This window comes from Uranotaenia lowii, chromosome 3, assembly GCF_029784155.1.
Source record: "Uranotaenia lowii strain MFRU-FL chromosome 3, ASM2978415v1, whole genome shotgun sequence".
Classification (NCBI taxonomy): domain Eukaryota; kingdom Metazoa; phylum Arthropoda; class Insecta; order Diptera; family Culicidae; genus Uranotaenia; species Uranotaenia lowii.
The window spans coordinates 209,332,887-209,404,975 of record NC_073693.1 but is presented as its reverse complement, the minus strand read 5'-3'; the positions used below and the strand labels follow the sequence as shown (position 1 = coordinate 209,404,975).

General features: G+C 36.8%; 1 pseudogene; it reads left to right on the top strand.

The window, feature by feature from the left end:
* Nucleotides 1-31,242: 31,242 nt before the first annotated feature.
* Nucleotides 31,243-37,980, top strand: LOC129753046 (THO complex subunit 2-like; annotated as a pseudogene).
* The last annotated feature ends 34,109 nt before the right edge of the window (nt 37,981-72,089 follow it).

Genomic DNA, 72,089 nt, shown 5'->3' with positions numbered 1-72,089 from the left:
TTTTAAAGGTTATAGACCAAATTTGACAAAATATTCAAGCTCAGGACGCTAGAATCTACCAAATCAATCATTAAAACATTGACGTTAGACGGGTTTTCTAAATTTTGTTCTTTTTAAGACTCAATATTTCAATTGAAAGTGACAAAATCTTGAAATTTTGAACTATAAAACCTGCGATTGAAAACCGATAAACCTATAATTTATTTTTATTCTTTTGAATCATGTTTTGCGAATGGATCATGATTTTTCAATTCATCTTTCCAAAGTTCGAAAAATGATTCGAAGCAGTAACTTTGAAGCTTAATTTTAATGCGTAATGTCAACTGAATTTGTATTACCTTAGTGATTTCAATATTTACAACAAAACTTGAAATTCCTAATTTATTTTTTTTATCAGTTTTTTCATGATCATTCGTGACATGACATTTACCTACTTTTATTGAACATGATGTTTTTTTAATATATGAAGTCATTATTTTGAACTTAAAAATTGATTTTTTTGCCATTTACCTATATGCTGAAAGAATTTTGTTTGATAAAAATGTTTTATCGCTCAATTTGACCACTGGCACTATTGAAGTAATATTAAATATTTCTTCTTTAAATCAAATTAAATGCAATGATCAACTACAACATCATCAACACATTACAAATCGACGTAAATTTATTTTTTAATATAAAATACTATAATTGAGTTTTTACTATTTACAAACCTCTCAATTGAAAATGAAGAAAAGAAATGTTAACTGAGATGAATATGGTGAACTTTCCTAACCGATTTGAATCATGGATAATTTTCGACCTGATCTTGACCTGATTGTCCTGAATCTCAATAACTAGTGACGGCAATACCAAATAAAAATTTAAGTTTTATGCCAAGCTTCACAGCGTGCTTAAGACTATTTCCTAAAGCTACTTTATAAGCTAAAGCGCATTCTATACTTTAGTATATCCGCTTTGAAGCTAACATATGGACTAGTTGGTCCATGAAATAGTCCATTTAATATCCATTAAACTATACTAAAACATCCAGCAGAATAGATTTATTCGATCTTATAGACATAGCCTCAAAAACCCTTCAAAGCTCTCTCTAGACTACCCACAGCTCTTTTAAAACAACGTCAGATAAGAATTTTACTGTGGGAGCTTTCTGTTCCGCGTTTTTTATCTCGTGTTTGATGAAGATTGCATTTCAATAATTTTAAAAATAATTTCATTGATTTATATATATCTAAGCACGAAACTTCCTGCAACATATGATTTCCGATGAAATATAGATATACGAAATAGCATCAAAACATAAGCACGCCTCAAAGAAAATCAAAGTTGACTACATTTTAAGCATTTTTATAACAAAAAAATTATAATTTAAGTAACATATAGTACTTGTAAATTAATCGTCTAATACATTTATTCTTATCAAATCACAAAAAAACGTTTATACACAGTGTGCTTTTTGAACCCTGAAAATTAAGCGAATAATGAGGTGGACTGATTTGCGGTAGTTTTGAAATTTGAATGCGGAGGCATCAAAGTTCTTTTCATTTTTCAGATGAATTTAGCTGTGTTGATTTATATAATTTTGAGAGCCTATTTTTCTCAATTATGAGTGAAAATCCTTTCAAAACAGGTTATGCTATCTCAAAAAGAGGTAAAAAAAAAGTTTAAGCGTGTATATGTTCTTCTCGATTGTCGAATCATCTGTCACTTAGTTTTATCATGCCTACATCCACTGTTCCAATAAAATAGGGGTTTCAACTTATCTTGAACGCTAGTTATAAATAGAATTGAGTGTTTTATAAAAACAGGTACAAAAGCCCTAATTAAACAGGAAAGTATGTATAAAAGTAGCAATACTTTTGCAATTTTTTACAACACTCTTTAGAATTTTTTTAATTTTTTTAATTTTAATTTTTTTTTTTTTGAACAATCATTGAACTAAGATTTTATTGATTGAAAACACTCCATGACTTAATCTGTGTTACTTGAGATCTTACCCTGCTGTTGCATGATGCGCTGTTTTACGGTGTACGATAATTTAAGCTCCCTTCGTCCTACCAATCGGGATTTAGGAACGGTCAAGGGGCCCCCCTTAGAATTTTTTTTTGCACAATCCGAAAACATATCAAAATTAAATTTTGTTGTATAGCTTAAGAACTTATCAACCAATGGAACCAAAATCTCTATGATAGGGTTTTAGGGTTCAAAAATGGGTATGATTATTACAATTACCAACCTCCTTCAGGCAGTGCTGGAGGGAAAGGAGGAGGGTATATAGCATGTGACGTTATTTAGGTACGAACAATGTTTTATGGTAGTTCGTGAGCCCTTTTCACTTTGAAAAAGAGGGAGTGTGGAGAATTCATACCAGTAAAACATACATATTGTCATAATAGAAGATCTCACGCAGCTATAATACAGCAAAAATTTTTAGATCTTGAAAAACGAACTTAGAGATCAATTGTCAGTAAAAAATACGAAATTTTCTTTGTATTGCAATTCTAAACTATGTCTAAATTTGAAGTAAAAAAAAGCCTACAAAAACATCAAAATTCCAATAGTTTTTACAAATTTCATTTATTTTTGGTAGATGTAGGAAAGCACACCTGGTTTCCTAGTATAATGACATAAATGAAATTTATAACTGTTGTCAATGTGGAATTTACTCAACATTAAATGGCGTCATTGTGAAATTTTAAGTTCGTTAAAATATGATAAATAATAAAAACTAAAAGTGTAGATAAGATGAAATTCATATAATAGGATTAAACCGTAATGAAGATTCTATTTTGAAGCAGTCCCTAGTAAAAATATTGGTCGAAATAACATCTGTACATATTTTATGAATTTATCTACGTTGATTGGAAATTTGAAAAAAAAAATCAAACCGACTTCGAAGAAGAGTGGAATGTTGCTTTTCAGATGAGTGAGAACATAACATTTTTTTTTACATTTTGCACAAAAAAGAAATGAAACCGCACAATTGGGCAAAAACGAGTGTTGATAATGAAAAGTATAAACCTTTTGATTTGGATCGATGGGAATGTATGGAGACCGTGAGTGCACAGTATTAAATAATCATGTACACTTACATGTTTTAACCTGCAAATAATTGGAACAAGTTATTCATACTAAATTTACATGACTTATGACGTAATGTAAATTCCCGAAAATAATAAAATGACATTGTGAATTTACATGACAATAACAATGAAACCGTTCCTGCTCATTATTCCTTTTAAGTTTTTGAATCATAATTTTATCAACTTCTAGCCATCAGCATCATAAACAAGCATGACATTTATAAAATAGGTACTCATAATGTTCATGTTTACTCGAAATCCGCGAGCTCCAGATTTGAAACAGCATTTTCTTTGCGCATCAAATCGAACTTGCTGCTTACCGGTCGGCCGTTCGGTGTTTGTTTGTGAAACGATCCTGCTATAGGGTGTATCTGAATTTTCATTTTAGTTTCGTTAATACTTTTTGGATGGATGATGTTGAAAAAAAATTTTCATTACTTTTCAAAAAAGGTAGCACTGAGTTTACCTCGAATGTTTTTTTTTGTTATTTCAGACTTGTTATTTGTTCGTTATACAGTGAAATGTTCTTTGCAAAATGATGGAATGTTAGAAAGGGGTAATGAAACTTGCAGAGGTCGGTATTAAAACGCTATTTGCTAGTTAGTCTGCTACATTTATGTTTGTATATTTATTTTTTCGCTTTATTTTTGGAGAACTTACGGCTAAAAAAACTCCATCACCTTATGGAAAATAACATTTATCAGCATTACTGCTTGAATAATTTCACTTGGTAGAGTTTGTTTCACCGTTATTTCACCAGAAATCCCGTAAGATTTCATTTCAACCTTATCGGTTAGAGTTATTCTTATATTAAAAATTATTTAGAATTAGGGGCAAGAGGTGAACTGTACCCTGGAACAAAATATCATTTCTATCCAATAAATTCTATAAGTTTTTATCGAGTAATAAACTATTCTTAAGTTTTTTTTACAAAAAGCAACAAAAAAGTTTTTTGTGAACAATTTTTAACGGATTTTACTTTTTAACATTTATAAATATTGGCAAACAATAAGACACACCCTGTGCGCGCCAGGAACGTGTTTGATTCCAAACATTGTTTCATGCAAAATACATGTAAAATTACAAAAAAATTGACCCAAATGAGGAAACGCATGTTTTTTTCAGGGCTGCGTTATAGTATACAACTCATCTGACCGAATTTTACATGAAATAAATTTTTACATGAAATGTAAAGCTCAGTATTTTTTTCTGTGTGGGAGAAGATGCAATGCCTTTAAAATCTGTGTGTATTTTGAGAAAAATAAAATCTCAAGCTATTACCTGATCAACTCAATGGCTATGTATCCAGAATGGTTTTTGTACAGTCAGTCAAATCACAACCGAAATAAGGCAAAAGCTTGTAAAATAGAACTCGTGTATTTTTACAACTTTTCAAAGTTTATAAAACAACTGGTGATTGGATTTTTTATACATTTTGAAGTCTAATGGATCGATGAATACTTCACAACAAAGTGTAAATTTTAGAGAAAATTGATTCGGCTACCGCTACTTCGGAGAACTGAAACTCGTTCTAACCCTTCCTTAATGTTGTTACTGGAACTGCTCTTTCGGTATGTTCCTGTAGGCGTATTGTACTTGTTTTGCATCTGTACTTATCAAACCGAATTGTGGTAAAACTCTCGGGAGAAACCTCCTTCTGAAGCCACGACCAACTTTGACCCGGAAAACTTGAGGAGCACCCGAGTCCAAACTTACTTTCCTCACTCACACACTTTACCCTTCGATATGGTAAGAACGTTTGCTGAGGTTTGGCCCACAGCATTAGGGCTGCTCTTTTTCGTTTTGGTTGAGCCAATGAGAAACAATTTTCCATCAAGCTGCACCTTTAGCACCGGATGAGCCTTGACGGTTTCAGAATCAGCTTCTGGTGCAGTTCTGCAGCCTGCAGCAGTGTTCTTGTGCGTAATTAAATGTTGCTCTTCTGAGCAGCTGCTGTTTCTGTATCTGTTTCGAGGGCTTCAGTAGAAGAAGTGAAAAACTGAATGATATGAAACCATTTCGGCCCAAACTATGTCGAGAGGCGGCCATTTCGGTTGCAGATGAACTCAGCAGCTCGGAAGTTGAATTCCATTTCGGTTGGGCAGCAGGTGTTGACGCTTATCTTCGGATGCTCTGCAGTAATCTGCATCCGAAAAGCAGCTTAAGGTCCCCTATCTGAAGAAGGGGTGTAATTTAAAAGCATATGGGTTTGAGAAGAGATGAATAATCTCCGTTGCTGAGCGATGGCCGAGATATTTACACATGGGTCAAAGCGCTGAAAAAAAAACGGGGGGTTTTAATTAAATTTTCTGTACTTCTGCATTGGCATGTGCTTGACCATTTAACTTCCGCAAAATGTGCTTGAGAGATTATTTTTTCGAATGGCTATCAACTTCCGTTTTATTGCAAATTGCAAAAAATTATGTCCGAATCAAACATAATGGTGAAGTTTTACACAACAATAACAAGACCCGAGTGGACGCCATTTTTCTTACAAATGAAAAATATACAATAGATATTTTGGCTTGTGATATAGTCAGTTGCCTCCTTAGCCAATGTCCGCGAGATCGAGTCCAAGAATAAACATCGGACACAGATGTAGGACTGATATGTTTTTCAATAACTGTTCGCCAACTGCAACGTTGATATAAAGTACGGAATGCCATGAAGATAGTAAACCACTATAATCGAAACAAAAAAAAAATTTAATTAATATGTTGCTGTTTAAAAAAAAGGTACATACCTCGTGTTCAGAATATTCGAAGGTGTAATTTCGGGAACTACTCATTTTCTGACAATTTGATTTCCACTCCCCTCGTAGCATCTTAGATCAAATATCATTGTTTTTTTTTTTTCATTTGAATCTGTTAAAAATGTACCTGTACTCATTTTAAATAATTCACTTCAATTTTAGAATAAAAAACCAGTACACAGGACGTTGTGGATTTTATGAATCTAGAGTTCGATTACATATAACAAATGATATTTTCTCAAAATTATACATGCACACTAGAGTGCCCCAAATGACCCGACTTTTGAAAAAGTTATGCGCTGCAGGCTAAAATTGGTCCTTGGCCTAGTAGAAGATCTCATGCCAAATTTGGGCCAGATCGGAACACGGGAAGGGGTCGCTCAACGAGCCTGAAGTTTGTATGGGATTTTGAGACATTTTGTTTGGAAGAAACAAAAGCCTAAATTATGAAAAATATTTCATCCGAAAACTGCGTTTCGATAAGAGTTAAGATAAAAAAGTTAAAATGGGCTAACTTTTCTAACGGTGGTATTCAGCACTGTTAATGAGGCGTCAATATGTTCGACCGCATCGACTCATTAACAGTGATGAATATCATCCTTAAAAAGTTAGCTCATTTTTGAAGCCTCATAACTTTCTTATCTTATCTCTAATTGAAATGCAGTCTTCAGATGAAATATTTTTCATAGTTTAGGCTTTAAGAAAAACTATTTTTAAAAGAAATCGGCCGTCGGGAACCAAAGTTATTGATAAAAAACTGGTTTTTCATGTTTCGCCCGAACAAAATGTCTCAAAATCCCATACAAAATTCAGGCTTGTTGAGCGACCCCTTCCTGTGTTCCGATCTGGCCCAAATTTGGCATGAGATCTTATACTAAGACTAGGATCAATTTCAGCCTGCAGTGCATAACATTTCACAGGTTATGAATTTCCCATACAAATTTGGGGCAGTCTAATGCACACTGATTTTCACATCGAAATGAAATCAAAAGGTCATTTTATAACACCGTTTAATTCAAAATTCACCGATAATTTTCCACTTCCATCTGTACCGTTGAGCCGTCAACACGTACGCCGGAGCATCGTATCGTTGCTGTGTACCTGCAGGAACATTTTACATTATTTATTTTTTCCTTACCTGTATTTCAATCAGCACTTTTCAGTGCTAAAATTATTTTCATTTTCTTTTATTCATATTTTCTCTTTTCTTTCCAGCATGGGGAAGTCTTCGGCCGGCTCAAGGGCCGGAAGAAAACGGATTGCTGAACCTAATCCAGGGCCATCTGCCAAAAAAGTTGAAATTTCCAATTCATTCGATGTCCTTCATAACATCGGTGATGAGGAAATATTCATATTTAATTCTGATAAGAGTACTAAGAAACCTTCTTCTTCTTATACTCTTAAAAACGAAAAGATTCCACCAATAACGGTCACGATTCCTGACTTCAATGCCTTTCGAAAAGAAATCGTCACTTCCGTCAAGGATGTGAAGATTTCTTTTCAGATCGGTCGAAGGGGAACTGCTCGTATATTGGCGGAATCTTTTAATGATTTTCAAAAGGTTTTAAATTATTTGAATAATAAAAAACACCAATTTTTTACGTACGACGCTAGAAGTGATCGTCCATTTAAAGTTGTACTTCGTGGTCTCACTGGCGATCAGACACCGGATGAGATCACAGCTGAATTAAATTCTTTGTTAGGTTTTTCTCCAATTCAAGTAATTCAAATGAGGAAAAGAACCAACACGAATAATACCAGTAGTGTTGGTTTTGCTCCTGAACTTTATTTGATCCATTTTAAAAAGGATCAGGTTGATAATTTGAAAATTTTGGAAAAGGCTCGTCTTATGTTTCATTGTCGAGTCAAATTCGAACCTTTTCGTAAATCTTCTACCAATTTTTTACAAAACATTACGCAATGTCGTCGTTGTCAAGCTTTTTGTCATGGCACTAAAAATTGTAGAATGAATGCCAGATGCATGTTTTGCGGCTCATTCGATCATGAAAAATCTAAATGCCTTTTTGGTGGTGATAAGCCAAAAACAGAATTTTTTAAGTGTGCGAATTGCGCAGGTAATCACTCCTCGAATTCGCTAGATTGTCCCATCAGGGCAAAAATTATTGCTTCTAGGAAAAATCCCAAAGTTTCCAGAAAAGTTTCTTCTCCTCCTTCCTCTTTTTCGTCTTCACACGTCGGGCCGGCAAACAACCTGCCTGTTCGCGGTCAGCCTCGGTCGACATTGGAATCACGGCTGGGTAATACCCGAAGTGATTTTAATGTTACCTGTGCTGAATCTGCGCCCCAGACTCGTTGTTTATCGTTCTCAGAGGTGGTTGAAAATGGGTTTCCCTCTTCAGGTTTAACTAATAAAAATGGGAAAAAACCAAGTCTCAACGTTCATGCGAAGGCTTGGGAAAATCCCCGAAATTCAAATACTTGTTCTTCTCCTTCATTTTCTGATCCTAACAATTTTGTTGATTTGGGTGAGATTACTGAGGAAAAATTAAAATTTTTGCATCAAAATTTAATGGAAATGATGCAACTTATGTTGAAAGCAAATTCAATGTTTGAAGCTTTCCAAACTTCTTTTAATTATGCTAACAAAATTATTATGACTTTACGATTCCCTCATGGATCCAAATAGATGTTTAAATATTATGAATTGGAATGCTAGATCTTTGCTGGCTAACCAAGATGAATTCTTTCTATTTTTGAAAACTCAAAACATACATATTGCTGCCATCACTGAAACTTTTTTAAAGCCAGACAATAACTTGAAAAGCAATGCTTTCTTTAAAATTTTACGAAATGATCGACTTGATCGACAAGGTGGGGGTGTAGCTATTGTCATCAATAGTCGTCTCAAATTTAGACTTCTTCCTTCTTTCAATACAAAAGTCTTAGAAACAATTGGAATTGAATTAGAAACTTCTATGGGGAAAATTATAATTATTGCCGCATATTTGCCTTTTCAATGCAGCGGTGAACAGAAAAATTTTTTGAAGGGAGATTTACAAAAACTCACCAGAAATAAATCTAAATTTTTTGTTATTGGTGACTTTAATGCAAAACACCGATCTTGGAATAATATTTCATCAAATTCAAATGGGAATATTTTGTTTAATGACTGCTCTGCAGGTTATTATACTGTTGAATATCCTAATGGGCATACTTGTTTTTCTTCAATTAGAAATCCCTCCACAATTGATTTGGTTCTAACGGATTTAGGCGAGCATTGTAGTCAATTAGTTACTCATGCGGACCTCGATTCAGACCACCTTCCAGTAACATTTTCTGTATCTCAAAGTCCCATTGAAAACCCTTTAAAATCAACTTTTAATTTTCAAAAGGCTAACTGGGAGCGATATATGAATTTTATTGAACGTATTTTAGATGTCAACGTTCCACTGAATTCAATAGAAGATATTGATTTGGCTGTAGAAAATTTGACAACTTCAATAGTCAATGCTAAAGCCGCTTCAATACCTAAAGTTAAACATAAATTTAATCAACCTTTAATTGATGATGATCTTCAGTTTTTGATACGACTGAAAAACATTCGTCGACGTCAATATCAACGAACTAGGGATCCTTATTTGAAATTAATTTATTGCGACCTTCAAAAAGAGATCAAACGTCGTTTAAATTTCATTCGTAATGAAAATTTTGCTAAAGCAGTAGAGGATATAAAACCCTACTCAAAGCCATTTTGGAAATTAACTAAAATTTTGAAAAAGCCCCAGAAGCCAATTCCTACTTTGAAAGATGGGGATAAACTTCTTTTAACTAATTCAGAAAAGGCTCAAAAATTAGCCCAACAATTTGAGTCTGCTCATGATTTTAATTTAAACGTTGTAAGTCCAATTGATGCTCAAATTTCCCTAGAATTTGATGATATTCTTTCCAAGCAAAATGTGTTTGAAAGTTCTTGTGAGACAAATATTGATGAACTTAAATTGATTTTCAAAAAATTTAAAAATATGAAAGCTCCAGGGGAAGATGGGATTTTCTACACCCATAGAAGAGGTTGCAAAAATCCAATGCCTATTTAGCACATCTCTGTGCCGATAATGCGCTGAAATGTGCACTGTGCCGAAGATGATATCTTTGAAAAACCGTAACTGGCATAAGGACTCGGCTCCCAACTAAAATGATGCATGACCACTACATTCAAGCAAAACAAGAAAAACATTTTATGGGATTTCGTTCCTATTGGATAATTCATCCCAGAAACAAGAAAATAAAAATATAAACCACAGCACCCGTAGGGAGAATCGAACTCAAATCACTAATTAAATGGTCTTGCCAGACCGTCATCTTAACCAGTGAACTATTTGAGCTTCATGCAGGAAGAGGGATATTTGTCATAGGCATTCTGTCACCGATCAATCACAAAAGAAACGCACGACAGTGGCTTCCCGGCGTTTGGCCTCCTTTCAAGGTATTCATTTGTCATGCGATGGAAACGGGAAAGGGAACGGGAGTGGAGGAAACGGGAAACCCATTGAATGAGAACTGTGCTTTGCTTACTGCCTGCTATTACAAACACACGCTACATATACACAGCTGCTAAAGCCGGGCAGCTTGGCCGGTGCTTGTTTGCCGGTAAATTGAAGGAATATATTCTTGTTGCTTTTGCTACATACACACGCACAGCTTAGCCGTGGTTGTTTGCCGGCAAATTGAATTGAAGGAATGTTTTTTTGTTGTTGCTTTTACTGCATACACACGCACAGCTCGGCCGTGGTTGTTTGCCGGTAGATTGAAGGGATTGAATTAGAAGGATGTTTTTGTTGTTGCTTTTGCTACATTCACACGCACAGAGCTCGGTTCGCTGGCTGCCTGGTGTTGGCCGGTATTTATTTCCATCCTTCTTCGTCTTGTGATGCGATAGGGAGGGACGTGAAAGCGTTTTTATTTTGTTTCTTTCAGACATACGCAATTCGGTTAACTTGGGAGATTAATGCCGGTGGGAGCAAATCGAATCAGCACCGATCGCGTTATCTTCTTGTACCAATGATGCTATGTAATTGACTACACGCCATTGGCACAGAGGCTGAATTTTGGGTGTATATTCTTATTAAAAAGTTGCCTGAAAGCACTTTAAATTTTTTAGTTAAAATCTTCAACAAATGTTTTCATTTGGCTTATTTTCCTAATAAATGGAAAAATGCCAAAATAACTCCAATTTTGAAACCTGGAAAAAGTGCTTCAGAGCCTTCAAGTTATCGACCAATTAGTTTGCTTCCTTCTTTAAGTAAACTATTTGAGAGAGTTATTTTGAATAGAATGATGATTCACATTAATCAGAATTCTATTTTCCCTGATGAACAATTTGGTTTTCGTCATGGACATTCTACTACACATCAACTTTTGAGTGTAACTAATATGATTAACGCTAGCAAATCTGAAGGTTATTCAACTGGTGTTGCTCTTCTTGATATTGAAAAAGCTTTTGACAGTGTTTGGCACAAAGGTTTAGTAGCTAAATTAGCTCGATTTGATTTTCCTGTATATCTCACCAAAATTATTCAAAATTATTTGACTAGCCGAACCTTACAAGTAAGCTATCAAAATTCATGCTCTGAAAGGACACCCATTAGAGCTGGTGTCCCTCAGAGTAGTATACTTGGGCCAATTTTATATAATATTTTTACTTCTGATCTTCCTGATGTACCAGAAGGAAAAGGTAGAAGATTATTTGCTGATGACACTTTGCTTTCAGCCAAAGGTCGAAATTTACGGGTGGTACGCAGTAGATTGCAACAAAATTTAAATTCCTTTTTGAATTACTTGAAAATGTGGAAAATTTCTCCTAACGCTTCCAAAACTCAACTTATTTTATTTCCCCATAAGCCAAGAGCAAATTTTTTAAAACCTAATGAAAATCATTCCATAACTTTTAATGGGGTTTCATTAGAATGGTCTGATCACGTTAAGTACTTGGGACTTACACTTGATCGGAATCTTACTTTTAAAAATCACATTGACGATATTCAATCTAAATGTAATAAATACACTAAATCTCTTTATTCTCTCATCAACAGGAAATCCCGGTTGTGTCTGCGAAATAAGATGCTCATCTACAAACAAGTTTTCCGACCAGCGATCATGTATGCAGTTCCGATTTGGTCTAGCTGCTGCGCGACGAGGAAGAAAGCCATCCAGAGGATTCAGAACAAAGTTCTGAAAATGATTTTGCGGCTTCCACCTTGGCACAGCACCGAAGATCTTCATCGGATTGCGGGCATTGAATCGATCGAAGAGATGGCCAACAAAATCATCTCCAACTTCAGAGGCAAATCGATGCAGTCTGCCATCGCAGAGATTCGTTCTCTTTATGTTTAGTTTAATTTTAAGATAGTGTTTAGTTTTAAGTATAAAATATTTTTGCTATTACAGGTCGTTCTCCTACATTAAAAACTTGATTGCGCTCAGCAAATTAAAATCTTATAAATAAATTTTTATAATCTAGTTACTTATAGGGCTATGAACAGTTCATTATTGAGCTGAACACCTAGTTTAATGCAATAATGTAATATAAGTGTAATGATGATTTGATACAAATAAAGACATATTTAAAAAAAAAAAAAAACCGATAATTTTCGTGTGATTGCCAATTTTTTTATTTGTTTTCACGAAACAAAACTTCCTTTTTGCCACCTACTGGAAAAGAGGCAATCTCAAAGTATCGTAGGAACTTTTTCTGAACCCATTATTTTTCATGCAAAGATTGCTTCTATTTTCTTGAAGGCTCTGAAATATTCAAAAACGGGTTTATGTTTTGCACCACAGAAAATTAATCGTTACTACCTTTATTAGTTCCTCGGCAAACATTTGTGTAGCTATATTCTTATGCTGTTTTGATATACTTTCCATATACTTTACAAAAGATCGTATAAAAGTTGAAAAAACAGCATTTACCTACCGAAGTTGAGGAAGCAATATACATACTTAAATTTCATTTCTTTCTTAAGCGACGAAAACTACAACAATTGGGCGTTATACGACACCTTATTCGTACATATCAGAAGAATGCAAGAGAGCGCAAGATCCTTCAAAGCGTTGCTAGCGACAATATTTAACAGTTCTCTCATTGGGCTATCGTATTCAATTTCAATTTGATTTTTAGTCATCTGGATGCACAACTGGTTGCAGAGAGAACATGCCAATTATTTTCTCACTAGAAGACCGCGTGCGAGCAAAATAGTTTTAAAATGTTCAAACATGGTGGGCTTTCTATCATATTCGATTTAAACTGAATCCTAACAACATTTTATTCGATCTTTTCACTATGCAGTTGGAATTGCAATTTGCAGCACAATTGCAAACGACTTAAGTTCTGATACGATTTTATGTTTATATGAAAGAACCTCTCCCCTTTCTCATCTCTAAGCATTTGCCCCATTATTTTTCCGAGTAATATAAACAAAAAGCCCCTTCCTTCCAAACTCCTCATCACAGTTAGAAGTAAGAATCTCAAATCATCATGAAAGCATTCAAAAACCAAAATTGCTCCCCAAATTTAGTTCAATTTGCTCGATCATTTTTCGCATAATGAAGAAAAATATGTATATGGAACACATTTTCCTCTTTCTGTATCCACAGTGGAAAACGGGACGGATCTCGTATTAGATACATTTGTCGTAGCATTAAAACATTTCATGCAAAATTTGGTTCAATTTGCTACAATACCAGGGCCGTAGGAGGAACGGACTCATGGGGGGGGGGGGGGTTTTGGTGACCTATTTTCTCATTTGACATTTTTGCTCAAACAATGCATGAATAAAAAAAGTTAAAAATATTCATTTCTAAGTTCTTTTACGTAAATAGTTTGTCGTGTTAAATAGAAACTTTTGAAAATATATCCTAAACTCTTTCAAATGATGAATAGGATTAATCCTTAAGTAACAACGTAGGAAACTTACTTTCGTCGATGGATTGCATAAACATCTGGTGAACTTAGCTTTAGATTGCCAAAAGATCTTCCGCACGTATCCGGGCCGGGCAAATCTGAGTTATTTTATTTAAAACCTAGCGAAACTCGGGCATTCTATTTCCAAATATTCAAACCAAAACTCAGACAATCTCCGGAAAAAATTGACTAAAATCCACAAACTATTCAAAAAAAATTCAACAGATTTTTAATCGAAATATATTATCAGATTTTGAATCGTTTTTTAGGCTCCCATAAAATCGTTTATGTTTATTTTAATAAATCTAGCTTGATAAATTTCATTTTTGGGCGACATAATTAAAAATTAAAATTATGCAATTTGAATTGTTTGATTTTCTAAAAAAAAATGTGAGTTAATCTAGACAAAATCATGAGATTTTCAACTAAATTTGGGCAACCGGGCAGGGCCAAACCATTTTCATTTTATTTTCATTCAACATTCGGGCAATTCTGGGTAAAACCCGGTAATCTGGCCAGCCTAATTTTGCTTATTTGATTTGAACTTACAATATTTTTTAAAAGAAAGCCTTCAATTTTGAAAAAAAATACTCAAAAAATGAATCCAATTTTTAAAAGTAAAAGTAAAAGATAAAAAATTTGCGTTTTAAATCGGATCTATGCAAACTCGATCCTAGTTAAAGATTTTAGCTTAAAATTTGGTTCATGAGAAAAACTGAAATATTAATAATGGAATTCCCTGCAATTTTTTTTAGAGAAGATACATTTTTCTTCATCATGAATTACTTTTCATCAAAAATCAATTCCCGCAAATGTTTTTTTTGAAATAAGTATTTCATAAGACAAAACTTTAAAAATGAACTGAAATTCTACTTAATTTTTGTCATGTTCAGCTGAATTGTGCAAACGAAATGACTTTGGACAAATTTTATAATCGAACAAACGAACAGAATTATGAACCAGCGATCTCTTGCAATTTAAATTTCTTACCGAAATAGTCAAAATCATTTTATTTCGATTGTGGAACTCAATTACGAACTGAATCTGAATCTTAATTTTAAACCTGTATTCCAAATATTAATTTTCAATCTGTTTCGGGATTTCAATACGTTTTCTGAAACGAAAATGAAAACGGTTTCTGAATTAAAACATATGAGCCAAGAATCGAAACCAGTTTCAAAGTCCTCAATCATCAATCCATAATTATAACTCGGATGTTTCGGATTTCAATGATTATTCTTTGTTTAAATTATGTACTTCTTACTCGACTTGCAAATCTAAATTTTTGAATGATGAACCTATATCGCCATTTTGAGCCTTTGTGTTGTTTAAATAAAGTTCATGAACTTTGAACCTGAATTTGAAACAAAAACTCAGATGATTTCTAAGTTTTTTTTCGATGTTCGGAAAAATATTAACTGAATGTAAAAAATGCATATGAGTTCCGGAAATCACGAATCAAATTTTAAAGGAAATGTAAAAACAAATTTAAACAACGATTTCAAACACAGCTTTCCATTTAAACTTTTGATGATGATTCGAATAGAAAATCGAGAATCCTTAACTAGATACATAGTCCGAAATATGAAAACACAAATACAATTTTGATTTTGATTAAAAGGAACCAGAATTTCTGAAATGAGTCAAATCTTATTTTAAATTGAGTATTCAGAATAGAATATGTACCAATAAGTGAGAAAATTTTGAAAAACTGTAGCTAAATTCTGAACCTGGAATCAGTTTTTGAAATTTTGACATCAGTTCTGAGCGTTACCGTTAACGAACGAATAACGTTACCCCATCATCAATATTTGATTAGGAATAATAAATTTTGAGTGTAGAGTAGAATACCTCGCTTGCTCTTGATGGACTCTCATGGGGGGGTTCAACCCCCCCCCCCCCCGTTCCTACGGCCATGTACTAAACTTATTTCATCGTGTGGCCAATTGGTATTTATAATGTTTAAACCCCAAAACCATAATTATCGGGGATGAACCAAAATTTAAAATCATATTTGTTCAATGTTTTGAGACATGTATAAGAGAGATAAAATCCCTTCAGAACGACAACATCTATGCCTACATATTTATAAAAATGAATTTCTGTCCGTCTGTCTGTTCCCTATAGACTTGGAAACTACTGAACCGATTTACTTGAAACTTGACAGGATGAGTCTATAAGCACTGATAAGCTATAAGGGCCAGGGAAGGTTCCTATAATACTTAGTTTGAGACCCCTCTCAATCTCTGGAAGGGGGGAGGGGCTCTTAAACAAAAGAAACATTTTTGAGTAACTCGAGAACCGATCATGCAAATGGAATCAAATTTGATATGAGAGTATATTTGGTTACGAGAAATGTTCCTAAAATGGTTTGGTATCCTTCCTCTTTTTAATGGGAAAATAGGAAGCGGGGAGGGGGCTCCCATACATGTTTTCGCACTATTTGAGATCTAATCAAGTAAACGGAACCAAATTTAGTATGCGAGGGTTTATGAGTAGGAAGAATGTTTCAATTATGGTTTGAGACTCCTCCCTTCTTCAATGTGGAGATAGAAAAGGATGAGGGGCCTCCCATACAAAATTCGAGAACTAATCAAGCTAATTGAATCAAATTTGACATGGATGGTTATTTAGGTACGAGAAATGTTTCTGTGATTATTCGGGACTCCATCCTTTTCGATTATGAAGGTACAATGAAGAAGGAGGGGGGGAGGGAGGTTGTCTTCCATACAATTTAATGTATCATTAGATATCTAATGTATCAATAGATATCTAATCACATAGGAAGGTATAAGACTACGAGTCAAGTTTCTACGATGTTTGAGACCCCTCTGTCCTTTTACTAGAAGGATAAAAAACTGGGAGGGGATCGCCCATACAGTTTAATGCACTACCTAAGAACTAACCGAACAAAAAAAAAACAAAATTTATTAAGGAAGTATATTCGAGTTCGCGAAATGTTTTTTTTTACATTTTGAGAACCCTCCGTCCCTCCAACGGGAAGAGGAGAAAGAGGAGGAAGAGGAAGGAGGTTTCATACAATATTCTTGGATCACTCGAGGAGTTATTATTCAAATTTAATAGCAGAGGGTATTTGAGTAGATTTTTTTGCTATAATTGTTTAAAGCTTCTTCCTCCTTCCACTGATCCGAAAGGGAAGGGGAAGGGAAGCTCCCATTCATTTTTTTAATAACTCGAGTGCTAATCTAGCAGATGATAACAAATTGAGAAGAAAATTGAAATACAAAAAATATATCCAAGAGGATTTAGTTCCCCTCACGAGATAGGAAACAGGAGAGATTGCCGTACGTTTGTTTTGACAATTCAAGAACTCATCAAATAAATTGAACCAAATGTTACAGGTGAGAGCATAAGAGTACGAGAAATGATTCTATGGATATTAAAAAAAACCTTCTAAACCTTTCAGAGGGGGTTAAGAAAGGGGAAAAGAAGTTCCGCAATTTCGTTTGAATAACTTGAGAACTATTCCAAAAAATGGAACCAAAAAAAATTATATTGACAAAATTGACAATAAAATAGATCAAACTGAAAAAATTATCCTTATTGTCTATTTTGGAAAAATTGACCAAATTGAAAAAAACCGTCAAGATAGTTCAAATTGAAAAAAAGTTACCTAATGATTAAAATTTTTTGAATTGAAAAAATTTGAAAAAATTAAAAAAATTGGACAATATTGACAAAATTGACAAAATTGACTAAATTTACAAAATTGTCAAAATTGTCAAAATTGACAAAATTGACAAAATTGACAAAATTGACAAAATTGACAAAATTGACAAAATTGACAAAATTGACAAAATTGACAAAATTGACAAAATTGACAAAATTGACAAAATTGACAAAATTGACAAAATTGACAAAATTGACAAAATTGACAAAATTGACAAAATTGACAAAATTGACAAAATTGACAAAATTGACAAAATTGACAAAATTTACAAAATTGTCAAAATTGACAAAATTGACAAAATTGACAATATTGACAAAATTGACAATATTGACAAAATTGACAAAATTGACAAAATTGACAAAATTGACAAAATTGACAAAATTGACAAAATTGACAAAATTGACAAAATTGACAAAATTGACAAAATTGACAAAATTGACAAAATTGACAAAATTGACAAAATTGACAAAATTGACAAAATTGACAAAATTGACAAAATTGACAAAATTGACAAAATTGACAAAATTGACAAAATTGACAAAATTGACAAAATTGACAAAATTGACAAAATTGACAAAATTGACAAAATTGACAAAATTGACAAAATTGACAAAATTGACAAAATTGACAAAATTGACAAAATTGACAAAATTGACAAAATTGACAAAATTGACAAAATTGACAAAATTGACAACATTGTCAAAATTGACAAAATTGACAAAAATGACTAAATTGCCGCACCGTATTTTAGTCTTGCAATTGTTATTTTTCCCTCATTTTTTTAGACATCCGCTTCCTTCATTTGAGAGGTTGAAGTGTTAGGAAAGCATTTGGGCATTTTTGTTAAAAGAATCTTTGATTTCTCTTGCATGTTAAAGTTACCATATGCTGTCACTCCAAAAAGAGGAAAGAGATTATAATGTCATAGAAACGGGATTATGCATGATATTCCAGAATCCATACATTTAAAAATCTCAAATACATAAGTTGCAAATTATGTTGTTTATATAAAAATTATGATTATTTCAAAATTCTTTTATCCTTTATAAAACTATCTTATTTTTTTTAAATTGATTCTGGAAAACCATTTTTCATTTGAGGAATTAACTTTGTAGGGGAAAAGTTCTTATAACGCCCCATGTGGCTAATACGCGCCACTCTTGTTTTGAAGAATCTGAAACATTTTAAGCCTGCAAAATATTACCAATTTGTTTTAAATGCTTTGATTGGTCATGGCAAGTAATAATTTTTCCTTAAAATGCCCCTGTGTCGTGATAATTTCACAATTTAGGTTTTTCTTCATTTCGATCTAAATTTTAAAACACTTTTAATAAGGTGTCACCACGCAGGGAAAAACGAATAAGACAATATTTTCTGACACATCGATAGAGGAGAATCTAAATTATGATTTTATGCTAAAAAATCATACTGAACTCGCTAAGGTATGCTTTTCATGGGTATGTTCTATCACGGCCCATGCGCACTTTATAACGCGCCAATCGTAGTAGGCTGAAAGTAGCATAATTTTTCAAAAAGGCCAATTTTCATTGAAAATGAACAAATAGTCTAAAACCATATTTTGAGCGTTAATTCAGCCCAAAAAATCTATTTTTCATTTTTGTTGAATTTCTATTAGTCCATTTTGATTTTCTTTTCAGTCAAAGTGTCTGTAAGTATTGGTGTGTTTTTGGTCATCGGCTGCTCTCGGGTGTGTTCGGCTGCTAGGCGCGAATTGAATACACAGCGGCGCGTATTCGCAACACAGTTTTGTTGCTTTGAATATGGTTGTGGCTTTGAATATGGTTTTTAAAAATCAAGTTTTTGAAGAAACTATAGCAATTTGAGTAATGAAAAATCATAGGCATTTGTAGAAAACACTTTTCTTCAACGATTACACTCATTTTTAACACAGTTTGTACGTGGAATACATAGAAAATCAGCGACTCGCTTAGGTGGCGCATAATAGGGCATGTTCCCCTATTAAAATTAAGCTGCTTGAAATCAACCGAAATGAAAACCAAAAACCCCAACTATCATTAAAGTGCAACATCCCTTTTTAATTCACACAGTCTGGCGAAATTCACTCCCCCAGAATCTCCATAATAAAATAACGATCCATCTCAACCAAACCAAGAACCTTAAATATTAAAACTCATCTCCAGCAAGCCAGCACAATCAGCCGACAAAGAAAAGTCATAAAGTCTACACAAATCTATCTGTCTCAATTGAGCTCGCTAACTGACTTGAAGGGAAAACCCTTGGAAATCTAGACCAACCTCTCCCAGTTCCTCTTCCGCTCCCTGAAAGTCCCGGGGATGCCTTTCCACACCGATCGGTCAACAGAATTCCTTTCCCGGGGATGATCTGAAACCGACAGCCAGCCCGTTTGTGTAATCCAATCTTCTCGGCTAGAGAAATGAACCCGTAAGAATGGAGCTTAGCTGAAAGCCATAGAGCTAAACGTAAAGGAGAACTGCTCCAGTTTTCCTAAATCTGCTCAAAAGAATCCATTAAACTCGCATTTTGACGAGCGGTTCTTTTTTTTATTATTTTTTTTTGACTCCCCCGCATCCCGTGAAACCGAGAATCTTGACCACGAAGCCACGGAAACCGCCATCCATGCCAGGTTCTCGCTCACTTTCACACAATTCAAAGGCAGCGCCCGGAGAGGGTGAAAAATTCACAGACAAATATTTGCCGAAAAGATAATCCAGAGACACACACACCCTCACACAAACACAGGAACACAAATGGGGGCGAAAGGAAAAAGAAATTATTTTTTCCCGTTTACAAACTTTTCGCTCCATTCTCCCGGGTTGTCATTCACAAAGCGGATGTTCACACGCGTCTTTTTCCAAGAACCTTCTCTCTATATAGATCCGAATCTTATTGTTCCATTTTTTTTTCGAACAGATCCAAAGCAGAAAAAAGGACCCAGTCGAGAAATGGCTAAATGCTGGTGGTGTGTGAAAAAGTGAGATCCAAAAAAACTGAAAGAAATCCTGAAAAAGTCAGAAGACTGACGATGATGTTATCTTCGTCCTGACGCCTAGTTTAGTTTTGGGTGCGATGGCGATGCCAAGTGATGTGGGTGGCAGAGGAGAAAGCACGAAGGCGAGAAAGTGAAAATTCTTTGACATTTTGCACTTAGCAAAAGCGCGCGCTTCAAATGTAACGATGAGGTACAGTGTACTCTGCACTCGAAGTTGTCACAGCTCGACGCTTTTGACTTTATCATATTTTTCGTTCCTATCTCGCTATTGTTTCGCTGTTCGAAACAGAAGAATGATATCAGCTTGAGATATTCAGAGATAGATTTTACTTCGGGCACGAGTCGACAATGCAAACTGCAATAAAAGCCACGTGCTCATTAATAAATCCAATAAAAGGGATGTTTCGCATGAGTTGATTCGGAGAATGAGCTGTTTTGAAAAATTATCATTGAGTTCACAGCCCTTTCGGAAGATGCATCTTGAGCAAATGGCAAAAAGGTGCATTTGATTGCAAACTGCAAAGTTCCTGAAATGATTTGAAAGTGAAGGGGAGAATGAGGATACTTGATCCCTCGGCTATATCTCATGACTGGGTTCTTTGAATGTTATATAGAAATGCGCCAAATGGAGCAAACAAAATTAAAAAATATATTTTCTGAGTGATTGAACTTGTGATGAAAAGTTTAACTTAATTAGAATAAAAAAAATGTTTATTCCACTTGGTCTATCGTTAAGGAATGATATGAACTTCAAAATGCCTTTATTTCAGAGCATAGGTTAACTCTCAAATTTTTATTTTTAAAGGTTTTCTAAAATGTTACTTTTGGGTTCAATTGAGCACGAGTTTGTTATAAATAACATAATTAAAGTAAAATTTAAAAATTTATGTTGGGGAAAGATGCTAGGAATGTTCATGAAAAATAGGCAATTGGTGACAGTAGTTATTTTTTTCTTATCATTACATTTAGCTATCTCATGCTCCCTCATTAACTGAAAGCTTCGGATAAGACCTAATAGGAGTAAAAAAATATATTTTTATGGTTCACCGTAACACTTGTCAAGAGTGTCTCCCAATCAGTTCCTTTTACCCAGTCCCAAGCCTTTCTTTTTTCCAATCTATCCATTGACTACTAGGACGTGGCCGGCGCCGTTATTGATGTTCAAAGAGAGAGCATTAGTTTTGTGCAGTGTGAATGAGCTGCTAATCCCAAGCACCATTCATTTGACCTCTGAACAAAATTGATGGCCTCGGTCAATCACGGAGTAGCAACCATTGGAGATGTGGAACTTGTTCTACTGAGCCACACCAGCGATCGTGAAACTCGAACTGATTGTAATCATAATTTGATTTCGGAGGAAGTAATCCATTTTCTATAGCTATGCATTTCGGGTTTTAACGGTTCAAGGTGTCACTTCCATCTGTACCGTTGAGCCGTCAACACGTACGCCGGAGCATCGTATCGTTGCTGTGTACCTGCAGGAACATTTTTACATTATTTATTTTTTCCTTACCTGTTTTTCAATCAGCACTTTTCAGTGCTATAATTATTTTTATTTTCTTTTATTCATATTTTTCTCTTTTCTTTCCAGCATGGGGAAGTCTTCGGCCGGCTCAAGGGCCGGGAGAAAACGGATTGCCGAACCTAATTCAGGTCCATCGCCCAAAAAAGTTGAAATTTCCAATTCATTCGATGTCCTTCATAACATCGGTGATGAGGAAATATTCATATTTAATTCTGATAAGAGTACTAAGAAACCTTCTTCTTCTTATACTCTTAAAAACGAAAAGATTCCACCAATAACGGTCACGATTCCTGACTTCAATGCCTTTCGAAAAGAAATCGTCACTTCCGTCAAGGATGTGAAGATTTCTTTTCAGATCGGTCGAAGGGGAACTGCTCGTATATTGGCGGAATCTTTTAATGATTTTCAAAAGGTTTTAAATTATTTGAATAATAAAAAACACCAATTTTTTACGTACGACACTAGAAGTGATCGTCCATTTAAAGTTGTACTTCGTGGTCTCACTGGCGATCAGACACCAGATGAGATCACAGCTGAATTAAATTCTTTGTTAGGTTTTTCTCCAATTCAAGTAATTCAAATGAGGAAAAGAACCAACACGAATAATACCAGTAGTGTTGGTTTTGCTCCTGAACTTTATTTGATCCATTTTAAAAAGGATCAGGTTAATAATTTGCAAATTCTTGAAAAGGCTCGTCTTATGTTTCATTGTCGAGTCAAATTCGAACCTTTTCGTAAATCTTCTACCAATTTTCTTCAAAATATTAAGCAATGTCGTCGTTGTCAAGCTTTTTGTCATGGCACTAAAAATAGTAGAATGAATGCCAGATGCATGTTTTGCGGCTCATTCGATCATGAAAAATCTAAATGCCTTTTTGGTGGTGATAAGCCAAAAACAGAATTTTTTAAGTGTGCGAATTGCGCAGGTAATCATTCCTCGAATTCTCTAGACTGTCCCGTTAGGGCAAAAATTGTTGCTTCTAGGAGAAATCCCAAAGTTTCCAGAAAAGTTTCTTCTCCTCCTTCCTCTTTTTCGTCTTCACACGTCAGACCGGCAAACAACCTGCCTGTTCGCAGTCAGCCTCGGCCTACATTGGAATCACGGCTGGGTAATACCCGAAGTGATTTTAATGTTACCTGGGCTGATTCTGCGCCACAGACTCGTTGTTTATCGTTCTCAGAGGTGGTTGAAAATGGGTTTCCCTCTTCAGGTTTAACTAATAAAAATGGGAAAAAACCAAGTCTCAACGTTCATGCGAAGGCTTGGGAAAATCCCCGAAATTCAAATACTTGTTCTTCTCCTTCATTTTCTGATCCTAACAATTTTGTTGATTTGGGTGAGATAACTGAGGAAAAATTAAAATTTTTGCATCAAAATTTAATGGAAATGATGCAACTTATGTTGAAAGCAAATTCAATGTTTGAAGCTTTCCAAACTTCTTTTAATTATGCTAACAAAATTATTATGACTTTGCGATTCCCTCATGGATCCAAATAGATGTTTAAATATTATGAATTGGAACGCTAGATCTTTGCTGGCTAACCAAGAAGAGTTCTTTTTATTTTTGAAAACTCAAAACATACATATTGCTGCCATCACTGAAACTTTTTTAAAGCCAGACAATAACTTGAAAAGCAATGCTTTCTTTAAAATTTTACGAAATGATCGACTTGATCGACAAGGTGGGGGTGTAGCTATTGTCATCAATAGTCGTCTCAAATTTAGACTTCTTCCTTCTTTCAATACAAAAGTCTTAGAAACAATTGGAATTGAATTAGAAACTTCTATGGGGAAAATTATAATTGTTGCCGCATATTTGCCTTTTCAATGTAGCGGTGAACAGAAAAATTTAGGCGAGCATTGTAGTCAATTAGCTACTCATGCGGACCTCGATTCAGACCACCTTCCAGTAACATTTTCTTTATCCCAAAGTCCCATTGAAAACCCTTTAAAATCAACTTTTAATTTTCAAAAGGCTAACTGGGAGCGATATATGAATTTTATTGAACGTAATTTAGATGTAAACGTTCCACTGAATTCAATAGAAGATATTGATTTGGCTGTAGAAAATTTGACAACTTCAATAGTCAATGCTAAAGCCGCTTCAATACCCAAAGTTAAACATAAATTTAATCAACCTTTAATTGATGATGATCTTCAGTTTTTGATACGACTGAAAAACATTCGTCGACGCCAATATCAACGTACTAGGGATCCTTATTTGAAATTTATTTATTGCGACCTTCAAAAAGAGATCAAACGTCGTTTAAATTTCATTCGTAATGAAAATTTTGCTAAAGCAGTAGAGGACATAAAACCCTACTCAAAGCCATTTTGGAAACTAAATAAAATTCTGAAAAAGCCCCAGAAGCCAATTCCTACTTTGAAAGATGGGGATAAACTTCTTTTAACTAATGCAGAAAAAGCTCGAAGATTAGCCCAACAATTTGAGTCTGCTCATGATTTTAATTTAAACGTTGTAAGTCCAATTGATGCTCAAATTTCCCTTGAATTTGATGATATTCTTTCTAAACAAAATGTATTTGAAAGTTCTTGTGAGACAAATATTGATGAACTTAAATTGATTTTCAAAAAATTTAAAAATATGAAAGCTCCAGGGGAAGATGGGATTTTCTATATTCTTATTAAAAAGTTGCCTGAAAGCACTTTAAATTTTTTAGTTAAAATCTTCAATAAATGTTTTCATTTGGCTTATTTTCCCAATAAATGGAAAAATGCCAAAGTAACTCCAATTTTGAAACCTGGAAAAAGTGCTTCAGAGCCTTCAAGTTATCGACCAATTAGTTTGCTTCCTTCTTTAAGTAAACTATTTGAGAGAGTTATTCTGAATAGAATGATGATTCACATTAATCAGAATTCTATTTTCCCTGATGAACAATTTGGTTTTCGTCATGGACATTCTACTACACATCAACTTTTGAGTGTAACTAATATGATTAACGCTAGCAAATCTGAAGGTTATTCAACTGGTGTTGCTCTTCTTGATATTGAAAAAGCTTTTGACAGTGTTTGGCACAAAGGTTTAGTAGCTAAATTTGCTCGATTTGATTTTCCTGTATATCTCACCAAAATAATTCAAAATTATTTGACTAGCCGAATCTTACAAGTAAGCTATCAAAATGCATGCTCTGAAAGGACACCCATTAGAGCAGGTGTCCCTCAGGGCAGTATACTTGGGCCAATTTTATACAATATTTTTACTTCTGATCTTCCTGATGTACCAGAAGGAAAAGGTAGAAGACTATTTGCTGATGATACTTTGCTTTCAGCCAAAGGTCGGAATTTACGGGTGGTACGCAGTAGATTGCAACAAAATTTAAATTCCTTTTTGAATTACTTGAAAATGTGGAAAATTTCTCCTAACGCTTACAAAACTCAACTTATTTTATTTCCCCATAAGCCAAGAGCTCAATTTTTAAAACCTAATGAAAATCATTCCATAACTTTTAATGGGGTTTCATTAGAATGGTCTGATCACGTGAAGTACCTGGGACTTACACTTGATCGGAATCTTACTTTTAAAAATCACATTGAAGATATTCAATCTAAGTGTAATAAATATACTAAATCTCTTTATTCTCTCATCAACAGGAAATCCAGGTTGTGTCTGCGAAATAAGATGTTAATCTACAAACAGGTATTCCGACCAGCGATAATGTATGCAGTTCCGATTTGGTCTAGCTGCTGCGCGACGAGGAAGAAAGCCATCCAGAGGATTCAGAACAAGGTTCTGAAAATGATTTTGCGGCTTCCACCTTGGCACAGCACCGAAGATCTTCATCGGATTGCGGGCATTGAATCGATCGAAGAGATGGCCAACAAAATCATCTCCAACTTCAGAGGCAAATCGATGCAGTCTTCCATCGCAGAGATTCGTTCTCTCTATAATTAGTTTTAATCTAGGATAGTTTTAGTTTTTAGTAGTAAGTTTAAAAAAAAAAAACGGTTTAAGGTGGATGTGAGTAGTTAATCAAGCTAAGCTAAGCTAAGCTAATAACATAATTAAAATAAAAAAAAAGGACTAAAATACCGATTTTTTATATTTTATTTGAATTTGACTTTCTTATCAATTGAAATAAGGCAATGATGATAAACAGGGTTGTTCCCGATACGATTAGACAGCGCTCCGTTACACTAAGGTTTTTTTTACGCTGGTTGATTTTGCTCAGTTTTCTTAACACGGCTTCTTTTTAAACGGTTTTGCCTTTCTTACAGAAAGGTATAGTTATCGGTCGATTTGGGAGATCATTAATTATGGGTCTTAGATATACCTTTATAGGTACCTATCGAATCAGCTCGATGAGTTCTGATGATGTCTGTGTATTTGTGTGTATTTGTGTGAATTTTTGTAAACTTTGTTCTCGACGTTTTTGTGAAACTGAGCAGTACAATAAAAATGATTTTTATCTTGAAAAATTTGATTTTTTTTCTTCTTCAACCTATAAAAGAAAGAAAAAAATACAAAATAGTTTGAAAATTTTTTTTTCATAGTAAATATCAAAAATCATCACTCCAAAAAACGTGGCCATTTGGCTTGCCAGCAATGTCAAGCTATCACTAATCAAGATGATCGATAATATGACGTCAAATTATACATGACGTCATAGTTACGCGCTTGCTATTTGAAAGTTTGGATCTGTCGATGTGTGCAAGGGAAAACGTACAGGCTTCATTCCCACTCAGGTTTGATGTCATCATGACAGAAACCGTGTGAGGGGAAGAAGACTGTTTCATATTTTCCCTGTCAAAGTTTTTTTTTTTTTCATTATTTTGGTTCAGTTAAAAACCGAACCAATCCAAAAAAGCATCGGAACCGAAATTCCGATGCATTAAACATATTTATGGTTTTCACCAAGGGGTACGACCCCCAAATTAATGAAGTCGTTGATGAGTACGTCGTGCCCACACTGCATGGTATGAAAGCGATTGTTACTTCGAGACTTCCCATAACATTATATTCAGGTTGCTCTGTGGAGGACAAAACGACGAAGGGGCGCGTGCGGGAGAACGAAGCACACCATATCAATTTCTTCATACGCTTATTTTCATTAACCCTTTTATATGGTTACTTAATTAATAATTTAATACTGTTGCTTTTAAATCAATTTTTGGAAAAATTGCAATCATGATGGTAGTTCTCATGCCAAAATTATAAAATGGTTAAAAAAGTTGAAATTGAGATATTTTTTTTTTCATTCGTTGCCATTTTCAAAGTGATCCATTTTGAAGAAGCACGCATTTTATCGAGGAGTGAAAAAACATCGTTTTCGAAGCTTATTGAAGAGAAAACTTTTTAAGCCAAATTTTTAGATATTGTATTCGTTATGTTATATTCGCCTTATACATTGATTCTGACCGATACACATACCTATGCGAGTAGACCAGGCCGACATTCCATTTACTAAACTGAAAATTGTAAAAATGAACATAGATACAAAATTGAAAATATATTCAACCGACCATTGGACTCTATGTTAGAATCATATTCTATTCTTGCTGTCTTGACTCCATAGGTTACCCAGAAAAATGTTGAATTACTTGAAACACATGGTTGGGAACCTTTTTTTTATATTGTCATCTTGATTTCAAATTCGTCTTTTTAATTGATTTTGATCGGTATGTTTTTTATGATCGATATACTCATGCGTTTAGACCAGCCCGACATACCATTTACTAAACTGGAAATTTCAAAAACTATCATATAAAGCGGTTGGGATCAAAGGGGTACAAGTGCCTAAATGATAGTTTCGAGAAAACCCGCTTCAAAGTTGTTAAGTTGCACAATTTTTCATATATTTTTCGAATTCGAGCAGTTTAAACTCAATCAAAAAGTTTTCGAAAAAAATTATAAATAGGTAAATGCACCAGATGTACATTGAAACATAAAAAAACCGTTGGTTATCTTAATTCAAATTGACGATTTTGGAACTTACACCCCTCTGATCCTGAAGGCTTCATATATACAAATTTGAAAATATATTTTACCGATCATTTGACTCTATGTTAGAATCATAGATACTATTTTCTCGCTGTCTTGACTATATAGGTTATGCATAACAAATGTTGAATTATTTGGAAAACATGGTTGGGAACCTTTTTGCCTTTCTTACAGAAAGGTATAGTTATCGGTCGATTTGGGAGATCATTAATTATGGGTCTTAGATATACCTTTATAGGTACCTATCTAATCAGCTCGACGAGTTCTGATGATGTCTGTGTATTTGTGTGTATTTGTGTGAATTTTTGTAAACTTTGTTCTCGACGTTTTTGTGAAACTGAGCAGTACAATAAAAATGATTTTTATCTTGAAAAATTTGATTTTTTTTCTTCTTCAACCTATAAAAGAAAGAAAAAAATACAAAATAGTTTGAAAAACAATTTTTCATAGTAAATATCAAAAATCATCTCTCCAAAAAACGTGTCAATTTGGCTTGCTAGCCACAACCAAGCAATCACTAAAATCAAGATTATCGTATATATGACGTCAAATTATACATGACGTCATAAACACGATGGGCGCGCTCGCTGTGTATAGTGGTATAAGTTACAACCTCAACTCCCACTCATGATGTCTGATGACGACTATACGAGCGGGAAGAAGGGGTAGAAGAGATTAAAAAATTTCTAATAATGAATTTAGATTTATCTTTTATACCAGTTCAGTGTTAACCGAACCGATTTCAAAAATTTAGAGCAGAATCTCTAATATCATGTTGAGGAGTTATGAATTTTCATTAAGGGGTACGACCCCGAACTTGCCGATTCAATCGATGGGTGTAGGATTTAACACCGCATTCTTCTGCAGCGATGGCTGGCTTTGATACTACGACGCAAGCGGGAATCTGTCAGATAATGTTGTAGTAAGTTTGGAAAAGGGCGAACGCGCCAAATGTAAACAAACCTAGCGTAACATTTCATAAGGGTGAAACTATCAGTTAGCTCGGAACAATAAAAAAACGCTTTTGAAATTTCGGAACATCTAATCAAACTCTATTTAAAAAATCGACGCTATCTAATGGCCCAACCCGAATTAAAAAATAACCCCATTTTAAATAGGTGTAATTACACGTTCCAACCTGTTCCAACGAAAATGCATCAACAAAAAGTTTCACCCAATTTAATTTTATCAACTGTTTTAAAGTTTAAAGTTATTTTTTGGTACAGACGCGCTAATTCAAGCTGTTGAATTCTTTGGATTAAAGTATTTCTGATTTTGAACTTAATTTAAAAAAAAATCGGGTCCAATAGTGAGTTTCAGCATTCAGATTAAAATCCAAAAATTTGAGATTTGAGATTTTTTTCACACTCAGGACATTTCAGTACATTTTGAAAACAAATTTTCAAAAATCAGGACAATTCGGAAGTTTTAGAAAAATCAGGACAACCTCTCAAAAGTCAGGACAAGTCCTGAAAAATCAGCACGCCTGGCACCTCTGACGTGCATTACAATTGTTCAGTTATTTTTGTTGTTTCTCTTGAGCTCAGAGGGGCCAGGTAACCTGATTTATCAGGATTTGTCCTGATTTTCGACAGACCGTCCTATTTTTTTTTAAACTCTTGAGTTGTCCTGATTTTTAAAAATTGGTGCCTAAATGTCCTAAATTGTTCTGATTATTATGAAAACCTCTAAGATTTAATCGAATTTGTAGTTAAACTATGAGAAAATCAAATAAATCTGTTATACAATAGTTAAACCCTTTTAACAGATGGTAATCTTCCCCAAGTAACATTTTTAGTTTTTTTAAGAATCTAGAAGGGTTCTTTTCAACATCGTTATAAAACAACGTAAAGTTATATAAAATTTATTAAAACATCTATAACACTTATAAGTGTTAAAATGTCCACCTACAGGAGGTTCTGAAGAGAAGATTAAAAGTATATTATACAACCATCTGGGCTGAAAAGGGTTTCAACGAGGGCTTGTTTAAGATTAATTCTATTTGCAGTAAACAATTTTTTGTGTGTATACATTATTTCCTTGAAACAGTTTTAAAATTGAATTTTTTTTAATTGTCATTTAGTCATCGTAGCATTAGCAGTTTAAGTCGCGCTAAGCAATACATTCAGTTGAAGATGTATACAATATTTTTCATTGAGATTTGCGGCAGTTATATGTACGAAATCCAACATTCAATGCAACGAGTAGTACTATTACGTTGTATTACTAAAAACTGTTTATCTAGCATCACTGCTGCCAACGTCAAAACGCCAACTCAGATGTGTCAGATGCGCGCGCTATTATTCCCCCTTGTTGTCATAGGTTTCGGCGTTCGTTCAGAAGACAGCCATCGAAAAAGTTGTTCCCGAAATTGCAAACTGCTGGCTACGAATTACGAGCTGCGTAAAGAAGCACGACAGGATAGCCTGCGGTATTGCGATGCCAGTGTTTTGACCTACCAAGCCGAGCGGATACGGCTTAGTTTGGGACTCGGATTTTAGCTGATTACCTATCGGGACAATGTATACTGTTTGCACCAAAAATGGTAAGCTTGAAAATCATTCGATTATGATTCGTTAGATGTTTGGAAATATATTTTTGCTTGTTTTTACGATGCGATTCCGGTAACACAGTTCTCGGCAGCTCCCGGTGACGTTCTTGAATGGCGCTGTTAATATTCCTCAGCTAGAACTACGTAGCGGTCGTGTTCTCGATGCAGCTTCTTCAGACCTATTTTATCGACGAACGACCAATTTCGGTGATTACGGAAAACAATCTTCTCAACACAATCGATTTGATGGCGCGTCTGGCCGTTCACCCGAGGGCCCCGGAAGGTTTGGTCCATCTTATCGAAATGCTTCGCTCGATAAGAATCGAAGACAGTAAACGGTTAAAAAGACTATAGTAAATGGTGGATCAAGAAAGAAACACCGGCTTGGGAATTGTTCACTCGGAAGACTTCCGTCGTAAGGAGTAGCGGTACCGCGACGAAGGAAATCAAACGTGGAAAACGGGAAAAGGAACGGGAACGGGAAGAAGCAGCCGCCGAACAGAAGCGCGAGAAAGAAGCCGAGAAACAGCGAGAAAAATCGACTAGAGGTGTTATTTTATTTTTGTCCGAGTAAGCTGTTCGATAACTTGTTTTTTTTTTATATATATTTCAGCTGCTCTAGCTGCAGCAGCGGCCGACGAATACGAGCTGCAGGCTGCCACGGAGCGCGAGTCGCGAGCCTTGGAGAGCAAACGGGATCGTAGCGAACGGGATTCCCATACCTGCATCCTGTACTGAAAATCCGGTGTATATTATCGATTCTGGAGGGCAGTCGAAGAGCGGTTTCGGAACAGAAAATTGCTCCGGTAGTAGAACGGAGTGGACCTGTTACAGTGCATAAACAGGAACAAAATCTCCGTAATTCGGAAACCATGGAAGTAAAACCGGTTCAATTGCTGGAAACCGGAGACGACCACACGTTTGTGTTAAACGAAAATGCACTGAACGAAATATTGCTTAGGAATAGGTTCCAGAACGAACGGTGTTGTAACGGTAGCCGGTGATTTTCGAAAGGGCGAAAGTTTTCTGGATTTGTGGCTGCGCTTTTGTACTCAAAGTACGGATGCCATTAGGCTGCCTCAGCCTGATTGGATGATGGAAACAAGCCGCTAACCGGATTTTTGTGGCGCGGTGGAAGTGAACGGGACACAACCGGTATACTTATGTGGTCGGATATTTTCTGTATGACAAGCCGAAAGGAGGAAAGTTGGCAATTCTGCTCATGGAGCCACGGGGTGCCTTCGGAAGCCCAAGCACATCACGGGATTGTGCCTCAGTTTTTGCGTTGAGTACAATCCATAAAGATCTTCTGACTAATTAATTAGAATTGTAGATACGCTAAACTCTCTTACCTCTATTACAGCTATCCCTGAAAATGGACGTCTAGCGTTGGCAAAGACGAAAACAATGGCAAAAACTGTTCCAGAGACTTCAGTTTCTAGCCGAAGACTGGTACGAAGCTGGTGCATTAGGAGGATTTCACGGAAATTGTATGCTGCCCGAACCCAAAAGTATGCTCGTTGCAACGGCTAAAGCAAATAATCTCACGGCAGTGGCTGCTGCTGAAGAAATCTATGTCCAGTTTGTGGAAGTCGTCTGCGGTGGAACAAAACCTTACCTGAACTCAAACCATCTGGATTCGGAACATAATCACATCAAGGAGAAGTTTTACATCAGTTCTCTGGCAAACCTATGATGGAAGGAGGGGAGTTTTCCGAAAAATACCGTGAAAAGTTGGAACTGGACTTAAATGACGCATCCACCACGTTCCGGGCGCGTAACGAAAGCAAAAACACCCTAAAAGATTGGTGCAATAATAAACTAAAAAGTCATCGCAACGACAATGACTTGGCAAGTAACGATCTGTTGGTAGCCCTTTGTTTGTTGATCGCTAAAAAGAAGCGCAGCTTAAACGGGAAACGGCTACCAGTGATTTGAAGCTAATGGACTAACTTTACGACCAGTGGCAGGATACCCTGGTTCAGTCCGGCATGTCCCTTGGATCCAACTACAGCGTCGAGGAGTATGTCGAGCGCCTGCCGAGTATCCATAATGTGTTGCAAGAATACCAAATCCTCTCGAACGTTGTTTTTTTCCCGGCCAGACCAATGTTCTACCATGCCATTAGCGTAAGTTGAATCTTGTTTAATTTATAGAGACAATATTCATAATTATTGTTTTCCAACAGCAAAAGTACAATCAGCTTCGGATGGTGGATCAAAACTCGGAAAAACTTTCAAATTCCCAGAAAATAGCAAAATATCTGGAAGCCACCTGTTTCGAAATGTATCCGGTAATCGAATCCATGCGACCGCTGCATCCGCCCAAGATTTGGGAAGACATAAGCCCCCAGTTCTTGGTTACCTTCTGGTCCCTGCAAATGTGTGATCTGCAAGTTCCTATTGAGAGTTATCAGAAGGAAATAAGCAAGCTGAAGCAGCTGACATGGTCACACCAAGTGGGTTCCAAAGAACAAAATGCATCGAAGAACAAGAAGGAACAGGAGTGTCACAATGCTTTGATCGATAGTCACAGGGCGAGAGAAAGAAACAGCAGGAACACGTCGACAAGATCATGCATCGACTGACGAGCGAGATGATTCCTGGTGCCTATCCCGAGTCTATAACGAGACTATCACACAATTCCTGCAGCTGTGTCTGTTCTCACGGTGCAGACTCACAGCCTTGGATGCGTTGTACTGTGCCACACAGCCTTGAAGACGGTCAATTTGTTTACCCTCCTCTGCTACTATCGAATATTCTGCAACATCACTTACTTCCGAAAACGAAGCCATACATTACGGGAGATTCCTGTGCGCCATGTTGGAGATGGTTATTCGATGACATGCCGATTAGAGCACATTCAGTTGCGAGTGCTGCAATTATCCGGGCTAAGTAACAAAATTCCGCGTGAGCAATCAAGCAAACGAAATGACGTGACGTTTGCTACAAGTGGCATGACAAAATTACCGAAGCGATGGTGTTTTGCTTAGATTCCAAGGATTACATACATATTTGCAATTAGCTGATTATTCTGATGCGAGTATTGCCAAGCTTCCGGTACTTGCCAAGCTGAATCAGATAATTGCAAAAAAAGTTGAAACGAGAGGTATGTTCTTTAATCTCTTTTGCTTTTTGTAAACTACAAAATTGCATGAATCGGCAGCACCAAATTGTTGGAGGAACTCTTGTACCAATTCTACACCACAGCCCACAGCAACCGCTGTGTTATTCTAAAATTTGAACACTTCAATCGGTGCACGCTGGACCGCTTCGTCCAAGACTGTAACCGGAACAAGAACAATCAACTTTTACTTCCAGTTTTACTTGCTGATATAGTTCTAAAAGGTAAGTTTATTTCAATATTAATCAGAAGTTTTATGCTTTACGCATCCTGAACCGCATGGCAGAAATATTTTACTTAGTACATGAAAAGAAAACTTTTTCTTAACGTTATACGAGATCTTGGATTCTATTTTTCTTTCCTAATCAAAAAATATGTTTATTCTTTTAATTTCTATAGCTTATAGGTTTCTTTACATTCCGACATAAGCGATGAAAACATTCTTCAAGAAAGCAATATGTGTTTGCAGAATCAGAATTTAGATTCAGTATTCAGATTCAAAATAAGATACATATTTATGATTTTGATACAGAATTCAAAATCAGATTTTTTAAGCAGTTTTCAGAACTCATATTCAGAATTCCGATTCGGAATTCAGAATCAACATTCAGCTTCAGTATTCAGATTCAAAATTTAAATTCAGAACACAGATTCAGCATTCAGATTTAGAACCCATGTTCAGAATCTAGATTGAGAATAAAATTGAATTTGGTTCCTGCAATTGTTTGCTTTTTACTTTCTTAAACGCATTAGGAAGCCATACAGAATCAAAATTCATTTTTAGAATTTAATTCATATTTACAATTTAGAATCGGGATTGAAAATTCAAAACTCCAATTAGATGAATAAGTTTCGAGTTAAGTATACCTAACGGTGCAAAACTCAGATTTTTTATATTTTTTTAACACTTGTTTGATTGCATTAAAACTGCTTGAATTCGAAAAATATATGAAAACTTGAGCACCTTCCAAACTTTAAAGCGCGTTTTCTCGAAACTACCATTAAGGCACTTGTACCCTTCTGTTCCCAGGCTCCTCAATTTGAATTTAGAATTTACCTCTACATATTATAATGTCATAGGGTTAATTCATGAGATTTTATGATTTTAAACTAAAATGAAAGGGTTTCAAATTACAGATTCTGTTTAGAATTATATTTTTGGTTCCTATCTTTTCTAGTTGTAGCTGCAGAATCAGATTCAAATGATTTTTAAATTGTGTAATCTAATCGGATCCGTTGACAATTTAAATAGATTACTTATTTTAATTTTGTGTCAATATCAGTTGCCCAACCTATAAGGGGTTTTGATGAACAGAGCTTTAAGCTCGCGGGAATGGAGAGGCTACTTTGTACGTCTCGCAAGTCCAAATCAAGCTTTGCAGTCCGGATTTATAATGTTTCGGACAGATATCTATCACATGCTCGCGTGTGTCGGCAATGTTGCGGGCAGGAAACTGACACTGTACAGCGATCACTTATGCAACATGTTGTCATATTGTCTGTACATCTGTAAATCTCATGTCTCGTCGGGGTGAATGATGCTCGTTTGCCCCTGGTCCGCTGTATGGCCGGAAATTGCCACTGCTACTCCTTTCCCTACATATTAGGCTTCGGGTGGTTGATGGCAATGGTGGTTGCAGTTGAGGCATATTTTTGGTGCGGCCGACGACCGCGCAGTCAGAACAGGTGTGTCTGGCTGTGTTGTTGTGGCTTGCTAACAACTCCTAACGGAGTCATTATTAGAAACAATTATAATTTTGCAATTGTATGCGGTCCGAGTGGATGCTTAATGGTGCCGTGAAGACGATTGGTGGATTATCACGTTGCCAGGGATCCATAGGTTGCTGAGAGTTGAGGATGCTGCGCCACGATCTGGCGTGGCTAGGCAAGGAACGACTGCATCTCTGAAGAAATGCTGGACGATCAAATCCATTTGCTTTTTGGATCGAGTTGGTAATATTTGAAATTTTAAAGTCAATTTTTGACAAAAACATTTCTCCGAAACAGCACGACTTTGGTTGAATTTAATGAGCAAAAAGTGGTTTCTCGTATTTCTCGTTTCGAATCAGCTACTAGATTTGCCATTTTGAAATTACGCGAGATTTGCAAACATCTTACATCCCCCACTCTTTCAAGCAAAAGCTTGAATACACACTAGAGCGAAAGCAATTTTATTTGGGAAGCAAGAAGGAGAGAACACCGAAACAAATCAAGATATAGAAAATCGTATCGTATCGAATCTGTAAGAAAGGCTCTAATCCACTGTTAAGTGTATTAAATCGGGTTTTTTGCTATGAATACGATTCTTCTACACGGCTCTTGCAAATCAACACGTTTTTTAAGCGAAAATATTCCAAGTCCTATACGTTAACGACGGTTTTCATACCGCGTAAAAAAAACATTAGTGTATTTTAAACAATTATGTTTTATTTTGAATTGTTAAAATCTTCCTGCAATTTTAACATATTTACATATAAGCATGAACTTTGTGAATTCATAAGTGTTTGTGTTTGACATTTTAATATGTTGTTCTTATTTCTGTATTTTTGTGTACTTACGTTTAGTGCCTGTGTATCGATTTATTTTTCACCTTCTGGAAATTGAGCCCGTACGGTACGGTAGAGAAATATGTTTGTGATTGCCTATTCAATTGAAGATAGGTTAATCGTTTCAATATGAAGTCTATATGTCCTCCTTACCTGTTGCTGCTATGGACTTTTGTGTACTTTTCACTTTTTTCCACCGACTTGATAGCTTTTTGTGCAAGTATGCTATAACAACATTTTAACTTTAGTGTTTAGGATAAGTTTTAAGGCTTCTTATTTACCTTCCGATTCAGTTGTAACTTGTAATCGCTATACTCTCTTTGTAAAATATCAAGTGTTGACCGATAACTGTACTGTTATTATTAATGTATACTTTTTTTTGATGTAATTCGATGTAATTGCAACGGATAATTTTAAATAAACTTACAACTGCTCAAAAGAATTCTAGCTGTTTTGTTTACTTTTATGTTTCGTATCGTATGTATATGGAAATGAGTGCGTTCGATGAGTGTAATGTGTGAGATGTGTTCAATGAGAACTATTCAATAGGTGTATTCAGTTTCTGGTTCGAATCACATTTTCAACGATGTTTGGAAAACGGCGGTGCGTTCGCAGCTATCGTAACAAGTGTGAATTATAAAAAAAAACTTTGATGCCTTTTGAATTTATATCTGAATAAGGAACTTTTCGAAAGAGAATATCTCATGATTTGATTGCAATGTAAGCAATTTGTTCTGAGAAGAGAACTATGATAAGCGATTTGTAAAACTACGATTGAAGTGCTTTGTAGAATTTCGAGGTATTGCTTTTCCATTTTTTTCTAATTTATTATTATCGTTGTCAGGGCCGTAGGAACAACCGACTCATGGTGGAGAGGGGGAAGGGGGTTAATAACTGATTTTTAATCATGAAATTCTGCCCAACAATGCACGAATAAAAAAAAATGTTTTTAACTATATGATTATTCATTTTTAAGTTCTTTTACATTCATAGATTTCGTGTTTAATCGTAACTTTAGAGAGTTGGTCCTAAACCTTAAAGATGAGCATAATTTTTATTATGAAACCTTAAATAACAAAATATGGAATTTGCTTTCATCTTTCACTTATTTGACTTGAGTATAAAATAGTTCTTTTGGGGAGCCTTCCTTTCTTATAAAAAAATATTCTATGCTAAAAAAATAAGCCCAATCCTAGAAACTCTTTTGTAAATTCAAAGATTTTAACCTTTGATGGAAATAAATCCAGTTTCCAAAAAAAGTAGGAGCTTAGAAATTACGGATCAAATTCGCTTAATGCAAACTTGAACCAAATTTATTATTTGAGTTTGAAATTTGACTTTTAATTCAATAGCAATATAAATTATGTTAAACAGTACACCGGGAAAAAATACAATTTTGTGTGAATATCAGGTACATGTTTCTTTAACAGCAAAGATTTTTCATGAAGAATCTATTCCATAATAAAAGTCCTTTGGATGATTTGTATGAAACAAATTGGTGTTTTTACCATAACAAACTCACAAAATAAACTCAAATACTGCGTTTTTTTTTTCAGCTGAATTGAGTATATAAACTAATTTTGATAAAAACTTTGAAACCTGAAAATAGGTGAAACACCTATCCATACTACCCATCCTTCGCATATCACCACCAACCCACCATACAACCACCCATCACACTTCACCACCCACCTACCCAACTATATCCACCCACCGCTCACCACCCGCCCATCGCACACCACCCACCATCGCTCACCGACCACCCGCACACCACCACTCACCCGCTCACCACCCACCCACCCATCGCACATCACCCACTCAACGCACACTCTTAATTAATGTGGCCCTGATAAGGGCCGTTTTAAGTTATTTGCTGAAATGATAACTTATTGGTTCTATGTATTTTTTTCTGTAATTTAATGTTATTTTTATTCAGTCATTTTTGTTTAACAATTGATGTTTACAATTTAAGAAATTCAGCTACAGGCTTTTCATCTTCGGTTACATTTTCTAAAGTACAGTTATTGTTTGATTTTTGTTTCCAATTGATTGCTTTAGCAATTTGAACCTATCTGTTCTGTTTAAATTTTGATTTATCAGCTTACTAACTACCTAACCTAAACTAAGCTACTATGTACACTATTTACAAGATTTAGCACACTATGTGTACAATTCTCTAAGCAATTGCCATTCTGAATGTCTGGTTTTTGTTTCGTGGCGAAGGTTAAAAAGTTCAATGCGTTGAGTTATTGGGTCGAAACCTGCCAGCCTATGGACTTCAGAGGTGCTCGTATGCCATGGTAGATTTAAGATCATCTTCAGGAATCGATTTTGGATGACTTGAAGCCTTTTTAGGTGCGTTTTGGCACATCCTCTCCATATGGGCAGGCTTCGGACGACTCCTGAGGTGTCACTCATAAGTGCGAGAGCAAAGCTTCACAAAGAGGAGTGGAACCCACGCTCTTGTGAGCGCTAAACCGCACTCACTCTGCTCTTGCTTGCCGAAAAATAAATTTTCAACACACACTTACATGGGTGATGTGTGCTCCGTCAGTGTAGCTCTTAGAGCGCGCTCTTAGGGAAATGAAGTGTGTTTTTTTTAGGAAACCGTCCTTCCCATCATGTGCATAGCAAAACAAATGACGTTATTAACGGAATTCTTCAGGCAGCGATTTGAAAGCAAAGCGCGCAAGCGCTTGGTGTCGAGGGTCAAATTCCAATGGTTTAATGAAATTTATGTAATGTAAAGTAATCGTTTACATCTACTCAGTTACATAAATCTACATTATTATGGAAATAGATGAATGGTGAAAATATCATTATCGAATTAAAACAAACTTGTACGTACATTTTGATGACTGTTTGATGCCACATGACTTAGAAATTGCATAAACCGACTGGCACTGCCATTTTTTCAGATCTCTGGGGGATTCATGTTTAAGACTTTCGCAACTCGCATCATTCATAATGCATATTAAACTTATGTTTCCACTAAGGTTCTTTTTCCATAAGGGTTTTCCCAAAATATTTAAAATATATATGTAAATAAAATGCAACTTTAGTTCGAACGACAAATAACACGAGTTTCAAGCAACATGGGAAATTGGCCAAAAAGATAAGAATAACTATTTTCCGAATAACAAAATAAGCAACATTTTAAAAATGAAAAAGACTTACAAAAGTTAAGAAATGCCATAAGTTTGCATTTTTTATATTCGTCATTTCTGTAGTTTTTACTTTATAATCATTAATGAAGTTTTGCATTATTTTGCAATTTAGTTATAAACTTTTTGTTTTCTATCCATCTTGTTTAATTTATGGTAAATTTAGGATAAAATTTATAAAACTTGAGAAATTTTTGAGAAAGTTTAAAAAAAAAAAATAAGCATGCATCTGCATTAGACTGAGTCTATTTGAAGTCAATTTCAAATTACCAAAACCCTTTGATCTCAACAACTTCGTTGCAGATTTTTAAAGTAACGGTTACATGAGAAAAGTTTTATTTTCTTGTTTGTAAGAAAAAATTTTACATTAAGTTCAAAAAAAAAAGAAAAAAAAATTCTCTTCTATCTGTTGAACCGAGCCATCCAATCTTTTTTTTTAATTTATAAATTCTCTAAAGGAAATTTTTCGCTGAATGTCGAAGCTCTTGAAGTGAACTCTGAAAAATTTAATAATGCATCTTATAATGGGTTCGAAAGTAGATTTTGTAATAAATTGTCTCCATATCAAACAGGTTTTAATAATTTAACACTTCACGCAATGTAAGATTTAGAAGTATGCTGCACACAAAACTAAACTTTTCAATCACGTTACACTATTTGGCTGGAATGAAAATAAACCGAAAAAATATTATCAACTCAAGATGAAATCTATAATGTTAGATGCTTTACAAATCTAGCATATATATGTACGTTAGGGTGGCAGCCAAATAGTTCATATAAAATTTCGAAAACCTAACATGAAAATTTTGTGGATTGGCCCAAAAAACTGACCTCAGCAAAATTTCAACTCATTCGGATTTTATTTAGGGGTGCCTCGAAGCACCCTCAAAAATCACCAAAGGGAGGACCAAAGGAAATCAAAAAAACCTTAATTTTAATTTTGATGCCAAAAGACTGAAAAATGCATAATACGTCAAAATCCTGTCGAAATGCTGAAAAAAAATTTTGGTAAAAATTGACCACAAAATTTCAAAAATCACTTAAAAAGAGGACAAAGGAAATAGAGAGAATCGAAACTTTCATTTGTATACCATATGATTTTGAAATGCATGAAATTTGGTGTTATCCCGAAAAAGAATCTTGGTCAAAAATCGGCTTTTTAGGACTTGGCCGTTTTTTTCTGAAAACCAGCCGTTTTTCGGAAAACCGACAAAGTCCCAGAAAGTCAAAAAAATCTTGAACTACAGTCCCCCAGTCATTAGTCACTTTACGTTTTCTTTCACCACTAATTGTTCGTTTATTCAGGTGTTAGTACACCAAATATCAAGCTTTGCATGAATTTAAGTCATTAAACACTTCCTCTTTGAGTTCATATATGTTAATATTCAAATTTTTTTTATAAAATGACATAATTTACCGAAACAATAAAGCGTTTTTTAAAAACGCATATATGGGTCAAAATTGTAGCTCGTAACAATTGTTAGTCACATAGAAATCCATGACAACACTCGAATGTCAACATGGGTATCAACTTGTTTCAGACAAACATTTATTTTATTTCACGAATTCAAAACAATCGAAATCCAAAACAACGATCTTGTTAATAACACCCTCGACACTAGCTAGCGGACTGTAAAATTAACTTTCAATGTTCAATCAGCATCACTATACTGCAGATACTTATGCTGCCTATACCACCGTGGGGGAGCAATTTAGTTTCACCCGGTAAAGAGCATTCGGATCGGTTCTAAGCGTGACTCGTTTGCTTTGTGGTTTGATAGAGACTTATATTTAACCAAACTTTAATAGATTATATTGTTCTCATCCATTCCGGCTTGATGATATTATCTTTTTTATTCATCTTCGGAAAAAACAGCTAGATACGAACCAAAGCGAACAGCACCATCAATTAATTACTTGGACGCACATTGTGTACACCTTAGGAGCACTCTTAAGGAGACGCACTTATAGAGTACTCATTTCAATTTTGAGTGTTTTGTGAGTGACGAAAAACGCTCCCTGTGTGTATTGTCACTCTGCTCCTATCGACCACTCTTGCTCCGCTCACAACAAAATTTAAAGAGTGGAGCTGATTGTTACACCGCTCTTGTTGAGCTCTGAAAAGAGTCCGAAGCCTGCATATGGGTGATCCGTATTCTAGCATTGGAGACACTATTTGTTTGTAAACGAGGAGCTTGTTTTGTGTGGAAGTGTTTGCTTTCCTAGCAATGATCGGATAGAGTTTTTTAAGAAGAACTATTGCTTTATTGACTCGATCCTCGATGTGCGAACGGAAAAGCAGTTTCGTATCGAGAATCAGTCCAAGATATCGAACTTCTGAAGACAATTCAATTTCGTTGTTGAGTACTGATATCTTCGTAGTCGGTTTTAGGCGATAACTGTTTCGGTGTGGGAACACTATAGTTTGTGTTTTTGCTGCATTGACTTTGATTTTCCATGTGTTGAGATAATCAATGTATGAATCTAGTCCGGATTGGAGTTTTGACACGAGTGATCCAATCACACGTCCAGTTAACTTATAGCCGAGTCATCGGCAAATAACGCCAACTGCCCTCCTCTGTGTAGGGATGGTATATCAGATGTATATAGATTGTACAGCAGTGGACCAAGGATGCTTCCTTGGGGGACTCCGACAGAACCAATATACGAATTTGAGAGCGCACCCATCACGCAGACTTTTGAAGTTCTGCCACTTAAGTAGTTTGCGATAATTTTGATGATGTATACTGGAAAGCCGAATTGGTGCAGCTTGTAGATTAGGCCATCGCTCCAAACATTATCGAAGGCCTTCTCGATATCCATCAGAGCCATGACTGTTGTTTTGGACAGCTCTTTCGATTGTTTGACAGTATTGCTGACCCTCTGTAGTTGATGTATTGTGGAGTGCCCCCGTCGGAAGCCAAATTGTTCATCTAGGAGGATGTTGTTTTCTTCAGTGTGCTTGAGCAGTCTGGAGTAAATGATTCGCTCAAACAGTTTGCTAGAAGACGAGAGAAGACTAATTGGGCGATAGCTAATCGGCACAGTTGGATCTTTTCCTGGTTTCAAAATTGGTATCACCTTAGAGACCTTCCAATTTGATGGATAGTAACCAATTTCGAGGCAGCGATTGAAGACATCAGTTAATAAGGAGTGTGCTTTGGGTCCAACGGTTTTAAGCACTATGTTGAAATGACCATCAAAACCTGGAGCCTTCATGTTGCGGGTATAGCGGATGGCCTTCACCACTTCGTCTACGGTGACTTTTTCCTCGTCAGGGAAATCGATTGGAACGGCTATGAAGCGTACAGTTCTACAGATGCTTCCATAGGACTGACAATGTTTCGACCCAGCTCATGAGCAATTTTATACTGGCTAGCAATGACATTAGCTTTTTCAGAAGATGTTAAGAATATTTTACTATCTGTTCCAAGAGGAGGGATCGGCTTTGGTTTATTTTTTAAGACCTTCGCAAGCCGCCAGAAGGGCCTAGAATAAGTGGGCAAGTTTTTCAAATCCCTATTGAACTGTCTATTTTTTAGTTTCTGAACCCTAACTCCAATAATTTTGTTCAGTCTTTTAAAAAGAATTTTTCTACCTATATTTCCAGTTCTCTGAAACTGACGTCGTACACTATTTCTCAAGGATATAATACGTTTTGTTTGATCATCAAGGGTTATAAACTAACTTGTAGAAGTCACTCTTGGGATGAACCGTGATTCCGCTTCGCCGATTTCGTGGGAAAGTTCTGCCAGAACTTTATCGATGTCCTCGCTGGTATGTAGGGGAGCACCCTCGTCGATGTGGTCCTCAACGTGACGCTGGATTCTTGGCCAATTTGCTCGATGATAGTTACGTTTGGTTATTATTGGTTCTATCGCTTTCTCGAGAATCCCATGTAAAAGAAACAATTTTAGCTAGTGATTGCTATGCGATCTGAAGAGAAATGAAAACATGATACTGATTCCATGACGCATGAGACTAAACTGTTTGAGAGCTTTTGCACTGAGTCAAGCGTTTAGATCAAAGCAGTCTTTGTAAGCTTTTCTCGCAAGCGTTTGATACAAATCTCGTGTGCTGAGCGAATTCTTTGCATAACTGTCGGGCGCAAACATTTCGACGATATAGACCTTGAATCCGCCTATACTTATATTAAATTCGCCTTTTGTTATGCAGCTGTAAAGAGCTGCAATCTAAACATATCGGCCGTTTTAGACCATTAGAAGGTATGAAATCAACAATTTATGGAAAAGAACTCCTGGTAAAAAAAAAACTCGTCAAACTTCATTTGGGTATGCTCATTTAATATTTTTTTAACGAATAGTCACCGTTGATTATTATTATATGCTAGTTTAATGGCATTGCAGTGAACGTTACGACGAAAATTCTTGATTGAAGAATTAAAGATTGAAATTAAATGACGGATAGATAAAGCAGATGCCTAGTAGGAGAAAATTAATAGATGTTAGAATTGAGTCAAGAGCATATTTTATGGAAAGTTTCAAAGGTGCGTCGCTTATTAAATATGAAAAACACATTGACAAAAGATAGGCTATCGTAATTCTACGTGAACATCTACGAATCCAGATATTGTTTTGAAAATTCAATTGTGACCATCTGGAAAACAGTTTTTGTGTTTAGCCTGTGCACAAACCATTTATTAAGATTTATTTCCTCCACAATAATTTGAGTTACAATTTATCGAATTTAAAAAAAAATAACGTTGCTAATTCAGGCTATTTCAATTTAAGATCCAACGAAGCAACTGACTTAGTTGACAAATCCCCTTGGATTAAAGTTTAGGTAGGGGTCGAAACTGTTGAAAGAAACACCACCATTTTCTGAAGGAAGAAGAAACACCATCAAAAAAGGGTGGTGCCAACGTTGGCTTCCATGAAGCCAACGAAAACTTTTATTCATATCGGTTTTCTCGCAACAGATGGCCATCCGAGAGGTCAACTCGCAAATAATCCTGACCATTATTGATTGGATCCGGATCGAGAATCGTACATCAGTTTAGCCTTTCGAACGGATTTGCACCCTGATGTTGTCACTCCGGCTCAATTTCCTCCCTCCAAGCCTGGAGCGACAACGGACCAAAAAAAAAAATGAACCAGGAAACTTTTGTATCGGTTCGCTCAAACTCAGCCAGTCTGTTATCAGTTTATCAGTCCTCCCATCCGTCATGGATGTCGCCTTTTTTGTTTCTTGCTCCGGGATTTTTTGATCCCCAAGCGACACTGACTGGATCGGAATGTACGTCACCCACCATTTTGTTGCTCCGCCGTTGAACCGGATATGGGAAGTCCAGCCGGAATTGGACCGGACAAAAAAGGTCCAAGGGCAGATGACCCGACAAAGCGACATAAAAAAAAGCTAGAGCCTAGATCAATTTTCCTTTATTCGGTGCGGTTTGAAGGTTTTGTCGTGGAGTTTAAGGCGGTTGTTTTTGACTTAAAGATGTTCAAAAAAGGAAATTTGATGACCTTTTTTGTAGGGAGAAATATCTTTGAAGTGAGTGGCAGAAGAGTATTTTTGAGCTTTATTAGAACCAAGCTTTTGAAGATTATAACTTTTTTTTATCTAAAATGTTAAGCTGAATGACAAGCTTGGAAAAATCGAAATCAAAGGATCTTTCGATTCAAACCAACAGAATTTTAATCTCATGGATCTGTAATGCGAATTCAAAACGCAATGGAATAAATAAGTTTGGTAATACATACTAAACCCTCAATTTTTATTTATTTAAAACGTTTTTCCATCTCAAAAAATCTTTCTAGAAGCGACATATTTTTTCGTTTAGAATTTTTAGTCTACAAATTCAACCAAATGATAGTCATTGTTTGTTGCAATATTAATTTCTTAAGAGGTCCAAAACATTGCGATTACAAATTTTAGAAAATTTTATTAAGTTTTGTTTTTCTCTAAAGTTCAACTTTCGAGCAAGTCTTTCATATTTTTAAAAATGGCTGAAAACAGTAGTTGAAGATTATTAATTTTCCTCTTGGATTATTGAATGGAATCTTGTTTTTTTAAAGCTTCATTCATCAAAAATAGTGTTTATGCAAAGTTTTTATTTTGTAAATAAACTAAACTATATTTTCAATAAATTTTTCTTATGACTAAAACTGGTTTATAAATTCTATTTCGACATTTCAATGCAATAATCTGGAGAAGTTGAGACAGTTTTCGAAATCTAATTTGGTTTACATGTGTTGAATGTGCATTATGAAGATTTAGAGATAATACAAATTTTGAGCACAAATATAACCTTTATTTTATCAATGTTAACAATTGCATAATTCTTAGTTTTGAGAATTTGATCTTTTTTTAATCCACATTTAGCAGCTTTTCCGATACACTCGCATAGCAATGGAACTTTTGTGAAAAATATCACTGTTAAAATCAGTTTGAACTCAACTCTATTCTGCATGGACTATGCATCGGTTGAGAAAATGAATTTCATTTTCAACACCTTTCATGCTTCCTTATCTAATCTATCCGTCTATAATTTTCATTACTTTCATTTGATATTCTTCCTATTAGAAAGTATAGTTCACCGAAATGCCATCAATCAGTCAATTAAATCATAAAAACCAGTGGTGATAATCTGTTAACAGAAAATAAATTTCTGTCAAATTAAATAATTTTATTGTCCTCTTACTAAGAAATTTACGCAAAAAGAAAATGTTTGTTTAAATAGTTGAAATAGTGTCAGAAATTTGATAATAAAAAAAACAGGTTTTTTAATTGTTACCTAATTTAATTCTTTCAATAAATATTAAAATTGTTTGAAATCTTATACAGTACTGAATCAACGAAAAAATATCTAATCAACGAGGACACATATGGGCTTTCATGTTAAAAAATTTGACGATAATTTAATGGCATTTTCTTCTCTTTCTTCTTCTCATATATAAAATTGCATGCGGAAATATGTGCGAACAATAACTACTGTTGTCGGGTTCATCCGATTTGCACGCAATTTATTAAGCTGTGTTCGTCTTCCCGCAAAGCAAAACACATCGGAATGATAATTTTCAAAACTCACCCCATTTTACAGTACCAATTCAGTTCAATTAACAAAAATATTCAATTACCTTCTGCTTACATGAATATGAACATTTAGTTAACAATCAAAGGCTCAACAAAGCCTTCCGTGTTAGCTAGTATTGTTTAACATTTAAAGTACCGGATGGGGTCAAATGACTTTTTTTAAAACTTCAAATTATTCTAACTCCTTTTATAATTGATTTTTTGCGAATTATTCTTAATGACTATTTTTATTTTCAAAGTGAACGTATTTTTCATTTAAGTATTTTTTTTTTAAATTTGGCGAATTCGAAAAACGTATGTGCTATTTGACAGAGTCGATACAGGGTCATATTTGAATTTCTCAAACCCTCGGATGAAGCTTGGTTCTGGTTCTAAACTCATCCATGATTTGTGCAGAATTTTCAAGTTCACGTTAATATGAATAAACTTGAAATTTTGGTTTTGTATGGAAAAAATTGAATATTTTTCACTGAAAAATCAACATCATTTTTGTTTGATCTGTGTAACCGAGCCTGCACATTGTTTTTGTACCAGTTTATAAATTTTCTCAAGAAAATTTTCCACTGAACATATTTGTCCCAAATTATAACTCCGTATCTTAAGTTATTAGATGTTCAAATGGGCATGTCTTTTAGCACTGGAAAACAATAAATTCGTCATTTATTCCATAGTTTACGAGGCACCAGCAGTGATGTCAATTTTTTTTTTCAATGCCTAGAGACATATCCTTCCCTGTTAAACAGCTATTAAATTTGATGCCTTATAAGATACAAAGCTACGGTCTTGGACAAAGTTGTTCAATGGAAAATTTGCTTTAAAAAGTTTACTGGCAGACTAGCACAAAACCCATGAGCAGGCTCGGTCCCACAGAAGAAACAAAAATGATGTTGATTTTTTAGTAAAAAAGATTCAATTTTCCCATACAAATATAAAAGTTCCAATTTACTGATGTAAACGTTATTTAAAAATTCTACATTCCCTACATTTCCCCATTCCCTGCAAATTTTAAAAATGACTCCACATTGACTCAATCTAATGTGGTTTACCTTTTCATACCAACGGGGATCAAATGTCCCCTAACAATTTTTGATCCATTTTTATTTGTTTATCTAGCTGAAGAAGTCTCGCAGTTGTACTTTAATTATGAGCACATCTACCAATGCCCAAATCTAGGGAGTTTTTTTTTCTTTTTTCAAATATTTTGTTCACTACTTTTAATATTGTAGAGTCTCTAAATAGCCAAAATTAAGCTTGCCAGATTGCCCGGTTTCACCTGCACGTTCCTGGATATTTGATACAATATTTGGTGAAGATCCGGTAGGCCCAAGTAACCATAATCCCTAAAGATTTGCATGTTCATAGCTTCATACCAGCATTCAACAAGTGCTAAATTAGACAATATAAGCACATCCATTGCAATATTGCACCATAACAGCCCTTCGAGTTCTATGCTGCACAATTTTAGGATTATACCGCTCTTTTAAAATGTTACTAGCATTTTATCAGCATTTCAAATGTTTTTGAAATGCAACATAGCTCTTTATCAGAATAATAAATGCTAAATTTTCTTAGCATTAAATTTTCATCACACAAGCTTGCTATAATGCTTTTAAGCAATATGTAAGCACTACAATGGCATTAGGCCAAAGAAAATTTGCCTTGATTGATTCTGAATGACTGCAAATTTTGGACACTGGTTGCCAGAAATATCATTCGAATAGGGCTGTTTTGAAGGCTTTAACGCGGACTTGATAGGTCCACAAGCAGAGCCGCTGAAAAATATACGTGCCATAGGTCTCATGAGTTCAATTCCAGGTCATCTTTAGCCGACAATTTAAGAAAAAATCATGTAGGAAGCTCAACCCGAACATGGCAGAAAAATGAGCCTAGACAAAAATAAAAACAAAAATTTTTTTCCCGAATTGCCGTACCTCATTTGAACGCCTTTGCATTTTCCCATCATTTTACCTGCCAACGATCCGGCATCAACCAATGCTAATACAGTGCTTTTATAGTGTTATTCCAGTTTCTGCACTAAATCAGATGTAAATTTCGCCAAACCTGGATCACAGAGCTAATATGCTGCACAGAATCTAGCTGACGTTAGAGCAGAATTGGTGCTAGTTTTTAGTGCGTATGGTTATTTCGAAGCAAAATAAAATAAGAACTTAAATTAGGTTATTGCCAATTTTTTAGCTCTGCGTCCAAATTGGTTGAGCGGTTTTTCAAATCCAAATATACAAATAAAAGTTAGCTGATGTGTTCGATTATAATTTTTTTTCTGAAGGTTTTATTTTCCAATAACGGTGGATTTTTTGCAAAATTCCCCAATATATTGCCCGGACTTAACTTCTTCGTGCTTGTGTTTCAACCTTTATGAAAATCGTCTCAAATTACTCAAATTGTGTCCCATTTTATGTTTATTGTACATGGGAGGCCCCTTCCATAAAATGTGAGATTCTTGAAACTATTGTGCAAACCATCTCTGACCCGAAAAACGCTTGGATACCAAATGTCGCTTCATTCCTACCGCCCGTTTATACGTGATGATTCCATAAAGAAAACGGCCTCATTTCATTTCGGTTTATTAACTCCTCAAATACGAATTAGAATCTGCTAACGTAATTCAATAGAAAATCAAAAGGTCTGAGGGTGTTTTCAAATAATTTCTGGAATTATCCGGGTATTACTTGGGTCTTGGGTTGATAATTTGGAATAAATGCTCAAATTTTGACAGAATTATAGTTAAAATAGGTTGGATGTGTCCGGTCCGGTGATTTTTTTTTCTTCACCATGAAGTAAGTTGGTTTCAAATTGACTATATTTTTTCAAGAAAACATCCTTTCTTAAATGTACTTGTTAAATATGTCAGTCAAGATTCGTTTGATTTTTAAAACTTTTAAGAATAGTCATTTCGAATAAATTCCTATTTAAAGTAAGCGGAAATTGAGAGACATCACGGTGTGCCAAAATACGTTATTAAAAATAAAAAATGACCACCAAAACGGCATTCGACATTCAAAAGATATAGTATTCAGGCATCTATCCTGAAAATTTGGAAATGTTTCATCGGGCTTTTTTGAAATTAGAGCGATTTTAAATTTTAAGTCAATTTGCATTAGATTTCCAATGGGGTTTTTCGACCTTATGTTCTATGACCATGGATTTTTCTGATTACACATATTTAATGACAATCACCAAGCTCAATGACTTTATAGAAAATTTCATGCCCGACAAGTTTGTGGAAGACCGGAAAAAGATTTGAGTTGATCCTGAAAAGTTTTTGGAAATTTTCTAAAACTTTATCAGACTGATTGAATTTTTTCCATGTTTCTTAAGATTTTTTCAATACCGCTTCACTAAAAAGCGAATATCTTTCCAGGCGTAGTTTGAATCAATTTTGGGTCTTCAACCATTTTTTTCGTGCTTAAAATGTGCTTAGTCGAACAAGGTAAATAGCGTATTATTGGCTTTAAAATAGTCATTTTTGATTACCTTCTTGGATTCAACAATAAAAATAAACAATATTTCTTATTTAAAATTAAAAATAACAACAATAGCTTCTAACTTCAGCTTTCTCAGGCACTAAGTGAAATTTTTTTCGAGCCCTTAATAACTGATTTACAACCTTTTCCCTGAAGCGTTCCGAATCATTAAATTTTTCTTGTACTGTAAATAACTTTAAAGTTTTCGATTGTAGCTGAAAATTGTCTGAGAAACATATTTGAGTCGAATTATAAGCTTTTCAAAACTATAAATTTGGTAGAAATCGGTTGAGAAACAAGGGAGTTTTAGCGAAAACGGTGTTTGCCGTCATTTGACCGCTCGCGGTATGAATAGGTATATACAAAGTGTCGGTATGTTTAGTGTTAAATAACCAGGAATTGAAGTTTTAGAATCATTTCAGAAATCAAAAGTTCAAATTTAAAATTCTTTTTCAAATGCTTGCCTGGAATCGAATAAACACCTTCATTTTAAAACTATAGTTTTCATAGTTCTGTGGATAATCTCTACCCATCCGCCCAGAATCCTTCCATTCCAAAGCTAGCGATAGGAAAACGTTTTAAGCTTACGTCGATAATTTTCTATTTTAACGAGATCACACGGCTGGCTGCGAGGATGCTCAATCCACCATTATAAGAGCCTAGAGAGCCACACTTTCTAACAGCGATGGCGACGACGCACATCCGGTTCGACGATTCGATCTCTGCAAAGTGGGAGATCCTTGTCCTAGTGACGTGACGTGACTCTTTTTAATTGGATGACTCCCGGGGAAACCCTTCAGCTGCATCCGATTCTGGCTGGATGAAGTTTTATAACGAGCGAATGCCCCCTGCTTTTTAAGGTTTCCATTCCAATTTGCTCCCAGATCGAATGGATTAAACGGGGGGAAACCAATAGACAACGCGCTTTCGAGCTGGTAATCACGATTTTCAATGAAACAATTGTGTTTTTCTCGTGGAGTGTCTAATTATTTCCTCAGCTGATAATAACGATTCAATCATTTCTGTTATTGTACTTCAGTTATAGAATTCTGAAAAATTCTGTTATCTAATGAGCCAATTCAATGGACAAAAGTGGTCGTTCAATCACCAGAGGAACAAAACTATAAATACCACTGTCATGTGTTAAATTGCTAGTGAAGCATAGATTTTAGCAGAGACAAAGTAATAAATTTGATTGTTACGAGTTTATATTCGCCGGACTAGGTCAACTCAATAACATCGACATCGTATGTTAGGCTATAACTATTAACCATTTCTACGATTGAAATACAAAGCTTCTCTCGATAATCCCTGTAATGAGGATAATCCGATCGGGTCGATTAGTGCGCTCCATTCATTGCCAACCCATAAGCAATTGGCAGCAACTTTTTTTTCGGAACGTGGTCTCTTCAGTAAATGTACATATATATAGAAGAACCCACTATCACATTCACCCATACATATATACTCTTGAGAGAAACCCCTGGTACCATTTTCGATTTTCCACTCAGACGTTTTCGACGACCGCAAGGTCGAAATTGTCGTTCCATAATTTCAAATTACCGCTCCATTCAAGTTCACAAATGACGGTGGGATTCACACTCGTATAGTCTCGGGGATTGGGTCATCGTCGTCACTTACGGGGCGACCTGATTTTTAGCAAAAGTTTTTAACATGGGGCTCTAATTGCACCGTAATCGCTTCACATCAGATGTTAAGACAAAAATATCTTCATATATGTATCTATATTTTTTCACATCCTCATCACTCAAGCGTATATCCATATAACGAAGATAACGACGACGAAATGCGATAAATCATGATGAAATTAAAACTCGAGAAATTAAAAGTGAAGTAAACTCAATATCAGCTAACACAAATCTCGCAAAATGAGTCTAGAAGATTCATTCCGACTTATTGATAAAGACAATATGTACTAAGTTAAAAAAAATGTTTATAGGATTCAGGTTCTATTCATTTCAAGACGATAAAATGACATTGCCAAAATCTTGTGTAAGCATCTTTTGTGTCAAAAACTACGAGAAAAAAAAAACAAATATCTCTTTCGGATGGGAAAAAACCAGAGAACCAAAAATGTGAGAAAAATCACTGTTAACGTGATATTGTTCTACAAAAAACCTAAAGTAAGTGTTAAATTAAGAAAACGAGAAATAATAAGAATGAGAATGAGAATCAGAATCCGAATCCGAATCCGAATCCCAATCCGAATCCGAATCCGAATCCGAATCCGAATCCGAATCCGAATCCGAATCCGAATCCGAATCCGAATTCGAATCCGAATCCGAATCCGAATCCGAATCCGAATCCGAATCCGAATCCGAATCCGAATCCGAATCCGAATCCGAATCCGAATCCGAATTCGAATCCGAATCCGAATCCGAATCCGAATCCGAATCCGAATCCGAATCCGAATCCGAATCCGAATCCGAATCCGAATCCGAATCCGAATCCGAATCCGAATCCGAATCCGAATCCGAATCCGAATCCGAATCCGAATCCGAATCCGAATCCGAATCCGAATCCGAATCCGAATCCGAATCCGAATCCGAATCCGAATCCGAATCCGAATCCGAATCCGAATCCGAATCCGAATCCGAATCCGAATCCGAATCCGAACCCGAATCCGAATCCGAATCCGAATCCGAATCCGAATCCGAATCCGAATCCGAATCCGAATCCGAATCCGAATCCGAATCCGAATCCGAATCCGAATCCGAATCCGAATCCGAATCCGAATCCGAATCCGAATCCGAATCCGAATCCGAATCCGAATCCGAATCCGAATCCGAATCCGAATCCGAATCCGAATCCGAATCCGAATCCGAATCCGAATCCGAATCCGAATCCGAATCCGAATCCGAATCCGAATCCGAATCCGAATCCGAATCCGAATCCGAATCCGAATCCGAATCCGAATCCGAATCCGAATCCGAATCCGAATCCGAATCCGAATCCGAATCCGAATCCGAATCCGAATCCGAATCCGAATCCGAATCCGAATCCGAATCCGAATCCGAATCCGAATCCGAATCCGAATCCGAATCCGAATCCGAATCCGAATCCGAATCCGAATCCGAATCCGAATCCGAATCCGAATCCGAATCCGAATCCGAATCCGAATCCGAATCCGAATCCGAATCCGAATCCGAATCCGAATCCGAATCCGAATCCGAATCCGAATCCGAATCCGAATCCGAATCCGAATCCGAATCCGAATCCGAATCCGAATCCGAATCCGAATCCGAATCCGAATCCGAATCCGAATCCGAATCCGAATCCGAATCCGAATCCGAATCCGAATCCGAATCCGAATCCGAATCCGAATCCGAATCCGAATCCGAATCCGAATCCGAATCCGAATCCGAATCCGAATCCGAATCCGAATCCGAATCCGAATCCGAATCCGAATCCGAATCCGAATCCGAATCCGAATCCGAATCCGAATCCGAATCCGAATCCGAATCCGAATCCGAATCCGAATCCGAATCCGAATCCGAATCCGAATCCGAATCCGAATCCGAATCCGAATCCGAATCCGAATCCGAATCCGAATCCGAATCCGAATCCGAATCCGAATCCGAATCCGAATCCGAATCCGAATCCGAATCCGAATCCGAATCCGAATCCGAATCCGAATCCGAATCCGAATCCGAATCCGAATCCGAATCCGAATCCGAATCCGAATCCGAATCCGAATCCGAATCCGAATCCGAATCCGAATCCGAATCCGAATCCGAATCCGAATCCGAATCCGAATCCGAATCCGAATCCGAATCCGAATCCGAATCCGAATCCGAATCCGAATCCGAATCCGAATCCGAATCCGAATCCGAATCCGAATCCGAATCCGAATCCGAATCCGAATCCGAATCCGAATCCGAATCCGAATCCGAATCCGAATCCGAATCCGAATCCGAATCCGAATCCGAATCCGAATCCGAATCCGAATCCGAATCCGAATCCGAATCCGAATCCGAATCCGAATCCGAATCCGAATCCGAATCCGAATCCGAATCCGAATCCGAATCCGAATCCGAATCCGAATCCGAATCCGAATCCGAATCCGAATCCGAATCCGAATCCGAATCCGAATCCGAATCCGAATCCGAATCCGAATCCGAATCCGAATCCGAATCCGAATCCGAATCCGAATCCGAATCCGAATCCGAATCCGAATCCGAATCCGAATCCGAATCCGAATCCGAATCCGAATCCGAATCCGAATCCGAATCCGAATCCGAATCCGAATCCGAATCCGAATCCGAATCCGAATCCGAATCCGAATCCGAATCCGAATCCGAATCCGAATCCGAATCCGAATCCGAATCCGAATCCGAATCCGAATCCGAATCCGAATCCGAATCCGAATCCGAATCCGAATCCGAATCCGAATCCGAATCCGAATCCGAATCCGAATCCGAATCCGAATCCGAATCCGAATCCGAATCCGAATCCGAATCCGAATCCGAATCCGAATCCGAATCCGAATCCGAATCCGAATCCGAATCCGAATCCGAATCCGAATCCGAATCCGAATCCGAATCCGAATCCGAATCCGAATCCGAATCCGAATCCGAATCCGAATCCGAATCCGAATCCGAATCCGAATCCGAATCCGAATCCGAATCCGAATCCGAATCCGAATCCGAATCCGAATCCGAATCCGAATCCGAATCCGAATCCGAATCCGAATCCGAATCCGAATCCGAATCCGAATCCGAATCCGAATCCGAATCCGAATCCGAATCCGAATCCGAATCCGAATCCGAATCCGAATCCGAATCCGAATCCGAATCCGAATCCGAATCCGAATCCGAATCCGAATCCGAATCCGAATCCGAATCCGAATCCGAATCCGAATCCGAATCCGAATCCGAATCCGAATCCGAATCCGAATCCGAATCCGAATCCGAATCCGAATCCGAATCCAAATCCGAATCCGAATCCGAATCCGAATCCGAATCCGAATCCGAATCCGAATCCGAATCCGAATCCGAATCCGAATCCGAATCCAAATCCGAATCCGAATCCGAATCCGAATCCGAGAATGAGAATGAAAATGAGAATGAGAATGAGAATGAGAATGAGAATGATAATGAGAATGAGAATGAGAATGAGAATGAGAATGAGAATGAGAATGAGTTCAGTCATTCTTCATGATTCGTAAAGTTTTTTTCATGCATAGTTTGTGCTGCATGTGAAAACACACGGCAAACACGTACTGTTTTTATTATTATTATTATTATTATAATTTATTTTAGACCTTTTAACCACCCGGGTCATTCGTGTCTATACGAACTGCTTTTGATTTTCGAAATTTTATTTTCCCTCCAGTTTTCATGTTGCCTGACTTTAAAAGCTTCAAGTCGAAAAAGTATTGCAATTTTTCAACCGATATACGCTAATAGGTTGAAATCTACCTTAGAAATTATTTTCTCTTATTCAGTCGTGCCTTTTAAAGTGATTTTGAGAGAGTTTTTCTGTTAGGGAATTTTGTTAAACATGTGTTTTCGTTTTTAAAACCCTAATAAACATATTTAACAAGCTGACATTATTTAAATCCTTGAACAAAAGTACCTCTATTAAGACAGAGCTTTTTAAGCTCACAAGAAAAACGCTTCCCTAGCACGGTTTTCCAGTCAAAGATTAAATCTAGAGAACATTATTTAGAACTGCCATGCGATAAAAATGCACTGAGGAAGGAACCGGGGAGACTGGATCCGAGAAATATTCACATGCACATCACATGCTCACTCACTCACTGATCAGTTCACCATTATTATGTGCCTGGAACATGCAACACTTTCAGGAAGTGTTATACCCTCAATCTTTTTGCCTCTTCCGCTTAGATTCTGGCATCAGACAACAGTAGCGGCTGGGGAATATGGCGGGTGGCGGCACTTGACTTCTTCTGCTGCTGAGCGGACAGATTTGTGAAAATGTATTCTATCACACCCGCGCGGAATAAAATCAACCCAATCTCCGACCCGCACCCTTTGAAACCCCCTTTCTAAGATTGACCAGCAAGCTTCGTCCCAAAATTCTGCCACCATCGCCGCCAGTTGAATTCTAGATGGCATCCGGAAAACGAAAGATAGTCATATATCTTGCACCCGCCAGCGAAAGATATGCCATTGCGATTGATAAATAACGCTATTTTTGGGCCCTAGCCAAGCCACTTGTTTTCTTCCGCGCGTCCCTGGTTCCCAGATCAACTCAATGGTTTTCACTTTTGGTGAGGTCTTTCTAGTTTGTTAAGGCTCCAAGACAAAATTTCAACCACCAAAAGCATCAGGCAGAAAGGTTTTGAGCAGAGAGGTGTGCTTTTTGCTAGAACAATGTTGCCAAAATTTCATTGAGAATGTTTCAACCTAAATTTGATGCTTTTAAAGGTGGTTAAACTAATAATCGATTTTCCAAACTCAATTTCAAGCAAATATAAAAAAATTATAACAAAACAAAAGTTTTTAGTAGTTATTTAGTTATTTATGCATCAAGTTGCAAAAAGTGAAATTTTGCAGCACAAGCCGTAAATTTATCCAGCAAGGCTTGCTGAGTTGGATAATACCGTAATCCGGGGTAATATTGATCACTTTTTTCAATATAATTCGATTATTTTTTCTCTGAAGTAGAATGTGGCATGTTTTATATTTTTAAAACTAGTACTGGACTCCTATGAACGTAAAACATGGATGCAGAAATCTATTAGATTAGACTACTTTAAATTTGATTAAAAAATTGTTTTCGTCTCTGTTCAGAATATGATGCTTGGGGGTGACATTGATCAGTCTCTATTCTGACGGTTTTAGCGAATTTTCACGATCATAAAGGAAACAAAACACCTCCATAATATTTATATATGCTAATTTATCAAATTTATGTTGGTTTTTAGCGTTTTATTTTAAAAATATTTATAATCGAAAAAATAACTAAGATGCTGCCTACATTTAGGGGCAAAAATTTTAATGATTGCTAAAAGGTTTGAGCTTCAAAATACAAATGAAATTTTACATTCACACATTCCCCTAGGCCCCCCCCCCCCCCCACTATTTTCATTCTAATTTTTTCTTCAAAGTTAACGATTTGAAAGGGTTTCTATCCATTTATTCAATTCGGGCTTACTCTTGGAAAATGTCCTTATTTTTTAAATATCAAAAATTTATCATTAAATGACTATAAAAATAGCACTTTAACGGTTCATATACAAAGAAAAAAAGTTGATCTTTCACATTAAACAAACCGTTTGCTTCTAAATGCTTTTTGATATCATTAGGAGAGCTGTTTGTTTGCAAGCCTTGGAAAAAGTAAATATTTTAAGATTGAGAAATTTGATTTTCACCAACAGGAAAAAAAAATTCAAATTCATACCAAATTTTGCCTGTTTGATACTTAACCAATAGGTTTTCAAACCCAGAAAACAGTTTTCAAAAATTTAAACTACAGACTGAGTTATTGATGATAACGTGGAAAAGTTTATTGTTGGTCAAATTTACCCCGGTGATCAAAGTTACCCCGTTTTACGGTAACGACAAGTGCTTAAAAACCGAGTTTTTCAACGAGTTGCGTACACAATTTAAAGTAGATTTGGTAGGCTGTGGGCGAAGAAAACGGTCATGATTTTTTGACAGGAATATTTTTTTTTGAAATGCAAAATCCCTTAAAAATAATCAATCGACCTACATGAAGCGCATGTCAACAAATAACAATATGTGGACGACCATGCCAACGTATGAAAATTTAATGATCAAGTCGTGATCGTGCAATGTACTTTCAACATTGAATTCAGTGCTGAAATGTAGCACTTTTTGATACTGTTTTCGGTGTAAAAATGTTCATTTTTCAACGATTCAATTCACGATTTAATTGCCACGCTATGAAATTGCTCTAACTTTTTAACCGTTGGGTAGAATTTAATGAAAACTTGGGTGGATTTAGTTCAAAGTGCATTGTTTACTGGTGCGTGATAAAATCTTGCGCATTCATCACAATAACAAGGATCTCTCGCATCGTTCCATCGCTAAAACGTTGGGAATCAAGAATTCCATGGTGTCGCGAGTGATTAAGCGGTTCGAGGATCGATTGACCACCGATCGGAAGCCCAGAAGTAAAGGAAAAAAATATTCCGTACAACACCAAAACTCACAAACGAGTAGAAGAGGCCCTTCAACCGAAACCCGAACGCCTCCGTTCGGGATGTGGCTAAGAAGCTGCACCTAAGCCGAAGTTTTGTCGAGAAGGCCAAAACTAAGGCTGGACTTCGAACGTTCAAGGTACATGAGGCCCATAATCGCGACGAGAAGCAAAGCAAGTCCGTTAAAACCCGTGCCAGGAAGTTGTACCTCAATCTACTGACGAATGCTAGATACTGCATCATGGACGACGAAACATATGTGAAGGCTGTTTTTCAAGGCCAAGAATAAGTTCAGCGTTCCGGAGTATGTCCGCATGCAGAGGATGTCCAAATTTGCGAATAAATTCCTGGTTTGGCAAGCCATCTGCGGGAAACGGAGTGCATCTTTCGTGACCCAGGTCACGATAAACGAACAGGTGTACATGAAAGAGTGCCTCCAGAAGTGGCTGCTTCCTCTCCGGAAGGCCCACAACGTCCCAACAATCTTCCGGCCGGATTCGACCTCATGTCACTACTCCAAGGACGGGCTGAAGTGGTATTCCAATAAGGTCAATTTCGTGCCGAAAATGTTCAACCCTCCCAACACTTCGGATCTCCACCGCATCGAGAAGTACATGGCGATTATGAAGCAACACCTTCTTAATCGACCTAATGTATTGAAGACAGTCGAGGAACTGCAGAAAGTATGTGTTTACATGCAAAAAACGGTTGATTCACAGGTTGTGCAAAATTTTATGGCCGGGGTTGAGGCAAAGGTGCGGGCATTTACATATGGACTGTAAATAAAATACGAGTAAAATGGTAAAATGAAATTAAATAGTTATTTATCAATTCCTGAAAATTTGATGGCAATCGGATAAAAAATAAAACTTTACGAATCAATTTGTGTGTTGCAATTTCATCGTGGACATCTGTTCTACAGTTTTGTTGTAATCGACAGTAAATATGTATCATTCTAAATTTGACAATGCTGATACAGATGAAAATAAAACAAAATCTGTCAATAACTTGTCCCTTGAATATTTAAATGTGTACACCAAACTGTTTGTGAAAATAGCTACTGATCAGAAAATCCAAGTGGGTTCATGTAGTTCCTCAAGATTTTAATCCATTCAAAAACAAGAGAATGAAGTTATTTGCTATTTGTTTCCCTTACTTTGTACAATAATCCTACCTTGTCTAACTGCTATCGAATAACATCGAATAACCTCTCATAAATACGACAACTCAAAGCCTGATCACTCCTGTAGTAACTCGAGAACCGACATATCCTTCCAATTAATTGAGGTTCCCGCACAAACCTCTTTTTTGACGCCTTCTCTCCTCTAGCGACTCGAAATTCAACCTATCTTCGCAATGACTGACGGTTATCGTAAACATACCTCTCCTCTGCAGGACTAAACACCTGATCTCTCGTCTATCGACTCGAAATCTGACCTCTCCTTGTAACGAATTGAAGTGACTCGTATACATCTCCTCTTGTTGACGAAAAGCCTGATCTCTCCTTTCGCGACTCGAAATCCCACCTCTCGTCATAAGACATACAAACCTCTCATCTTGGAGAATCGAGGCCTGAGGTCTCATTTTACGACTTGAGTTCCGAGTTCAACTTTCAAATCGAGATTCGTCACCTTTTGCCCGTCGTGTATCATCCGAGAGCAATCGCACTCTCCTCTACGAGTGTACCCAGGAGTAGACTATGGGGAGAGACTTTCCTAAAAATGCGTGTTCCGTTGTGATTTGCCCGGGGAACTAAAATGAAGAGAGAAAATTCGTCAATTATCACATAGATTGTGCAGCCAATGATTGAATTTGTGGTAATTTGTGGCAATTTGTTTGAGAAAATTAGAAGATTTGAGTTCAAATGAGAGAAACCAGTGCTCAGAGAGAGTGAAAATGTACTAATTGTTGCAAATTGTGGCAATTTGTGAAGCAGTTGTGGAATTTTGATCATTGCCACTCCATATGCAAAGAATTCTCTTTTGATTTCAATCCCTTGGATTTGCCACTGTTTCTCTCGTTTTAAGGCAAATTGTGAAATCGCTTTCTCCAGCAAAAATTGCCGAAAGTTGTCACAAATTGCCGAAGACTGCCACAAGTCATGGGAGTGCGCCACAAATTGTGGCTCAAAAGAGACATGTTCAACACACGCGATTCTCTCCACAGCCTATCCCTGGGTGTACTCAGCCAATGGAATAACTCTTTCCAAACAATCTCTATTGCAGAGTGTTCATGCTTTATCTTTACAGCTCCTAAAGGGTGGCAACTTGAAAGTGATTCACTTTTTTTATTGCATAAAACTCAAACCATTTGTTATTTCTATTCGGAACCAATTTCAATATTATCTATAAGTTGTATAAAACTACAAATTAAGTACTTGTGTTCAAATTTACCACATGCCTCCAAAATTTCTTAATTCTCTTAGAATTTTTAACAAAATACATGCGTGTAGAATCTTCCATGAAATTATTTAAATAAAACCACATCCTAACGAAACCCCTAGTATAAAATAGGAACAAATCTGGAACCACTGTCCGTTGAAGTGAAAACATGCAACGCGTTTAGCCATCTCCCTTCACTAGGTACTTATTTCCGGAAACGGCGAAGGCATCCAGTAGGCTTTTGCAACAACACCATCCAGCCGGAGTGCCAAATGCCAAACAATCCGGAATGACCATGTCTGCCAGGCAAGCAATCTGACCGATTCATCTTGGCCAACGTGCCGGAAAACTGCTACCTTCCTACTAACTTCTGCTAGGAGCTGTTGTTTTTCATTTTTACTTCGCCCCCTTTTTTGATGGCGCATTCCTACGTAGCACCTTGCCTCATGGAAATCATTTCCGGCTTTCGGGGCACGGGGAAATTGCCACTCGGTACTCGGTAGCTAACCGAGCTGGTTTGCATCACTTGCCTCCCATTTACTGCTGCTAGGGTAGCTGAGCTTGTATTTTACTCTTTTAGGACAAATCCTATTCAACAGTCCTCCCTCAACAAACAGAACATCACTGACCCTACCAAACAAAACAGCTCAACGCATCGGTATCTCGAGAACGAGCTATCCTGAAGCGTGACGGGCGATGTTTTTAAATGTCTCGCATTTTCTGGAAGTGTGAAAAGTGTGATGTATGCAGGACCAACTATCTTGACAGCGAAGGTGCTCAGGAAATAACCTGCTAGCTGGAAAAGGTTTGATTGATTTCCCAGACATATTTTGCTAGTTGCGCCTTATTTCTGCCAAGGTTCTAGGCCCTGTATAATTGTAGGTCTTTTACTTTCACATTCACTGTGCGAATGGAACTGAAGAAGATTGAATTGGCGATATTTCAATCAACTGTCTATCTATTTGACACAGTTTTACGTTTCATGTTGAGTGTCGATTTTTAATAGGCACCGATAGTGGATAGGTTAACGTCCTTGGAGTCATAACCTGTAACTTACAGATGTATAACTCAACACTCAACAATTTTTACATTTATCAAAATCGGTGAAATTTTCATTAGGAAATTACTAACGTAATTTAATTTAATCTTAATGAATGTATCCATGAGACGGAAAGCCAGCGCCCGATAAGGACAATGATTTTTATTGGGCGTTGAAACATTCTGCCAACAAAACAAAAAGGATTCAATGCTCTTCGTAACTCATCCAATGCAATGTATGTATGGGGGCTGAGCGAAGTCATTAATCAAACGAACTAAATCGTTTGTGCAATCACAAAGCCGTAGAGATCCAATCATGCTCATGATAAGCCTAGGCATGGCATTCAGTTCAACACAACACACGGACAACAACCAGACCTTCATATGGGGGCAGCTCGATACGATCCGACTACATTTTGATATAGACACTCCGTTGTTCCATAGTTGATGTTCTAATGTGATTAACCGAATCGAACTCTGTGTGAACCTCACGCCTCGTTTCAGGTCAACCACACGCAGACGCCGTTCTCCCACTTCCCGGGGCGCCACAAATCAATTGTTGTAGAATCATTCATAGGTTCAGAATTTTTGTTACAGTGGCTTGATTTGGCATTGTAGGAAGTTTTTTAGCCTCTAAATAACCCAAGTATTCATGTGCACTAAAATAACAGTTAATTTCGTCAAAATTGGCTCATAGAGCTTAGAGAGAGCAGAGAAGCTCTAGAACTGTTTTTGAATAACATTTTGACAAGCTATTAGTGCTCCTAGTTATTTGGAAAGTTCATCTTTAAATTCTCATTCTCATTTATAATTCTTAATAAGAATTTGATTTCTTTTTATAAACGGTGAAACTGAGCCAGGAATAATTTGTTCAACGGATTGATTTGATTCTTAAATTACAATATCAACTCTTACTTCAGAAGCCTGGAGAAAAAATCACAGCCACTCTATTTCGGAATTTCCATTCATTTGGTAGTCATTAGGACTGTAGAGTATAATGCAAAATTATTGATCAATAAATAATTCATTTATCGGGGATCCAGTGGATTGTGTGTAACCTTCTGTGCAAAGACTGATGCAAACGGAGCCCGAAATACTCTTTCGATTTATGGCGTCACTACAGAGTTTGTTTAAATAACTGAAGATTATATATATATATATATATTTTTTTTTTATAACCCTATTTTATGCATTTCTAAGTAAAGTGTCTGTTTATTTCTATTGTATTTCTTGATTTATCGATTTTTCTGAGGCCCACTCAGAGCTCAGTCGTTAGAGTTAAAGTGATTTGAGTCTGGAGTCGAGCTCGATTGTGGGTAAATCGATTATTTTTTTATTAGACCAATCAAAGTATCTTTCTTTTAAAAGTTCAATATTAAGAAAAGACGGAAAAAACACACATTTTGTACAGTGACCTTATACACCTTCTTCGCCGCAGAACGCCAGTTTGCTTTGAACTTCTACACGCAGTTTTTTGAATCTTCGTAAGGTTCTGCTTAACTATTGCCCAGGAGGATGAATTTAAACCGACAATTGGAAGGTTCAGAGCGCAGCAGCTGACAAACGAAAACGGCCTTTGATTTCGCCGCCTCCTAACGAAGGGCCGTACGTAGTACCTTTTTCCAGCACCACCTCCCCCACACAGTACACCTGGAGATCACCGTACCAAACAACATACGAAACTGACGCCCGCCTCGAATAACACGTTCGTCGTCACGCTCATTTTTGGTAGTTTTACAAGCCGGGCCCAAAGAAATTCTCGGAGCGCCAAAATAAAGAAGGAGACTCCCACCTTTGCAACGCGTGGCTAAACTGAGCGGCTAACATGAGTGAGAGAGTGTCATACGTTTTTGATGTGAAGGGGCCTCCCAGGAAATACACCCGTCACACGAATATGGGTCTCATGGCGACGAACGTGTTAAATATCGCACCACTGAAGCAACATGAGGTCGCAGTAGTTTACGTGCAATCGCTCGAAGAAGCGCTGCCGGCAGAGAACGAGCTGGACGAATCCGCTCTCGAGGACTGTTGGGATACCATCTAGACAGCCGATAACAGCGCTGCGGAGAACGTCATCGGGCAGATGGAACGAACACGACGGAACGACTGACCCGACGAGGAGTGTAGGAGGAATATGGACGAAGAAAACGCCGCGCGGGCGGCAGTAGTGCAAAGAGACACGAGTCCGAATTTTCTAGGAGAAAAAGAGAAGAGGAGCTCGAGGAGCTGGAGCAGCTGCATCGTTCCCAAGACACACGAATGTTCTATCAGAAACTCAACGCATCCCGCAAAGGTTTTGTGCAGCAAGCCAAAATGTGCCGGGACAAAGACGGAGGCATCCTGACTGACAATCGTGAGGTAATCAATAGGTGGAAGCAGCACTTCAATGAACACCTGAACGGCGCAAATGCAGGAGACCAAGACGGTGGGGGAAGCTACATCGCCGGCGTAGCCAACGACGAAGACGAGCCACTCCCAACGGTGAGTGAAGTTAAGGACGCCATTCGTCAGCTGAATAGCAACAAATCGACTGGGAAGGACGGCATCGCAGTTGAACTTATCAAAATGGGCTCGGACAAGTTAGCTGATTGCCTAAACCGGTTGATGGTCTGGATCTGGGACACAGAACAGCTACCGGAGGAGTGGAAGGAGGGGGTAATATGCCCCATCTACAAGAAGGGCAACACATTTTCGTAGGAACAGATTCGTGAGAAGTCATCAGGCCGGCTTCATAGAGATACGGTCTACGACGGACCAAATCTTCACATTACGGCAAATCCTCCAAAAATGCCGCGAACACCAAGTCCCTACGCACCACCTATTCATCGACTTCAAAGCCGCATACGGCACGATCGGCCGTGACGAGCTATGGAAAATCATGGACGAGAATGACTTTTCCGGGAAGCTGACCAGACTGATCAAGGCGACGGTGGATGGAACGGATTGCTGTGTGCGGATTTCGGGTGAATTGTCGAATTGATTCGAATCACGCAGAAGGTGTTATTCGACGAGCGGTGGGCGAAATGCGGGGCACGATTTTCAACAGATCTAGTCAACTTATCTGCTTTGCCGACGAGAGGCGGTGGAAGAGATCTATAGCAAATCGAAACGCGAAGCAGGAAGGATTGGGTTGATGATTAATACGTCCAAGACGAAGTATTAGCTGGCCTGCAGATCCGAGACCGACCGAACCCGCTTGTTCAGTAATAACAAGGTCACGATCGACGGCGACGAGCTGGAGATAGAGGGAGACTATGTCTATCTCGGATCACTGGTGATCGCAGGCAATGTCACCAGCCGTGAGATCCAGGGCGAATTATCAGCGGAAGTCGTGCCTACTATGGACTTCACAAGCAACTGCGGTCGAGAAGACTTAGCCCTCGCACGAAGTGTAACCTGTATATGACGCTCATTAGACCGGTTGTCTTCTACGGGCACGAGACGTGGATATTGCTCGAGGAGGACCTGCACACTCTCGGAGTATTCGAGCGACGAGTGTTAAGAACCATCTTAGGCGGCGTGCAGGAGAACGGAGTGTGACGGCGAAGGATGAACCACGAGCTAGCGTTACTCTACGACCAACCCAGTATCCAGAAGGTGATGAAGGCTGGACGGATACGCTGGGAGGGTCATGTTGCGAGAATGTCGGACGACTGTCCTGCAAAACAGGTGTTTGCTGCCATTGCGGAAGGAACGAAACGAGCAGGGGCGCAACAAACGAGGTGGTTAGACCAAGTAAAGCGAGATCTGGCGAATGTGGAATGCCCGAGATGTTGAAGAACGGAACACCAAATAAATAAATAAATAAATCTTCGATAAAGTTGATTGGTGAGGGACAGAAAATTTCAGTATCTGGTTAAGCTTCTATTAAAAAAAATGCTCTACGCTCTTTTCAACACTTAAGTTACTTTCTTTCTATGGTCCATCCGTCTATCATTTCAAATCTATAATACTCACCGATAAAGCCGCTTGAAATTTCCAAAAACATTTACCCCTTTTGGGTAACAATTACCTTATACGACCCGTTTAAAACTGATTAGATGTTTGTTATTGTTTTTGTTTACATTTCTAAACTCAATATTTCTTTCTTAAACCGGCTCATCTTCCTGTTGAGCCCATTCAGGTAGGGGCTGTTGTCTTCAAACAGCGCATAGACAAATCGGAATACATCTGTGATGTGTAGGGGAAACAAACCCATTTTGTGGCACTTGACTAGAAATCCTTTCTAGCCGTCATGTTTCCCATTTTTCGGTTAAGGTTGGCATATATTTTTAGCGAATGTTTTGCCTCGGTACCGTATTCATCGTCAATCTGGTTGTATAATTGAGCCATCTTCTTGATCAATTTGTCGTTCGACCGGGGATAATTAATAGGTTATGGTTAGGTTAGCGCTTTTCGGTCTAATCAGGTCAATTAAAACACTTTTTATATGTGCTTCATCCAACGTTTCGAATTATATTAATTCTTTATCGAGGAACTAAAACCTAATACAGAGCATAAAACATATTTTCTCATAACTAATATTCACATTAATTACTGCCCCGCGAACATGTTGAAAAGGTAAGAGAAAAGTTTAACCAGTACCACCCCAAAATCCAATTTACGGTTGAGATCGAGTCGAATTGTCGTCTTCCGTACTAAGATTTAATATTGATTAGACAGACCGATCAATCAATCAAAACCGAGTGGTATCAGAAATCAATAGCTTCGGGACGATTTCTCAACTTTCGATCAGCACATAACACGTGACTCTAAATTGACACAGCGTTAAATTTTATAAAACGAGTCAAAAACTTTTTAACAAATGTTCCCTCCGAGGAGGCAGTCGAGTTAATTCATGAAAAACTGAGAATCAACGATTACCCGAAGACCCTAATCAACAGATTGATTCGAAAAGTGGTGTTATAGAGTTCTATTCTCTGGCCAAAATAAACGAAAACAAAGAAGAAGAAGAAGAAGAAGAAGAAGAAGAAGAAGAAGAAGAAGAAGAAGAAGAAGAAGAAGAAGAAGAAGAACAGATTGATTCGAAAAGCGCACGAAACTGACACCCCATAAACACACAAGATACACCCACACAAGACTACCGATCCATATTGCACATCGACGGCCTAACTGCAATCGTGATTCGAGCGGTCAAGACGGATTACCTGCACGTACGCAACTGCACCACACAAAAGCACACGATACTCAGCCTACTGCCAGTGGTCAAAGATCCGATATTGCCGATCGATCGCTCCAATGTGGTCTACCATATCTCATGCGCATGCGCTCCCGAATGAGACGAAGAATGCTCCAAATAATATGTTGACGCATTAGGGAGCTGAGACAGCCGTCGTTGAACATTGCTTTGAACAGGAGCACATGTTTGACTTGGATAAAGCCACCGTCCTAGACAGCTCCAATAAACACCGTAGGCACCTAGAGTTACTCGAAATGTGCACTCCGAATACCGTCAACATCCAGAGCGACACAGATGGGAGAGCAATCTCGTACGCCCAGTAAACAGAATCGACAGAGAGGTAACTCAAATCGCCCTCTGTCGTATCGATCTCTCTAACGATTTTGCATCATCTAATCGGCAGAGAGGAACACACCATACGCGTGCCTTGGGTGAGTGCCACGTAATAATCTAAGACACGTCCTTTAGAGAAACACACGAACACAATCCGAATTGTATATTTCCCTTCGCGCGAGACGCGTGTTTCCCTCCCTGAGAAGTCGACTGCTACGATTCAAAGCATACACGGGACACGGGGACAAAATGCGAGCACACCGTACAAGTGTACGATTCAAACTGATTTCGCATGTACGCATTCGTATTCGTTGCCTCTAGGTACCTCGGCAGGTCAAACCGAATGAGAATATTTGCGTTCTCGGAGGGTCGCCGAAATTAACCGTTTTATTCAAAGTTCGGTGACTCAACTCTCAATTTTTTGCATGCTCTGTCGATTTCTGAGAGGACGCGCTTACTGGGCGGTGGAGTGTTCCACTCTCTCGCAAACACTCGCAAGCACTCATGGACGCCGGGTTCTGGCTGTAAATAAAACGCTATGAAAACCCAAACAAAAATAACAAACAGTGAGTCGAGTGATAAAAGTTTTGCCACGGACGTGTTCCAAAACAACGGAGTAGGCACCGACGCCCTGGCTGATACCAGAATATTGGATACGTGAGTCACACTCAAGCTGTCCTCCTAATTTCCGAAATGAAATGAGAATTCAAATTTGAAATTTATAGCCATAATCCCGACGATTGATGAACGCTTTAGAAGTGCATCTGCTTTGGACTATAACACGAATTTCCAAGTAAGTAATAATTGTGAATATTTATTATGAGAAAATATGTTTTATGTTCCTGTATTTAATTTTAGTTCCTTGATAAAGTATTAATATAATTCGAAACGTTGAATGAAGCACATATAAAAAGTGTTATAATTGACCTGATAAGACCGAAAAGCCAATACATAACCTATAAATTATCCCCGGCCGAACAACAAATTTATCAAGAAGATAGCTCAATTCTACAGCCAGATGATGATGAATACGGTACGGAGGCAAAACATTCGCTAAAAATATATGCCAACCTGAACCGAAAAATTGGGAACTAGACGGCTAGAAAGGATTTTATAAAGCTATGATCATTTAGTATAAAATGGACTATCAATTTTTGTCAGATTTTGAAGTTAACGTGTGTTTGAGATATTTACGATGCAAAAAGACATACTGAAAATAATTTTGCACAATCGCCTCGAAAATTTTACATTGTCGACTTGAAACTTCATGAACTGTATATTTTTTTAAATTGTTTTGGTCCAAATGGTTAAGAAGTATAAGGAATCATTCTAAGATGCTCACGAAGTTCAAACCAAGGATCGGAGTGGAACCCTTGATCTCAACTATGTTAATATTGGAGATAACTGAATGCAGACCCCTTAACTATGCAGTAAATCCGTATCCAGAAAGCAAAAAGTGTTGCCTGACTAGTAGACACCAAGGAAATAACTAATAGTGAGCAATTCCATAGATTGCAGTTTGTTCAACCGGTTTTTACGCAATGTGACAGATTTGTGCTGATCAACCAGGAAATTTATGTTAAAACCGAATTTGAGTGGTCAAATTCTTTGAGATCCCTACTCATGAAAAGGTTCCAACTAGATTCCAATTGGTTTTAACGGGTGAATTTATGTAAAATATCATGATTTTGCAAAGGTTTTGCTTATGTGGTGCAAATAATAGATCAATAAATGACTGAAAAAAGTGTGCAAGGATAGAAAAGAGATTTTATGATACAGTAAGAGTATTTCTTGTAATCAACGGTAATTTTTTAAATATTTATTCATTCAATATCATATTAACACCTTCGTATCCTCCATAGAAAGTTTCTTGATCAAATGAATATTTTAAAAAAACACGGGTTTGAAACTGCCCGGATTCCAAATGATCATAGCCTAAGTCAAATGCCGCAAAACGGTTTTTTTCTCCCACACATCACAGATGTATTCCGATGTGTCTACGCGCTGTTTGAAAACAACAGCTCTTACCTGAATGAGCTCAACTGGAAGATGAACCGGTTTGTTTACATTGAATTTTTTCAACAGATGTCCTTTCATACATCTGATGGCTCAACCAAAAAGTATAGAATTGATTTAAAATGGTCGTTGGGCCTTTGCACATATTTCAGATGAAACAACAATCAAAAAAATAAGTTTTTTCTCGACTGCTTTCTTAGGATAAGTTTTTTTTTAAAGTTTGTATTTTTTTAATTGAATAGAAAGTAAAAGTATTTTTCCATTGCATCTCAAAAATGTCCATCAAGTTATGTAAATACTTCTCTATCTCGAATTGCAACACACGGATTTTCATACCAAACAATATGAAGGCGATTTGCGACCTGAAGTGATTTGCAGGCGTCGTTTTTTTTCCTAGATGCAGATGTTATGAAAAGCTCAGGAAAATTTGATGAACTTCAGCTAGGTCTTTTCCCTGTAAAAAGGTAAATGATCCACAACAATGAAAACAAATCTAGGAAGGTTCGGTTTGTTTACAGTGGCTTTACCTATCGTTGCTACAGGGCAAATCCTGATGACCACGGCACAGCATCTTGGTTCCTATTTCCGATTAACAGAACACAAAGCCGGAGGAATTACCACCTAGCCGTACCTAATCATACTTGTTGGCTGTTGTTGACAATGGGGGCCTTCCAAGAAAAACGTTATTAAGATAAAAAAAAAACATCTCAAAAATCAGTTATTGTTTAGCTCAATTTGCAAAAAAAAGATAAATTTAGGTCATTTCAAATTGGCCAAGTTAATGGTAAGGAATTACGTTGTTTGTCAACGAACGCTGAAGATGAACTTTTAACCGGAACAAAAGATTAGTATGTGACCTTTGTGGATGGCCCTTCAGTCCCCAGTTCTCGAGAAGGACAGCTTATAAAAGTTAATTAACCTAATGTTTATTGTTTGATTACTTTGGTTTGTTTGGATTTCTACTAAAACCAGATTCGAAACAAAGTGTTATGGTTGTAACATATGTTTACTTCCAGTTAGAGCCATACAGATATCTTACATTGGATGGACTCTGAATCATAAATTTATTATAAATTCATTATGTTGTCTCCAGATCTGATTTACTTTTATTGGATACAAACACTCACCCAAACTATTGGTAAGCCTCTGCCAAACTATCTTGAGTGATTCAAATCGATGGACTGTTGCAGAACATTGATGAGTTCTAGAGTTTGCCTGTATATACATATTTGCATATCCATTTTATTGAAAATTCAACCACCAACGAAAAGTTTTATTGATCATCAACTTGCAAGCAAAATAACCCGCAGCAGACTTGTTCTTTCGGCGGAGACAATAATCAAAAGTTGTGCCAGAATGAACAACTTTCCTGTAGCCACTTGATTGCATCGAACGAATAATTGTTTATGCTGCCCTGGAAATACCCAGAACATCACCGGAATATCCAAATGAAAAAGTTTAATTTGATTTAGAGTTTTCCGAGCTTACGAAATCAATGTTCTTCGTTCATTCCCCTTCACCCAAAATAAACCGCAGCTCTTTGGGAAGTCCATTATTCGGTCCGAATAAATCACGTCTCGCGGAAACCAACCGAGGAAGAACTCATTGAGCAGAACGTGACACAGCTAGTAATTGGGCGGTTCTCGAGCAGCAGTGAATCAATGGAATGCAGGCCTTTTGGACCATCTTAAGCGTAGCCGATTATGGGCTGTCTCACGAGCGAGAAGAAAAAACCACATGAACAAGATTTATAATTGCTGGGTGTTGATTAATCCAGCATCCCGGTAGCAAGGTTCATGAGCCTTCCGAGGTCCAGGCCTAGGCCCAGTTCGAGACCCCGAAAAAGACGTTACGCCTTAATTTAGTGCCTTGGTGGGTGGGCGCAATTATCGATCAGCCATATTTCGTTGCGTAGGCGAATAATTTAGCGGCAATACATGGGATCGGCTATAAATGCTTTTTTTTTGGGAGAAGACAAAGAGTCATTCGAACATGGGCTAAGTATTTTGGCGATAATTTATTTTTATCTTTTACGAAGTCTAACAGAGCGACTACCAACAAATAAATTGTTTTTGCTAGTGAAAATGCTCTTCGATTGAAACACTTGATTCACGCAAGTATGCATGACTATAAAGCTATTTTTAGAAGATCATCACCGAATTGTCTTTGGTCGACAGGTTAAAACTTTCATTCCATTTTCAAAAAGTAGTTTCTTTTTAAATATTTTTCATAATAAACATTTTGTAATATTTGATTAAAATACTTTAACATAAAACATAAATTAAAATTGAGAATTGGAAGCTTGTCAATGAAAAGAACTAAATAATAACACATTCCTGCGTTTTTTAGCTGAACATAATGTTTTTCTTTATTTTAGAATTCAACCTCACTTTTAGCCATAATAAAATCTCATATCAAACACATCTATATTTGATGAAAACTGAAACATAAGGGTCTGCAACTTTTCGTCAACTTTCTCCTGGCCATAAAATCTTGAAAATGGAACATTCGGAAATGTTAAAAAGTTTTTCAAAGAATGCTGAAGTGATTTTTGTAAGAATTGTCTCTTAGTTCTGAAAAATTTCGATAAAAAATGGTCTATGAATTTAATTAAGATTAGATTTAATTAAGTCTTATCGCAACATACATTTCTATGATTGAAACAATGCGGGAAGAGAAAGAGCTCCTTTAAAATGTCATATTTTTAAAAGATGGCTTGTTTAATTGTTATAGAGTTTTGCTGATTGGTTTTACTCTGTTGGGTTTTTTTTCTTGTTTCTCAAAAATACTGTTCTGTTTTTCCGGTGTATCTTCTGTAAGAATTCAATCTATTTTTTAATGAATAAAATCAAAAACTGCTTCTGTTAATTTTCTTCACTGTTTTAAACAATTATATTTTGTCATTTATGTACTCATTGTTATATGATTTTAATCGCCGTAATTTGTATGATTATAATTTTAATGGCATGTGCGGCGGAATGAAAACTAGAGAGAATTTATTTTATAGAATTTGAAAGAAAGGTGGATAGACAGGCATTAGTGCGCCAATAGGAGAAAGCTTGATAGGTGTTGAAATTTTAGGCTGTTGATGAAAAGCTCCCATGAATTGCTCCCGCCTTTGCTAACTAACTATACATGAGAAAC